Source organism: Poeciliopsis prolifica, unplaced genomic scaffold, assembly GCF_027474105.1.
Source record: "Poeciliopsis prolifica strain line A6 unplaced genomic scaffold, Auburn_PproV2 SCAFFOLD089, whole genome shotgun sequence".
Lineage (NCBI taxonomy): Eukaryota > Metazoa > Chordata > Actinopteri > Cyprinodontiformes > Poeciliidae > Poeciliopsis > Poeciliopsis prolifica.
In genome coordinates, this window is record NW_026562464.1 from 1,245,289 (window position 1) to 1,317,377 (window position 72,089).

Genomic DNA, 72,089 nt, shown 5'->3' on the forward strand with positions numbered 1-72,089 from the left:
GATCCATGAGAAGATATTTGTTGGTATGTTTTCTAAATCTAACTGCTTATTTACATACATTCACAAACAAAATTAAGAGACATGTCAGTGATTCATAGAATAAAAGAACAATGTTCATTTTACTCAAACATATGCTTATGAAGAGAAAAATCAGAGAATTTTTTCCAGCATTTGTGTGATGGAAAAAATTAAGAAATATACCTTTGTCCTTAACTGGAGGATCCCACTTCTGACACCAACTGTGATGGTCCGACCAGCAAACTCAAGGACAAAGGCATATATAAAAATAACCATTTAATTTTTCAAAAGAGTTTAAAGATGTTTTTACAACAAATTTCAAAAAGAAATATAAGAAAAATGGGCCCAAAAAATAATCAACTAAAGCATACCAACTCAACAAACAAAACTAACTGACTCTTCTCAATGAACACACAGGGGAATTTATACACAAAGGCTAGCCTACACACACACACACAAGGAGGGGTGGGGGAACAAACAAAAACAACCAATACATAAACATAAATAACAAATTCAAATCACAACATTTTACTTTAACACAACTATAAAACAAAACAACCTAACACCATAAATATAACAATAGAGCGAAAGGAAGATGTCAATAGGGCAAGAGGAGGAGTCTTCCACATCAAATTCCCTGCTTCCCGCAGCCTGATGGTTCGTTCCAATTATTGGTTTGAGACAATCAACTCCTCCCAGCCAGTCCTTCATTTCAACCAAAAACAAAATAGTTAATATTCTAAATAAACCAAGCGTTTACTAAAATGTGTGCACCCAATCTAGTAAACAACTTAATACCAAAAACCCACCATCAAAGAAAAAGTGATATAACCAATATAAATATTATCAATATAAAACATTAACTAAATACTAACACTGAAAAAAGAAATACTAACTCCATCTTCTCCATAAAAAGATGGAGGAACCTCCACACACTCCCCCTCTTCTGGAAACTCCATGGGCCAGCGTGACAGGTAGTCGGCAGTAGTGTTCAGCTTCCCCGGAATGTGATGAACATCAAACCGGAATGGTTGCATTGCCAGCTACCAGCGGGTTATCCTGCTGTTTGAGTCTTTCATTCTTTCAAGCCACTTTAGATTGTTGTAGAGGTTAAACAGATGTTATTTAACCTCCGCAACACAATTTTCTTCCAGTAAAATGCAGCAAATTTGTTTATTTCATAACTTCATAAACAGCAATCACGCGGTGGGCGTGATTGGTGGATTCTACCTGCACACCTGCCGCCACTTACCTTGACTGGAGGAGTACTTCAGGAAGATGAAGCAGACACCCCAGTGCCAGAGTGTCTTTATTTGTGTCGCCTTCGTGAAGCCTTTGGTTACCTGTTCTGTCCAGACTCCAAGTGGCTGGGTGTAATCTCCAAGACCCCGTGGCAAGCTCTCCCTTGCATCCTGAAGACTTGTCTGACCTGTCCACTCTCCAATGCCGCAGTTGCTCGCTTCCTCCTCTCCATCACCGTGGTGCCTTACCCCTCCCCGCTCCGCTCTCTCTGCCAGCAAGTAAAACCCAAGAACCTCAGAACTGCCTTTCCCTCGGCACCCTGAACTCACTTCTTTATTCCTCCTCAGAACCCATTGATCCGGTCCCACCCTCCCGAGTGTCTGATCCTGGTTGTTGATCATCATATCGCATAAATCTAATCTTATAGATTAGATATATTATTAAGTATATATCACTGATCAGTTTAGCTACATAATAAAAAATGTTTTGTTCGATTTGTCTGGATCAAACAAAACATGTAGGTATAGAAGGAAATAAAAAAGTAGATGCATTAGCTAAACAGGCCCTGAAATAGGATTTTAGTCACTTAAGTATTCCTTTCAGCAAAAGTAAGGGGAAATCTATTATTCAAAATAAAATCCTTAAGCTTTGGCAGGAACAATGGGATAATCATGATACTACCAGATATTTATGTATAATTCAAAAGACTGTGGGGAGTAACAGTTGTATGAATGCAAGGCGGAAAGAAGAGGTAGTCATATCTTGACTTATAGTGGCGATATGGACTGGACTTTATAGTTCTCTTTTCAGAATAGGGAAACATAAAACTTTGACTTGTAATTGTTGTAATCAGATGGAAACAGTGGAACATGTCTTATTAGAATCTAATAAGTATTCACAGGATCGTCAGTATTTAAAGTTGAAACTAAATAGAGAGGAAATAGGATTTTCTATGTTAAATCTTTTAAAATGTATATATATGTATGTGTATATATATATAAAATTCCCTTCTCACCCACCGCGGGTGGTTCTTATCCTCTGAGCTCGGGTCCTCTACCAGAGGCCTGGGAGCTTGAGGGTCCTGCAAGGTATCTTGGCTGTGCCAAGTACTGCAGATTTCTGGACTGAGATGTCTGATACTGTTCCTGGGATCTGTTGTAGCCACTGCTCCAGTTTGGGGGTGACTGCCCCGAGGGCCCCGATGACCACAGGCACCACTGTGATCTTCACCTTCCAGGCACTCTCCAGTTCCTCCCTGAGGCCCTGGTATTTCTCCAGTTTCTCATGCTCCTTTTTTCTAATGTTGCAATCACTTGTTATTGCTACATCTACCACAACGGCTTTCCTCTGATGTTTATCCACTACGACAATGTCTGGTTGGTTTGCCATTACCATTCTGTCTGTCTGGATCTGGAAGTCCCACAGGATCTTAGCTCTGGCGTTCTCCACCACCTTTGGGGGTGTTTCCCACTTTGATCTCGGGGTTTCCAGTCCATATTCTGCACACATGTTTCTGTACACTATGTTTGCCACTTGGTTATGTCGTTCCATGTACGCTTTTCCTGCCAGTATCTTGCACCCTGCTGTTATGTGCTGGACTGTCTCACATATATATACACTCCTGATCAAAATCTTAAGACCAGTCAAAAAATTGCAAGAATTTGCATTTAGCATTATTGGATCTTAAGAAGGTTCTAAGTAGAGCTTCACAATGTTAAAAGAAGAAATCAGCATAAGAGACAAAAACATTTGAGCGGGGAATTAATTGAAAACTGCATTTATACTCAAACATGATTTTTTCAGCTGATCAAAAGTTTAAGACCATAGCTCAAAAAACCTCCAAAACCCCCAAAACAGAAATCAAAGTGCCAAAAAAAGGACTCAGTAATGAGTAGCTCACCATTCTTGTTGATGACGTCAAACAATCGTTTAGGCATGCTTGATGCCAGTGTTTCCAGGAGGCTAGTGGGAACATTGCTCCAAGTGTTGAAAATGGCTTCACGAAGGGCATCCACTGTCTGGAACTGATGTCCATTTTCGTAAACTTCCCTTGCCATCCATCCCCAAATGTTCTCAATTGGGTTTAGATCCGGGGAACATGCAGGATGGTCCAAAAGAGTGATGCTATTCTCTTGGAAGAACTCCTTTGTCAGGCGGGCGTTGTGAACTGCAGCATTGTCCTGTTGAAAAACCCAATCATTACCACACAGACGAGGGCCCTCAGTCATGAGGGATGCCTGCTGCAACATCTCCACATAGCCAGCTGCTGTTTGACGCCCCTGCACAACCTGAAGCTCCATTGTTCCATTGAAGGAAAACGCACCCCAAATCATGATGGCGCCCCCACCACTGTGCCGTGTAGAAAACATCTCAGGTGGGATCTCTCTGTTATGCCAGTAACGTTGGAAGCCATCAGGATCATCAAGCCAAAACTTTTTCTCATCAGAGAAGACAACTTTCTTCCACCTTTCAATGTCCCATGTTTGGTGCACCCTTGCAAAGTCCAAACGGGCAATTCTGTGGCGTTGAACAAGACGTGGCCTTTGAAGACGTTTTTGTTTCTGAAGCCCTTCCCTTGCAGATGCCGTCTGATGGTTATCGGGCTGCAGTCGGCACCAGTAATGGCTTTAATTTGGGTAGAGGATCGTCCCTTGTCTTGATGGACAGCCAATCGGATCCTGCGGTTCAGAGCTGGTGAAATTTTTTTGGGTCTACCGCTTGACTTTTTTGTTTCATAACCCTCAGGATCATTTAAAAATGCAAAATGACTGTCTTACTGCGTCCAACCTCAGCAGCAATGGCACGTTGTGAGAGGCCTTGCTTATGCAGCTCAACAATCCTGCCACGTTCAAAGTCAGTGAATTTTTTTTTTTGCCATCTGGAGGTCTTGACAGTGTAAAGACTTCACAGAACATGACATGGAATCCAGATTTTTGCACAGCTTTTGGCTTTTAAAGACTATGGTCTTAAACTTTTGATCAGCTGAAAAAATCATGTTTGAGTGTAAATGCAGTTTTCAGAAAATTCCCTGCTCAAATGTTTTTGTCTCTTGCACTAATATTTTCTTTTAACATTGTGAAGCTCTACTTAGAATCTTCTTAAGATTCAATAGTGCAAAATGCAAATTCTTGCAATTTTTTGACTGGTCTTAAGATTTTGATCAGGAGTGTATATATGTAACCGGATCCGATCTGCGTTGTGCTGGTTTTAAATGATCAGGCCGTGGTTCACCTTTAAAAGGGTTTATTCTGACAAGAATAACAAATAGAAATAACCGTGTTACAGGCTGCCCGCTTCAAGCCCTACATAAACAAAAGTACATAACAGAAATTAACTTAATAAATCTATAAATAAACTGGATGTATTTAGATACAAAATAAATAATACACACCTCTCCCACAGGACAACATGACAAAAGGGGAGGGTCTAAGGGACGCAAACATTTTAAAGGTAATACCACAGAGGAAGAAACAAAAGGGGAGGGGCTTCCGTTCTTAAAGTAACACAGTTAAAACAATAACAGAGATTTTCAGTCAGGTAGGAACCCATACAAATAACCAAAGAAAAACATTTTGAGAAATTCTAACAACATATAAATTCAACCAGGTTACATGTATGTATCTATATATATATATATATATATATATATATATATATATATATATATATATATATATATATATATATATATAATATATATATATATATATACATACACACCCACGCACGCGTGTGTGTGATTTAATTTGTCCTCTGACATTTTTGATGACCACATTCCATTCTGGTAGGTGGCGGTAAATGTACCTTAAGTTGGTTGCCATCCGCCAATAAAGCACAAAAGAAGAAGAAGAAAAGAAGAAGAAGAAGAAGAAGAAGAGGAGGAAGAAGAAGAGTTCTAACGTTGACGACAGTACGTGAAGTGTGAGTAAAATAAAATATTGAAGCGGAAATGTTTCCATCTTTAAACTAATAAATCGGTGAACCACGGCTTTTCCAGATAAGACTAAGAAAATAGAGATGAGTAGGAAAACCGCGAGTTTTTTCAGGAGGAAAACTGAATTATTTAACAAACCGGTGTTCTGTTTATCTGTGCTTTCTCGTTATATTTCTATACCTTTAGTGTGTCAAGACAGCTAGTCGATCTACCTTAGTGTCAATGTTAAATACTGATTTCCGATTATGAAATATAAGTGACGGGATTAATTGGCGCTTCGCAATGACAATGTAGCATTTGAAAAATATGTGAACCATGAATCTTTTCTAAAAGCATCTGAATTCCCGTTTAAAAATACCCGCTTTTGTAAATGCACTAAAATCCTTCCTGAGAATACATACATACATTTAGATGCACTAAAATATCTAAACATTGTACTAGAATCCTACCTTCATAAAATACACATCTACAGTAGCACATGTTGATCTACCAAAATCTATCAAAATTTCCTACCTGGTAAATAAGAACCAGGTAGGAAGGTGAGGGAGGCCTTCCTACCTGTGGGTAGCACATTTTGCTCCAGATTTTTTCATTTGAATATTGTTATAAAGCCAGTGGTGGAGAAAGTACTCAAACAATGTACTTAAATAAAAGTTTTTTAAAAAAAACCCACCACCAACAACAAAAAACAGACAAACATGCACTCTAGTAAATGCAAATGTACTGCATTAACATTTTTCCTTGAGTAAAAGTAAAAAAAAAAAAAAGTACTGCCTTTTAAAAATACTTAAAGAATTAAAAGTACTTCAAATTAAAAAAATACTTCATTAATTCCACAGGGAAATTTGCTCATCAAGATTCTTCAAAGAGCCATTGAAGGTGGCAATGGCTGTCGCCCGGAAATATCTCCTGAACACACAGAACCTGAAGAAAACTGACTGAATGTATTACATAATGGCTAATACTAATGTAATAAGTCTGCATATAGTATTTAATTTTAATACATCAGTAATCTGCCATTTTAATGAACAAAAAAGATAATGCATGTTTTTATTGTGTTTACTTTCTGTGACAGATTAGATTTAGATTTAATCTGACTTTAACTAAGGACTCTAGTAGTCCTAAGGACTCTAGTAGTCCTAAGGACTCTAGTAGTCCTTAGTTTAACTAAGGACTCTGCTAGTCCTTAGTTAAAGTCATTTTCAATAAATTAGAATATTTATGAAAAGTTAATGTTTTTCAGTAACTAAGCTCAGAAGCTTAAAACATCAGATAGATTGAGTCCCCACAAACTGTTTTAAAGCTATTATTTGTTAATGATGATGATTTGTTGTTTGCAGCAAATTAACATGACTTTTCCAATTAAGATTACAGAACAATTAAACAGAAACCTTGATGCAGAAATGTGTGTTTTAATGAAAAATATTTTTAATACCTGCAAAATTGTTTTCAAAATCTGACAAACGAGCCTCCTCGGAACCCATGTTCTAATTTATTAAATATGAGAGTAAATGTTAATATGAAATGGAGATTACTCCCTTGGCACTAACATTCATTTAATAACCAGGACATGGAGAAGTTTAACGTTACCTGGGACATTCATGGCAGGAGACGCAGTGCTCCATGTGCCCACAACTGCAGTAATCAATGTTACTTGCCCTTTCGTGGTAGTGTAACATAGTTGAAATGGTTCGGTTAAAATTCAACTATGTTACACTAGCTTTTGCTGATTGCAGTCTATTTCGACAATATACTTGGTAAGATAACATAAAACATCCTTAAAAACACCCAAAAGTTAGATAGCATTTAACAACTTAACTTACCTCAATATGTTTCTGTTTCAATGGTGAATTTTTGAAAGCTAAAAGTTCATGCTTTTGGGGGAAGCAAAGGTGGAACAGTTTTTTCAAACTAACAAATAAAAAAAGCACAATGTGACTTTGATGCAACACAGGTGACGCAACACTTTATATAAATGTAGTAAAGTAGAAAGTTCAGCTACTCAGTGTAAACTGTAGTGGAGTAAAGGACCCATGATTAAATCTGCTTAAGTACAGATACATGAAAATTTACTTAAGTACAGTAACAATGTATTTGTAACAAAATCAAATCAAATTTTATTTGTATAGCACATTTCAGCAGCAAGGCATTTCAAAGTACTTTACATCATAAATACAAAAACACAAAGTCATGCAACATAAAATAAGCAATACATTGTTACATATTACGTTTCAAATAGAATTCTAAACAGGTATGTTTTTAGTTGAGATTTAAAGGAAGTCAGGGTTTCTGCTGTTATACAGTTTTCTGGATTTTTGTTCCAAATTTTTGGTGCATAGATGCTGAAAGCTGCTTCGCCTCTCTTGGTTCTGGTTCTGGGGATGCAAAGCAGACCAGAACCAGAAGACCTTGAGAGGTCTGGAAGTTTGATACAACAACAGCAGATCTTTGATGTATTATGGTGCTAAACCCTTCAGTGATGTGTAAACTAACAACAGTATTTTAAAGTCTATTCTTTGAGCTACAGGGAGCCAGTGGAGGGACTTTAAAACTGCTGTAATGTCTCTATCTTCCTGGTTTTAGTGAGAACTGGAGCAGCAGCTTCTGGATCAGCTGCAGCTGTTTGATTTATTTGTTGGACAGGCCTGTGAAGACGCTGTTACAATAATCAATGCGACTAAAGATAAACGCCTGGATGAGTTTCTCTAGATCTGGCTGAGACATTAGTCCTCTAATCCTGGAGATGTTCTTCAGGTGATAGAAGGCCGAATTTTTAATCGTCTTTATGTGGCTCGCAAGGTTCAAGTCTGAGTCCATCACTACTCCCAGGTTTTGGGCCTGATCGCTAGTTTTTACTTGTAATAACTGAAGCTGTGCATTGACTCTAAATCGGTCCTCTTTAGGTCCAAAAATAATGACTTCAGTTTTTGTTTCTGTTCAGTTGGAGAATGTTTTGGCACATCCACACATTTATCTGTTCTAAGCATTTATTCAGTGATTGGATGTGGTCAAAGGTCACCTGGTGACATTGTAATGTAGAGCTGTGTGTCATCCACATAGTTATGGTAGCTAATATTTCCTGTTATAACCTGAGCTAGTGGGAGAATATAAATATTGAATAAGAGGAGTCCTAGGATTGAACCTTGGGGTACCCCACATGTGACCTTTGACCTCTTTGATGAGGAGTTTCCAATCGAAACAAAGAAATCCCTGTTCTTCAAACCAGTCGAGCACCGAACCGGAGAGTTCAACCCAACTCTCCAGTCGATTCAGTAATATGTCATGGTCGACAGTATCAAAGGCTGCACTGAGATCCAACAGAACCAGCACTGTGGTTCTCCCACAGTCCGTATTTATGTGGATATCATTAAACACTTTTAGAAGGGCAGTCTCTGTGCTGTGGTGAGCACAAAAACCAGATTGAAAAGAGTCAAAGCAGTTGGTCATCATGAGGAAACAATTTAATTGTTTACACATATTTTTTTCAATAACTTTGCTGATGAATAGGAGGTCAGAGGTCGGCCTGTAATTCTGCAGTAATTCTGTAATTCAGATGTATTTCCAATTATCCAGATTGTTCATTTTTTAGGAGTGGTTTGATGACTGCTGTTTTCAAAGCCCAGGGGAAAACGCCTGTAGCTGAGGCTGCTCTTAATTTGTAGGATTGTTGTGGCAAAAGTAATGCTGAACTGAGATCACCTAATACGAACACTTAACGAGTACTTAACAAACTTAGACTATTTAAGGGGTCTTTTGAACAACGCCTGATGTGAGTGATGAGTTACTATTTGGATCAGATAAGTAGCAATAACAGGCAGGACTTTCTTAAAGACATGTGTGGGTAGGACATCCAGACAGCAGGAGCTTGAACTTAATTGAATATAGAAATCACAAGAGGTGATGACGATGAGGAGGACCAAAGAGCTTGTGTTTTGTTGCTGCTGCCACTTTCAGCTTCATAAAAGAAACAATGAATGACACTACCTCTGGTTAGACTGTGTGATCTGGTAAGTAATTCTATAGTTTTGTGTCCCATTCAGCAATAGGGTCCAATTTTCTCTGGTTGTGGTTTCATGTTCAATATCGGTGTTCTAGCTCTTAGCATTTTTAGTTGTAATGTCTCCATTAATTCTTGCTCTCGGTGAAGGCGGACGCTTTTTTTCTTTGTTCTCTCCCTGCCCATGTCCTCCCTGCTGGCACTGTTTTTGTCCTGTCTTTTTCTTTATTTTTGGAGCCTTTCTTTTCACATCCTCCAAATTTACAAACTATGGATCTGGTCAACCAGTCTCTCAATGCAATTGATCAAATGTTCTCAAAGAGAAGACTGTCCTGCGGGGACACACCCAGTGGAATTGATTTATTCTTGAAAACAGGATTTCTGCAGTTTGGAAGTTGCGGATACCTGATTTATTGACAAATTGGTGACGGACTTGGCTGAACTCGCGAGCACTCAGACTGTTGGTGTGGACAGAGATGCAAGTTGGATGTGAGTCTTGCTGAGACAGAGTCCCTAAGGACTCTAAAACTCAAGAACAGAATGGAATCAATCTTGGAGAAGTTTCTAGCTTCGATAATTGGATTCCCAATTATCCAATAATTTGGATAATTGGATTCCCAATTCTCCAATAATTTGGATAATTGGATTCCCAATTCTCCAATAATTTGGATAATTGGATTCCCAATTCTCCAATAATTTGGATAATTGGATTTCCAATTCTCCAATAATTTGGATAATTGGATTTCCAATTCTCCAATAATTTGGATAATTGGATTTCCAATTCTCCAATAATTTGGATAATTGGATTTCCAATTCTCCAATAATTTGGATAATTGGATATCCAATTATTATGCTTTAAAGATCAGTGTAGACTTCACAGAGTCTACACTGATATGAAGAGTCTAAAACAATGAGGGACAAATTATTATTATTATTATTTTTTCTCATAGTTTTTCGCAGTGCTAGTATCTCACATTTTTTGACAGTAAACCGACAAGAAAGAGGGAAAGAAGAGGTCGCCGGGTCCGGGAGTCGAACCCGCGACGTCCGCATCCCCTCCAAACGTGGGGCGTGCTAACCCCCTGCACCACCACAGCACACCCAACACGAGGCTCATTATTTAATGGGCCTGTTATTCTACCTAATGTTCATGCCCCTAACCGGGATAATGTGGATTTTTTTAGCAATCTTTTTTCCTTTCTTACCAGATCTTGAGTCACACAACTTGATACTAGCTAGGGACCTGAATTGCACTTTGGACCCAACATTGGATTGTTCCAGCCCAAAAGTTGCCACGCTTAGTAACTCAGCCCGTTGTATTAATGCATTTCTTGAAACATACGGAATCCATCATCCAAACAGTTCCCTTTTTACTCACCAAACCTGCACCAAAACTACTCAAGGCTTGACTGCTTTCTAATTGATCAGAAACTCTTGCTCATGGTTACCCACGTCTGAACAAAGGTTTGTTGACTTTATCAATGTACAAATAGATATTTTTATTGAGTTGAATAAGTCGCCTGAGATAAGTAATGCTACACTTTGGGAAAGTCTATAAGCATATCTGAGAGGTCAAGTGATATCTTACATCGCTGGTGAAAATAAAAGGAGAGCTAAATGGGCTTCAGAGCCTATTGAACGAATTAAGAGCATAGATCAACTACATTCAGTTTCACCTTCTGATGACTTATACAGAAAAAGAGTCCTACTTCAAACAGAATTTGATTCAGTCACTAATATAATAGCCGTAGACATGCACATGAGGTCACATATCACCTATTATGACTCTGGGGATCGTGCCGGCAAAATGTTGTCCCATCAACTTAAACAGTCAACAACAACACTATTACAGTGATAAAAGGCTATTACAAAAATGAAATCTAGAAAGGCCCAGATGGGTTTTCCATGGAATTTTTTTTTTAATTCATACAAAAATTAGACCCTTTACTGCAAAGAGTTTTTAGGGAAATATTAGATAAAAAGGCTCTACCTGTGACTAAGATACAAGCAATTATTTCACTGATGCTTAAAAAAACCTAAAGACTCCTTGCTCTGTGAATCATAACGTCCAATTAGTTTGCTATGTTATGATTATAAGATTTTGGTAAAGGTCCTTGCTGGCAGACTCGATGTTCTTCCCAAACCTATCCACCCAGACCAGATGAGTTTTGTTAGGGGGAAGCAGATATCCAGTAATTTGCGACGTCTCTAATGTAATCTATCAGTGTCATGATGTCAAACCTGAAGTAGTGATATCCCTTGATGCCCAAAAGGCATTTGACAGAATTGAATATTACTTTTTTTTTCTTTCATTACACTCAAAAATTTTGGATAATGGCCCAGTATTATGTTCTTGGATCACCATATTGTACACAGCACCTCTTGCGTCAGTACGAACAAATAAGTTCACTTCTAGTTTCTTTCCTCTCCGCTAATTTAACTGGTGTGCAGAGAGGTGGACAAGTAAACAAACTGTCCCTTTACGCTGATGACCTCCTTTTCTTGTCTAAACCCAGTACCACAATACCTATTGCTCTAAACCTAATTGAAAGATTTGGACAAGTTTCTGGTGATAGATTGATTCTATCAAAAAGTGTTATATTCCCTATCAACGAAAAGGCACGTCAAATGGCCTTCCATAGTCTCCCCTTTATAGTCAGTAAAGATAGTTTTGATTATTTGGGTGTCCGTGTAACATACGACTACAGTTGCTTGTTGAACAAAAATTTCACTAAGGCACTGAATAAGGCTAAATTAGACATGGAGAAGTGGTCAAAACTCCCTCTGTCTCTTGTAGGAAGAATAAACTCAGTCAAGATGACAATCATGCCAAGTTTCTTATATCTGTTTCAAACCATACCAGTCTTTATTCCTAAGAAATTTTTTAAAGAATTAAACAAACATATATCTGTGTTCATCTGGAATAAAAACATTCCAAGATTTCAAAAGGCATATCTGGAGACATGAAAGAAAGAGGAGGGTGCACTATTCCTACCTAATTTCCTTTGCTATTACTAGGCAACCAATATCCTTAAGTTTTTGTACAGGTTTATGAATCAGTCGGATGCTGAATCTCCAGATTAGGTCCACCTGGAACAACATTCTAGCAGTCTAGTTTCGCTTAGTTTTGCTTATTAAGGTCGCTGGGCCCCGAAGTCGAACCCACAACTTTCTGCGTTGAGGACTGAGGCCTCCAAACATGGGGAGTGCTAATCCCCTGTGCCACCACATCCTTAATAGATCAATCCTCATGCCACTTTCAGAAGTGGCACGAGAGTGGCATAACTTTCATAAGAACCTTTTTGAAAGAGGCAAATTTATTTCTTTTGAACAGCTAAAAAGGCGCTTCGGGGTCCCTCAGGGTAATTTCTTTAGGTGTCTCCAAGTACACAGTTACGTGAAAGCTAATTTTTATTAACACTGCCTCGAATAACATGAATTGATGAATCCGACTGATAAGGGCTTAGGATCAGCTATATATAGCAAAATTTAAAACGCTGCATCCCCATCACTTAGACATCTGAAAGAGTTAGGGAACTATTTACTGATGCAGCCTGGCAGGCCGCAATCTCAAGACTCCACTCGTCTTCAATTTGCATAGTCTGCTACAGTTTAAGGTGCTGCACAGATTACACCTGTCCCCATTAAACTACCTAGAATGTATCTTGGCGTAGACTCATCTTGTGTTAGGTGTGGGCATAGCCCTGCTGATCTCAGTCATATGTTCTGGCTTTGCCCCAGGCTCCTCCCCTTTTAGGAGTCAATCTTCAGGACAATTACATTTATATGCAAGAGGAATATTAATCGAAATGCTCCGACAACACCTATATCAACGTAACAGACCAATGCAACAGCATTTGTTACGCTACTTGCAATACGCATAATATTATTCAATTGGAAGAGAGCTGCTCCTCCGTCTCATAAGCAATGGATAGAAGATGTTATGTTTCATCTAATGCTTGAGCATCTGAAACATACAGATAACGACTCAATTCAAAAAGACAACATCCATGGGAGTGCTGTGGTGGCATAGGGGATAGTACGACCCACATTTGGAGGCTTTAAGTTCTCAACACAGCCGTTGGGTTTGACTGCCACATGTCTTCCCCCCCTCTCCTTTTATGTCAGCCTACTGTCATATAAGGAACAATAGTGCCTGCAAAAAAATCCCCATGGAGGAGGTCTGGGGAGGGACAATACAACATCACCTAGTAGCCTTTTCTTTTGTATTTTGAGACAAAGTCCTCCTGAGCATATAGCCCTTCCACATGTCCTCTCTTCTTCCCCTCCATCCCCTTCTCTATCCCTTCCCCTCTTTTCTGTTACATATATGAGGTCAGCACCTTTTGCCTTTTTGTTTTTGTTTCATTGTTATTACATTTTTAAAGCCAACAAAAAGATTTGAATAATAATAATCATTAGTAGTCATGTTCCAAGTCTACTGCAGAAGAGACAAGAGAGCTGAATAGGGTGCACCACCCCCCACCACCACAAAAAAAGAGAGCAAAAGAAAGGAAAACAAAAAGTAGAAAAACAACAACAATAACAAAGTGAACAACCATCCCTCTGGTACCCCTGTCCCCGCAGCACTTACCACAACCCCATCCCCAAACGATGAAGAACCCAGCGGAGACTCCACAAGGAGATACCTTGAATGAATCCTTATGATTTTTAGCAAAGTCGTAGCAGAAACACTGCAGTTTGAGCTCCCGCAAACTCAACAACATTCAACAATGTTACACACATCTGCTTGAGTCCAAAGTATAACAAAGTAGAAAATGGTAATTACAAAAAGAAAACATAACCTCAGTGAAGCAAAGTCAGTGATAATAGTCAATAATTGTAATATGTAGCTGCTTATTCAGAGTTGTGTACCTTTGCAAAGTTCTCTTATGTCTTGAATAACCTGATGAAGACGCTGGCTTCTTCTGGTGAATTAAACTTCTCCGTACCATTGTGTGTAACCCAGAGTCGTGCTGGATAGAGCAGACCGAAACTAATCTCCCAGATCTCGCGAAGCTGACAGCAGATATCATTAAAGGCAGTGCGGGCCATCCTCAGCACATGGTCAGAGAAAACCGAGAAGTGTGTATCTCCAATTATAAACCGCTGCTAGGTCCTGGCTTGAGCTGGTTTTGAAAATGAGTGGCATTTCAAGCCAGAGTGCCTATAGCAGCTTGTTCTCATAGGCCGAGGAAGGAGTGCCATCAGCGAGATCATCCAGGCAGGAGGGAGAGTCATCACGAGGCGGGGATGTAGCATGAGAAGCAGGCCTCTGTTGTTGTACAGACGATTTGACTTTCTGAGGCATTTTGGTCGAGAAAAAAGCTGAAATTCGAGTCGCAGGAAAAAAAGCACACCAAAAGAAAAGGCTTAGAAAACTAATAAAAATGTGCCTAAAATAACAATTATTTCTAGTTGCTCAGCCAGACACATCTGACCCGTCATTCCCTCCACCGGAAGTCTAAATTCTAAGATTTAACTAAAAATAAAGAAATAGCTCCTCAATTTATTAAATGCTAATGAAGTCTTGCTACAGTAGTCTGTAGCTAAGCGAACTATGCTAAATGGAGGCAATCTCTCACAGTCTACCCATCTCTTAGAGAAAAATTGACACTCTTGTCTTTTTTTTTCTCTCTGTATTTTTGAAAATATGATTTTATATGTCCGTAAGACTATCATTATTCATTGTTAGTTATTTTATATATATTTTTATTACTTTATTTTAAATTAATTGTGTTACGCGTGGACAAACAAAATGTTCCCACCTTAGGGGATGAATAAAATGTTATCAGGCTGCCCTGGGTTAAAAGCCTCTACATCTCTCGTAGTGACCTACCGCTTTCTGTTCTCTTCTATGGCATTAAACGGCATTAGGATCCTGACTGATCTGTCTCTGGTTGTGCGGATCTTGTTCCAGGTCCAGGATGGGGCGGTCCTCCAAAGACAAGCGGGACATATACTACCGTCTGGCTAAGGAAGAGGGTTGGAGGGCCAGAAGCGCTTTCAAGCTGCTGCAGCTGGACCACCAGTTCAACCTGTTTTCAGGTGAGACCCTACCCTCAGGTCACCAGAACCACAACAGGAGAGGATTAATACAGCATATTTTATTTCAATTTGTTGTTAAATCCTTTTTGTCTTCCAGCTCGAAACAGAGTGCCACTACCTCCTGCTCGTTTATTCTTCATGTAATCCTTTATATACAGAATAGAAAACACCTAGCTAAAAACAAATTACTAAATGGATCCCACCGCTCGTTCCAATATTCAAACTTTGCATCAATTTTGCAATCTCACTGTATTTGCTTCTACTTCTTTCACGCCGCTACTCTGTTCCAGCTTCTCTTTCATGATTACTTGATCAACTTTACTTCTTAGTAACAAAATACAGCCCATCATTATTTGTTGAAGTTTTGAGATTTCCAATAACAAATAAATCTAATGTTGCGTTTTATTTTTTTATGTTTGTAACCTCATTTCTTTTCACATTCTCAGAAAAGCCAGTTTTGGACATTTCTCTGACATTCGAAAAAATATGATAAACTTATTGTAGCATAACTCCGGTTCTACTTGGCCGATGAACACACTTTAAAAACTGGTGTGTAGTTTATGATGGGCACTTTAAGCACAAGTTGAAAGTGGGTCTTTGGGAGGTGGAGTCTTGCTGCTATGCCGTCCCATCACAAATTAGACATGTTAAAAAGACACATATGGCTTAGCAATTCAGATGCCTGCTGCACAGATTTGTGACACTTATCATAATATTAATTATAATTGGCAGAATCAAATTAAATGTTCCGTTTGTGGGGCATATGGACCCTAAGGGCTTGTGTGTCGATACTCGTGGATAAAAAATGTATGCTTTCTGAGGGGGAAAATATATAAATAAATATCATAGAATCTATATAATTACACAGCCCTAGAAAAGATGACTGTTTGCTATGAACTAAATACACAAAGATATTAATACTGTTGTTTTATCAACATTGATATCGTTTTCACTACATCCACTAAGTTGAACATATATCATCAAATGTAGATGAACCTGGTTTCTATGGAGACATAGGAGCTCTGCTTCTGTTCTGTGTGTCAGGTGTGAACCGAGCTGTGGATTTGTGTGCAGCACCAGGAAGCTGGAGTCAGGCTCTCAGCCGCAAACTCAGGTCTCCTTCTACTGTATTCTACATCTTTAGAAAACTGTCCAAGATTTCAAACCCACAAAAACGCTTGAAGTTTATGTTGATCCTGCCTAGATTCTTCTTTTTTTTCCAATGCAGAGGCAGAAAGGAGGAGGTGAAGATTGTTGCAGTGGACCTGCAGGCCATGGCTCCTCTGCCAGGAGTCACTCAGATTCAGGGAGACATTACAAAGGTGTTCAACAAATCCACAAATAATCAATGGATTATTTCTCTGGGTGCACCAATTACAGTTTTTGTTGATATGATTTTTGTGATCTGAAATGTAATTTAATATAGCAAGAAAGTTACTGAGGTGAGGGGATGCTGTTACTCATACTCATGTTTTCCTACCTCCAGGTGTCCACAGCTCAAGAGATAATCCGTCACTTCGAGGGGCAGCCAGCCAACCTGGTGGTGTGTGATGGAGCTCCAGACGGTCAGGTCCCCATTCTCCCGCCTGACCTCTCTGCTGTCATCTTCTGAATTTCCTTCCTGTTTTGTCTCCATAGTGACTGGACTCCATGATGTGGATGAGTATATTCAGGCTCAGCTCCTATTAGCTGTGAGTACAGAGGTGTTGTCCTTTGTGAGGTTTGGTGGTGTGAAACTGACATCTGTGTTTTTCAGGCTCTGAACATCACCACTCATGTCCTGACACCTGGAGGAACTTTTGTAGCCAAGGTTGGATCATTCTGTCTTCCTCCAATATTTCCTAAATTCACACCTGTCTACCGTGAACAGGTGTGAACGAAACAGCTGCTTGTCTAATCAGAATTTTAAAGTCTAAATTCACAAACATAGTTTCCCCCAGAAAACTTGCTAAGCCTGATGCACTCAGGCAACCCACTGCAGTTTTGTATGGCTTTGTATTAAAACATGTAAAGTTGACAGGAAATGTAAACTATTACTGGGTACTTATTATGTCACTAGAAGGTATTGCTGACAATTCCTAAACTCACAGCTATAGCATTTTATAAACTAATCAAAAATATAAAATTTAAACAAATAAAACACAAAACTAAGCTTAAGATCTAATAAAGTTTTAACCTTCCTTAATAATAAGGTATTTAGCAATGTCTCAGAGCTATTCGAAACAACCCTTTAAACAGGTTCTATACATAACAACAAACAAGGCTGAATATATGAAACTGGATGTATCAAACACACTATTCAGTTTCCTGAATTAGTAAAGCGCTCCGTTAGCTTTACAAACATTGCACCCCTGAGGGGATTCGGTTAGCATCGTCCTTGGAATAACAGTTCCAAAGATGGCGGCTCCCAGAACCAGCATGAGGAATAGGTTACTCACTGCACCGCGAGTTACCAGTTTTTAAATGAACGGCAATAAAATTGCTCCAACTCCGGTCCAACAGTCCGTTTCGGCTCACGAGCGTGGTTCGGGTCTGCAGCTCCAAATCCCAAGCAAAACGCTCCAACTGGTTATCAAAAAAAATTACAGTCCACAGCGGAATTGGCCGAACCTCGACCATGAACAGCCGCCAGACTGCCAGTACGTAGCAGCTTACAGCGCAGTTCAGTCCATCACAACCAATCAAATTGCTTAGATTTGATTTTGCCCTTGACTGACCAGTAAGGTAGGGACAAGTGAACTTGATTCAGTTACTTGCAGTAGTAAATAACAGTTATTAACAAACGCTACATTTACTGTGTATTTTAAGCCAACAAAAATTACCTGAAGTTATATGTAATATAACCTCTAAGGTAGTATAACCTTAGAGGTTATATGTAACCCCTTTCCTTTTGGAATTGTCACGGCAGACGCTCTCGCCAATGTTTTCACACTCATCGATCTTTTTTGACATCTTTGGCAGTCTTTCTAATGCAAATTGTTTCATTGGTGGAGTAATACTGACCCCTACTGGTGAATTACAGAAATGGTTTCTAAATAGTGACTGCTGATGAATGATATCCTTTCTATTATTTCTAACCAAAATCAATGAATGTTTGTACTCTAACCCACAAAACAAAATTATATATATATAAAAGAAAAACTTATAACAATGTATTTTAAAATAATTAATATGTTAACCTCAATAACATAACCTGTATTTTATGGGCTGCTGTGGTGTTAGAGGGGCTAAGTTGATGTCATCAACTCACCATTTAAATGTGATCAGGACTGTTCTATAGAGAGACATAGGAAGTCTTATGCAGCTGTAATCTTGCATTTGGAAGTTATTGAATCTTGATATTTCATGGCAAATAGTCAAAGTTTGTCGCTTAGCCACACCCACATGCTTTGACCTAGGATAATTCCTATGACAACTTTTTACCTTTGATCCCTCAAGTGTGTTGAGTGATTTTTAAGTCTGTATCTGAAAAACTGTGGGACGAGTTCGATCAGATACGACCTCCATAAAAAAGAGAAAATGACATCTTTGATCTAAAATGGCTGACTTCCTGTTGGGTTTAGACCATGGCTCCAAGAGACTTTTTTTTTACGTCCTCACAAGATACACGTGTACCAAGTTTCATAATTGTAGGTTAAAGCATGGCTTGGGGCTGATAATTTAAAGTGTTCTAGGGGGCGCTATAAAAAAATTAGGGCACGCCCAACCAAATTTTGTGATGGATTTCTGTCGGGGAATGGATGAGGATCTATCCTAGTGAGTTTGGAGCAGGGTTAGGGGTTAGGGTTAGGGTTAACTGTGGAATTGAAAGCCAAATGTATGGCAGTGGTCACAGGTCACTTCGCCACGCCGAACTGCTCCATCGAAGCTGGTCGGGGTTGGAATCCTCAACACACCAACATGTCTTCTGTCTCTGGGCACAGTTTCATGTTGATGATGAGGTCAAATAAGATAGCAACCGTTCACAGTAAAACATGACACTTCCTATTGTCAGGGGGCGTGGCCTACGTGACGTCATCATTCAACCATTGGGTCTGTAGGAAACCCGATGATGATCAATCACAGTAAGTTTGGTGACTGTGAGTTTTTATGTGGGAGATACAATAGTTTATTTTTTTCATGGTGAGTAGGTGAACTTTGAACCCTGGTAACGCCCATTCAGCATGCTCAAAAACTCACCGTTTTGATAACTTTAGATGGGACATGCCTTATGAACAGACTGACCAAGTTTGAAGCCGATCAATCAAAATTCCAAGGAGGAGTTCAATCAAATATGAAGGCTGTAAACGGCAAAAATAGGGTCAAAATCGGAACTTCAATCCAAAATGGCCGACTTCCTGTGGTACTTGCACTAGACTTAGACTTGTACTTTATTGATCCCTTGGGAAGACTCCCTCAGGAAATTGAAGTTACCAGCAGCTTACAAGCAAAAAAGTGGCAAACAGTGAGCAAAAATTCAAAAGAATACAAGAAATACAGATTAAATACAAAGGTACACACTAAATGTGAGTAGCCAAAACCCTAAATTAAGCAAAAATAAGCAAGGAATAAGAATATAAATACAACACAAGAAAATATTGGAATTTGGCAGATAGATTGACCAGTGTAATGGTATTGCACTATGTGGTTTGGCCTGATAAGTATGGAGTTCACATTTGCAGAAAAGTACAACTACTAAAAAAAGTACATCACTACTCCTTCCCTCTGTCCTGTGTCACCTACCCTCCAACCCTCCAATGAGGAGTTGTACAGTCTGAAGGCGTGGGGAACAAAGGAGTTCTTGAATCTATTGGTCTGGCACTTGGGAAGCAGCAGTCTGTCACTGAACAGGCTCCTCTGGCTGCTGATGACGGCATGTAGAGGGTGGCTGCTATCGTCCATGATGTCCAGCAGTTTGTTCAGTGTCCTCGCCTCTGCCACCGTCACCAGAGTCCAGCTTCATGCCGACCACAGAGCCAGCCCGCCTGGTCTATGACATCAATTGTAAATTTTGAGCTTCTTGGGGAGGTCTACAATTATACCAAATTTCATATCTCTTCGATGAAGTAAAGGAATAGCAAAGGGTCCTTTGAAAATTGCTAGGTGACGCCGTTGAGCCGTTCTTTTTTTTTTTTTGTGGCAATTTTTACAATGACCTTAAAATACGAAATTTTGAAACTCCCGTGGCATGTCCACCAAGTTTGGTGAGTTTTTGGATATGATAAAGCCCCCAAAAAGGCCCCTCTTTATGGGGGTGGAATAATAATAAAAAACAATACAAAAACAATAGGCCTTCGCAGCGTTTTGCTGCTCGGGCCTAATAAGAAACAGTACAAAAACAATAGGCCTTCGCAGCGCTTTGCTGCTCGGCCCTAAATACTGATTACACTCCAGTTGCATCCCACCATCTCAGAAAAAAATAGAGAAATTCAGAAATAGATGCTTCAGATTCATAATCATTGTAGTTAAAAGAGCGTTTTCAGTGTGTTCCAGTTGTTAGTTCACTTGGCACATTCTTGGAAGAAAAAAGTTTTATATCGAAAATTTTAATTTTTGATATAAAAAATGAGTAATCTTTAGGAATCATGGACAAAATTGTGCACAATAATAAATGCTGTAAAACGTCACAGATAACCTTTCAGCTCTTTATGTATAAGTTTTAAGAATTTTTCAGTCACGATCAAAACTATCAAACAGCTATGAATGTTTGATAGTTTGAATTACTTGATGTCACTCCTGTTATTTTTGCAAAATAATTATTTTATGCAAAAGAATTATTTTCAATTTTTCTGGAGGATTTTTTTGATCAGGCTTGAATATGACGAGGACCAGTCAAAATATTGACTTTGCCTTCTTACTGTGCAATTTTACAACCTGGTTAAGAACAAAAATGTCACCTCCATAAAATGCCATAAGATTTTTGTTCTGCTTTTTAGGAAATGTCCAAGTTAAGTCCCAATCACAATGATCAAATGTTTTATTGTATTTTTTTTACTTTTTAAACAAGTAAGTTTGGGTAGATGGGGAATGTTTCTAATAAGTTTTTGACATTGTTACGGTCCGACCAATTAGGCACAAAGACAAAGGTATATATACAAAAAAAAAATTCTATTTATTTATTTTTTTAAATCTTAAAGGGCTTTCAACAAAAATGGGCCCAAATGAAATCAACTAAAACATACCTAACTCAGCATGACAAACCAAAAACTGACCTCAAATAATGAACACACGGGGGAATTTATACATAAATGAGGAGGGGTGGGAGAAGAGACAAAGACAAATAATGCTAAACATAATTAACCAATACAAACTAAAACATTTTGACAACTGTAAAAACAAAATAGCCCAACACCAAAATGTTTTAGCAATTGTTTCATTAGTGGAGAGTGGAAGAATCTTCAACATCAAGTCCCCTGCTTACAACAGCCTGATGGTTTGTTCCACATCCTGGTTTGCCTTTCAACAGTCCTCTCTCCCAGCCAGTCCTTCAAACTCAGCAAAACAAAATAGTTAATAATCTAAATAAACATAAGGTATTTACTAAAAGTGTGCACCCAAATTAGTAAACAACCCAATGCAATAACCACCACCAAAGAAAAAATTTAATTATAAATATATTGTGTGAAAACATAAATAAATACCAATACTGGGGGAGAAATGGGGAAGAGATGGAGGAATCTCCATCTCTCCCCCAAAAGCTTCACTTTTGTGTAGCATTCCATTTTATACTTTGGCTTTTAAAAAAATAAAAGTACCTTTAACTTATGTTTAAAACATTTCTAAACATATCCCTGCATTACGAGAGGTTGGGTTTGTACTTTCATTAAAAATTGTAATACGGCTTGCTTGTTCTGATTTTAACTGGTTCTGAGAAGAGTTTGTTGAATCAAATTTTCTTCCCGTCAAGAGCGGTTAAAATTGGCTTCTATTATGAACCAAACAAAATCAATTGACAGTCCCATTTTAAACTAGCTTTAGCATCTCCCATGAAAAATTTAGCATGGCTAGTGCTACTAATCCAACCAGCAATGTGTGTGTTTTCAGTAGAAAATGCAGAGCAAACCTTAAAAGGCTGCCAGAGTTTCCAAACCCTACATGTTCCATGATTGACAGCATGAAAGCTCAAATGAACGTGACTCCACATTGGCTGATTGGAAATACATTTGTTGCTTGCTTTTTTCAAGGGTTACTTTTTTTTCAAGTCACTAATTTTGGTGTCAAATATTATTTTTTTATTAATATGTTAGGTTTTATTTGTGTGATGCAGTTTTTATTGGAGTTATTAAAACAATAAATCAAGCTGATAGGCTTAATTTAAACAAGTAACATGTAAATAGTGATGTGTCTGTTCCTGTCTTGTTTCAGATCTTTAGAGGTAAAGATGTAACTCTACTGTACTCTCAGCTGAAAATCTTCTTCAGCAGTGTGACTTGTGCCAAGCCTCGCAGCAGTAGAAACTCGAGCATTGGTGAGCCATTACCAGTTGGGACTAATTACAGAGCACCTTCAGCTGGAAATCTCTCCCTCTTTTTTGTTGGGTGAATTTTAAGGCTGCGGGATGCTGAAATAAATAGATAATCTATTGTTTTATTCCTCTTTTTTTCTGTTTTCCTCATTGATCCAAAGTGTGTTGTTGTTTGTGCAGAGGCCTTTGTGGTTTGCCAGAATTATTCTCCTCCAGAGGGTTACATCCCCAATATGTCCAACCCTCTGCTGGACCAGTCATATGGTAACTATAAAGCCTTTGACAATGCTGTGTTCCAGGGGCGGCATTTACTTGAATACATCTTCATGCATGAGAGTGAATATGAGAAATAATATTGGTCACTTTGTCTTAAACTAATTATCTATTGGTTGAAGCTCCTGGCAAGACATCAGTAGTCAATGCTGGATCAATATGTAGTACCTTGCAGATCGACTCTTGCTCAGAGGTTCAAGATTACCATATTACTTGTATTTGTGTGTATTCAGTCTGGTGTATGCTCTCTGTCCTTCAGATGTGGACTTCAACCAGCTAGACGGACCAAACCGTGTCATTGTTCCCTTCATTGCATGTGGAGATCTTAGCGCCTTTGATTCAGACAGAACTTATCCCCTTCAGGTGAGGAGTGGCATGATCAGATCTGGCATTCATCTTTAACTACAACCACAAAAATCCTCCAAACAGGAGAAAAATGTACTGAAGTTCTTGGTTATCCTTTTGTGTGTATTTAATGCAGACTATTTTCACAGTAATGATGTGAATCTGAAAGATTATGGATGTTCTGGTCATACATATGAGTTGTTAAAGGACAGGAATTTGCTAATGGTCTGTTGCAGTCCAACCCGTTTTCTGTGAACATCCTTGTAAACTAGGGGAGCACAATAATTATCGACCTACTAACAGGAAGTTAAGACGTTTCCTTGTCAGTCCAATATCATATTAGCACCAATAATATATTCTGTGGTGTGGTGTTTTTTCAGTGTGGTGATTTATTTATCTATTTTTTCAATCAAGAGCCTGAATGAGACCTCTAAGTGGGATTGGTCTAATTGGAGAAAACTGGAAATAAATCATTTTAAAATAACCCTCATGTCAGGAAAAATTTTAATAATTGTTAAAAAAAATAATATATTAATTGCCCCAGCATGTATAAATATAAACAGAACAACTCTGAACTGGTCATTTTCAACACCATGTGAATGAATGAACAGAGAACATGCCGTTTGTAGCTTGAAGTTTCTTTAAACTTTGATAGGAAAAATATTCCTGGTCTAGTTGTACAGACTTGTCCAATAGATCTGGTCCTGATCAGCAAAATAATCTAAAGAATGTCTTTTTTATTTTTGACTATTTTCTTTGTGCAGCTTGATGCCAGTAAAGAGTACCAGTACATTCCCCCCACACAGCCACCTATCCGGCCTCCATATGACCAGGCCTGCCACTTGCGCAAACACAACTTGCTGTCCAGAGAGGATGCTCCTCCCATCAGTCCCACCCAGAGCCGAGAAGAACAGGAACCATAAGCCAAGACCTCATGACCTTTAAGTAGTGCGAGTGGGAAAAGGCCCTAGACATCCTGCAGATCATAATCTATTAAGTCTTCCTGGTTCTTCAAGCAAGCAGTAGGATGTTTTAATGAGTTGACATCTGGAAAAAAAAGGCTATGACATCTGAAAAAGAAAGGCTATTTATAATAATGATGTCGTTTTTTACTCAAGAACTTTTTTAGAGGAAAATGTGGGAGATCTGAATGTTGCAAGTCAATAACTCAAAGCAATTTGCTGGATTTCCAGAGATGAAGTTGTTTTTTTTTTTTTTTTTTACAGATTTAAATAATGAACTGAACTTTACTGCATTGGATTGATAACTAGAATCAGTTGGAATGTGTGTATGATTGGATTGAATTGACTTTTTTTGAAGAGTGTCTTAAGATTACATGAATTTGTGCTATGTAAACTGAATTGAATATAGTAAATATTGCAGCAAAATCCATTGTTGAGTTTAAACATTGAAATCTTTATTTCGAGTGTTAACTTTTAGTTATAGAGCGCTGTATACACTGAACATCATCTAAAGGCACAAACAAGGTTTGCATCCCAACCTTCATCCATCACTTGGACCTGCTTATCCACACACAGTGGCTAGGGTCCTTGTTTCCATCTCAAGCAGTGATTGGATGAGAGGCAGTTAAAATACTACACACACTCATACCTACATGCAAATTACAGAGATAAGTTTTCAAACCACTGTCTCAAGACTGGCAAAGCATTAACCATTTTTACGGATCTCTCCACATCTTTCAACCATGGTATTATTTCAGCAATAACATTAGCTCTATCAACAGGTGTTGTAGGTGCCTGGACTGGTGTGGGAGGATCTTTTGGTGACATCCCCACATCAGAATGGGAAACACTGTCTCTTTTTCCAGCATGAATAAAAATAAAAGAAAATTGTCAATTAAAGTCTACCTGCTGTCTGGAAACTTTCCCCATTTTTGGAGGAGGAGCTTTCTGCAATTTTTAAACCAACTGCGTTCGGAGTGTTATGTTACTGAACTCAACTAGACTTGGTCAGTCAAAATGTATTTTATTTTCTATGAGAGATATTTGTAAGATAATTTAATTTCATTGAAACTAAAAGCTAAAGTAGTTTTATGTTCAAAACCCGTGGAAGTAATGGAAGAGCTGTTGTGGGTGAAGCATGTTCCTTTTTTCAGTATAGGAATCAAGCTGGCTGTGCTGATAAACACAAATAACTCATAGTTCTTATTGATGTCTGGAGAGGGAACAGAACTCCAGGATTGGTATCAGTACATTGGTGAGTACATTGCTTTATTCAGAGCAGAGTTAAAAGAACTTTTGTTATGCCTTGTTGGTTATTAAACCAGGCCTTTTTAAAGTTCTGCTGGAAGTTGGACCAAGAAATTCTGGGTCGATTGCTTAAGCGGATTCTGCTAATGTAACCTTTTTAATTATAATGGCTTATCATCAGCTCTCCGTTGTGTGAATACAAGACCAGGAAACAGGATGAGACAAAATGTGGTTTATCTGTATGAAACAGAATATAAAATAATCAGAAACCAGGTTCATCACAGGCAGTACAGCACCTCGCGCCCATCTCTCATGAACTGGCCAACAGCCGTATTTTATACATTAACATTAGACAGAAATACAAAAAAAAAAAAACAATAAATAAAACAATATGTACCTGTATGAAACAGAATATAGATAATCAGGGACCAGGTTCATCACAGGCAGTACAGCACCTTACAAGGAATATTATTTTGTATTAGCATCAAACTAACAAAATATTTTACAGGACCGTTACAATGTTCTCAGTGAATCTACCTCGCACTCATCTCTCATGAACTGGCTTCACTATATTTAACGCTGCCAACCACCAGGAGGGGTTGCTGTTTCACCCATTACACATGAACCCAAACTTGGAAGTAATGACAAGTGGAATTTTATACAACGTCTATGTTACACTCCCTCCTGCCGAATTCCACTTGCCCCATTACAACAAACAAAACTAAACAACAATAGAAAAAAAATCAAGAAAGAGAAAGAGAAAAAAAGTACAGTGTCAATGGGCAAGGTCCAGGTACAAAAGCACAAATTGGACTAAGACCACTATTCAAATGTACAGGAAAGCAATACACAACCACTGTTTCCAAAGTCGCTTGTGAAGTACAATCACATCCAATTCACAGTTACAAATATCCAGTCACTTAGACTATTCCATGGGGATCAGTATGAGAAAAGGTTAGCCAAACCCTACCTACATACATAGGGTGAAAAAAATGCCCCATTTACATATTTTGTTAATATGCAACTGCAAATGCACCTCCCAAATAGCAAAACAGACATGAAATATTAAAATTGTTACAAAACATCAAGGTCAAAATTTAAACACATAATGCATCATTTCAATAAGTCTAGTCACTGGTTTTAACAACAGCCCAGCTCTAGCTCTACAGACAGTAGCATCATCAACTACTGCCATTGTAGCAGTGCTAGTAGCAGATACATGAGTAAGAGTGTCAGTAATAGGAGTCAGAGAAGTCTCTGGGCAAGCCATTTGGACTGCTGTGCAACTGGAATCTGCTGAACTGCTATCCATCAAAATAGCTCCATCAGAGGGTTGTAACTGATCAAGGACTGGCTGGGCTAAAGGCAACACCCTGCCCTCTGATAGGGCATTAGTAGGTTCCGTGGCTCCCTCCAGCACAGTGCCCATCTTCTGCATCTGTCTCGCTGCTTGCTCCCAAAGGTAGGTCAGATATCCACGCTCTTGTTCTAAACTCAGCTGAGATAGAAATAACATCACTGGTTGGTGACCACCCAACACTTAGGTTAAGTGAATTTGATGCCAGAGACAGAACAGCCTCCTCCTGGTAATCCTGAGGTAAAGGCAGAAAGTTTATTGACATTATCAGGTTGCGGTAGACCACTTTTACTTGGCCTGCACTGGGATTCTGGATCCTGAAGGTGTGGCTCTCATCATTCTTTCCAACCACCACATACACCGTTCTATCCCAGCGGTCAGCAAGCTTCCTTTTTCCACGTTCTCCTTTGTTGGCCAGCAGCACTCTGTCGTTCACTTCCACTGGTACTCCATGAACTCTCCGGTTGTATAGCTCAGTGTGACGCTGGAGCTGTTTAATTGCTGTTGACTAAGCTACAGCCATAGCCTCTCTCATGTTCCTTTGCAGGGACTCAACATAGCAATCATAGTCCACCACCTCCGAATCACTGAGTACTGAGCCAAAGATGATGTCCGCCGGAAGATGTTGCACCCTCCCAAACATGAGCAGGAACGGTGCATATCCTGTCATCTCATGCACTGTACAATTGTAGGCAAATGTCAGAGATTTCGGGGTCTGAGGCCAATGATGTTTAGTTTGAATCATGTTGCCTAGAGTCCGTTTCATTCTCTCACACAAGCCATTCCGCATAGGGTGATAAGGCAAAGTGTAGGACTTTTGCACGCCCGCCACATTCAGCAACTCTGTAATAAACAAACTCTCAAAACTGGCCCCCTGATCAGAATGCAGTCGCTTGGGAAACCCATAGATGCAGAAATAGTTGTTCCACAGCTGGTGTGCGACTGTTTAGCTGACTGATTGGGGCACAAGAACGCATGTGCCATCTTTGTGAAGTGGTCAGTAACTACGAGCACATCCAGTGAACGGTTTGAAGAATCCTCAGCAGTCCAGAATCAATACTGACAAGTTCCAGAGGTTCAGTCAAAGGAGCTCTTGCTTCTGGCTCTGGTGACTTGCTGACAACACACCGTCTGCAGTGTTTTACATACTCAGTAACATTGTGCACTAGGCCAAGCCAATAAAACCTGTGTCTTGTCAGGTACAGAGTCCGTTGCTGACCCTGGTGACCAGCCTCATTATGAACGCCTTGTAACACCTTCTGATGCAGTGAGCGGGGGACAACAAAAAGGTAGGACTTATTGTGAAAGGGTTTTTAGCTACCCAGTACAGAACTCCATCTCTCAATGCAAACTTTTCCCAGCCTTTCAAAAGCTTGAGGACTTCTGACGACTCCTTGACATGTTCCCTCCTGGAAGGTCTCCATTTTCTTTCTACAAAGAACCAGGTCATTTCTCTGCCTGTCCTGCAACACTTTAAGTGAGAGCACCTCCGAGTTGAGCTGTGGGGTTTTCAGAACAGTCTGTGAGAACGGTGGCAGGAGAAGAGCATGAGGGCACACCACAGGACCATTTTCACTGCATCCCTAGAGTACAGCAGCAACCTCTAGTGATACTGCTCCTGTCTTAACAACCGCCACACCCTGACATATCTGTGGGTCACACTCACATATTCAGGGGGGTTGGCTGACTAGCTAAACACCTTCTGGATTCTATTAGCATCAACCACTGCGGCCTCTGCCAGCAGCTCGTCATAAGGCACTCTCGTCAAAGGTTGAGATGTACTAGCCTGTTTGAAGGGCTCTCTGCTTAGGGCGTCAGCCACCACATTCTTTGATCCAGGGATGTACTTGATGTTGTTAAGAATTAAAAAGAGGAATAACTTGATTTAGCTCTTTAATTAATTCTTTGTCCCGAATTCCTGTGTCTGTGTAAGTGTGCAGAGAGAAAAGAGCAATCATACGACGTCAGACTTCAGATATTCATAGTTTTATCCAGAGAAAATCAATGCAAGAAGAATGTTACAATAAGCATCTCACCTAGAATATCAAAAGTCCAAGACATTACAAAACAGAGACAAAGAACTGAGTAAAAAAAGACGAAAGAATAACAGAAGATGCATCCTCCGGGAAACTCTCACTCAGCACAAAGAGATTCCAACTTCTGTTGTGAAACAAACCATTTTTTATAGACTGCATATTCTCCTCATTTAAATATATGCATTAGGAGGTGTGTTCTTTTCCTTTGTGTGGGCTGTCTTAATGTTAATTTTATTACCTCTGAGACCCAACCTCCGTACCAGGCTCCGACCTGATTTACAGCGTGGAACTGGAACGTTATCTCTGCCTCAAGATGCTTCAACAAGAAAGTAGTTTGTATTTTTAACCAAGCTTGCACAAAATGTAATGCTAAATAATGACTATAAGTTTGGATCTAAGAAGTAACTAATTCAAAACATGCTTAAAGAAATATATTTAATTCTAATATAGATAAAATTATTTATATAAAGTTTTAAGATCCTAGTGAACTTTTGAACCATGCTAAGGAATTTGTTAATTGCCTGGCAGACAGACTCTCTGTCTAAAGAGATTCTAGGCCTGTCTTTTCTGTAGAATCCTCCCTAAGAATTTATATAAGTTCAGAGATTCAGCAGTTGTTTTAGTTTGGATCTTTATCTAAATTTATGTGAATGTAGAGTGTACTTTAACTTTCTATGGTATATTTCATATGTATCAAAACTATCCTGTGCAGTATTGTGCTAATTTAAAATATTATTTCAACAATGTCAAACTGGAATCGTGCCAACTTACCAATCCACCTCTGCTCATACGTGTCCAGCCGAGCTTTGGACAGGATGTAGGTTAGTGGATTGTTGTCTGTCTACACAGTGATTCAGATTCGGAGTTAGCTAGCCCCAACACATTTGCTTTGATGAAGTCAACTCCGCTAATGAATACTTATTCATTAGTGGAATAAGTGCTGAAGAAGAAGAACCTGCTGTTGTATATGACAGCAGTGAAACCGGATTTGGGCCCTGTGAGCTCACCTTCTTTGCCTGATGCATTTGTCTCAAAAACTGTGGATAAAAGAGAAATATTGACAAGCGGAACATGCGTTATATGCGAGACCCCGATATACATCTATGACAACTCAAGGTTTGGAGTGGATGCCCCCAAGAAATTGACATATTATCTGTGTCTCGTGCAGAGCCCAGTACTTGGAGTCACCAAGGAAGAATGGTCTTTTAAACCTCAAAACCAACAGGACGACTTATGTCTCAGCAGTGAACCCGCAGGTCTCCATTCTCCTCCTTCTTGGACTACCAGTGGATCTTTTAAAATGGCAAAATTACACATTTACACACAATCAGTTCTTTTACTCCATCTCTTTCCCTGTCTTTCTTTTTCTCTGCCTGTCTCTCTGTATCTGTCCTGTCCATTTCTAACAAACAGACAGGAGGATAGCTACTATGAAGGAAGGTTCAAAGTTTCTGTCCACTAAATCTGTCCTTTTCACCCTGTCTGTCTTTAACTGACATAAATGCAGTTTGGAAACTTTGACATTTGGGTACTTTTGTTTTATTAAAGATTATTTAATTCATTGCATTCAATGTAATACCATGCTTGTAAATGGGCGACTGTGGCTGTGTGGCAGGGTTGTCATCTTGCAATCGGAAGGTCGATTCCAGCTTCCTCCTTCCACATGTCGATGTGCCTCTGTGCAAGGCACTTAACCCCAAATTGCCTACCAGTCTGCATATCGGTGTATGAATGTGTGTGCGTTTGTGAGTGGGTGGATGTGACTAGTGTAAAGTGCTTTGAGTGGTCAAAATGGCTGGAAAAGCGCTATATAAGTTCAGTCCATTTACCAAATGTATCAGTTATGTTTTGAGATCAGAGTATTTTTCATTTTGGTTGCAATGCTTTGACTTCTGTGTAACAAGCAAATATTGCTGTTGCAAAATACTATATTTTGTTTTGCTTCAGTTGGTCAGATTTAAATTGACAATAAAATCAAGTAATTTTAAAATGTACTTGTATATTTTTTTTAAATTAGAAGAAAAAACATTTTTTGAGAGTTTGGTAAATTAAATTGCAAGTTCACATTTAAACTTTTAAAAGCTAGCAAAGTATGCAGTTTAATGAACTACTGCTGCTACTAAGTTACTGTAAATTTGAAAATTACTTATTTAATCATTCCCCATTACAGTGTGTGGTAGGCTGAACTATTTTGAAGTTTCTTGTTACTAATTGAACACTGACTTTAAAGGCTTTGTTTAAACTATTAATTTCAACTAGCTTAAAAGCATGTTCTAATGGGTTGCCATATGGCAAGAGTTTTTGTAGTAAAGTGCCTGCACTGCACATGTAAGAGAAAATGGATAACAATTTTGAAAATACAGTTCTGTTTTACCTTCTCTAATTGTTGAGTGTTCTACCCTTTCATCCAGTGCTGTTTTACAGCACTTCAGTTAATACCACTTAAAAAATGTCTTTGGAATAACGTAATTCAATCATGGAAAGGATTTACACACGATTAAATGGCTTTCTTTCAGCACGAAGCATGTTTGTTTAGCTAACTTAATTTTCATGAGTTGAATCAACTTAAGTAGTGTGAAGGTACCACTGTAAAATGAGGTGGTTTCAAATAAATTTGCCTTCATCTTAATCAAGTAAAGTTATTTAATTTGGTGCAATATAATTTGACTTTATAAATTGTAAAGTACTTGGGCTTGCTCTATCAAATTACATTGGGTCCAAACTATAGTAAATGAGTTGAATCAACCTTAAAAGTTAAGTTGAGCCAACACAATTGCTTTAAATTGCAATAACCTTGATAAATTAAGTTGAGCCAACACAATTGCTTTAAAAATTCTAAAACATGAAGAAGGAACAGCAGTATCAAATGAAGAGAAAGTAGAAGTAATGGCAAGAACATTTGCAAAGATCCATAGTTCAGATAATATAACAGAACATGGGAAATTCAGGCGGGAGCAGACAAGAGTATTAGAAAAGCTCAAATTAATAGGGAAGTAGGGATAGCAATATTTTTTGATATTGAGAAAGCAAATAACATGGAATGGAAGGATGGGGTGCTTATAAAATTATATAAAATTGGGATTACAGGAAGGGCTTATAATTGGATTAAAGATTTTTTTGTTTAATAGAGTTATACAGGTAAAGATGGGAGTAACAAGATCATATAAATATAAAACTGATAATGGAACTCCACAGGGAAGTATTATCAGTCCTTCATTATTTTCAGCCATGATTAATGATGTTTCTGCAGAAGTAGATCAGGATGTCATGCAGTCATTATTTGCTGACGATGGAGCCTTGTGAAGGAAAGGGAAAAATGTAAGATTAGTGTTTGAGAAAATACAAAATGCTATTAAATCTATTGAAAATTGGGCTTATAACTGGGAAGTTAAATTCTCAGTAGGTCGAACAAAGACTGTTGTATTCAATAGGATGAAAATTTAGGAAATTGATTTAAAAATGTATGGAGAAAAAAATAGAAAAAGTAAGTACATTTTGTTTTTTAGGAATCATCTTTGATTCCAAGCTTTTATGGGGTGATCATGTAAAGTATATAGAAGGGAAATGAAAAGTTATTAATGAGGTGTTTAACAGGATTATATTGGGGTACAAATAAAATTAATTTAAAAAAGATGTATGTTGCGTTAATAAGATCAGTGTTGGATTACGGCCTGCCTAGTTTTTAGGCAGGTTGTGAAAACAGTGATTTGTAAATTAGAAGTAATTCAGAATCAAGCTTCGAAGACATCTCCATCTTTGGCAGTGCAGGTGAAAATGGGGGATATTCCTCTATATTTAAGACAAAGGCAAAAGATGCTGAATTATTGGGTGAGTTTGGAGGGACATAAGGAGGAGAATAATCCAGCAGTAAGAATCCTGAGACTTTGCTGGGAGAGTGGAAAAGCGAAAATAGACTGCTTTGTATGGGCATCAGATAATGCATTAGGGAAATAGGTATACAGGGAAAGAGAAACTGTGCTGCGGTGCCTTATCCAATTACATCTTTTTGGTTGTTTCCATATGTGAATGTTGATCTTGAGGTTTACAAAGAAATGCAGGTTAATAAAGATAATAACTGGGTAAATGACATAATTAAGAATGCATATTTATAAATCCTTTACAATTATATATACAAATGATTCAAAAGATTTAGTTTCAAATAAAACAGGATTTGCTTAGCAAGTCCTGAACGAGGTGTATTTATGAAACAAAAAACATTTGACCATTTAGCTGTGTATACAGTGGAAATGTTAGTGATACTGATGGCCTTACAGTGGACAGAGCAAAATAAAATTGAAAAAGTTCTTATATGTTCAGATTTTGTATCATCACTAATGTCTATTTTAAATGTTTCATCTGAAAGTTGTATGGAGTTGGTATATGACATTTATGAAGTTATATTTAGATTGACACAAACTCTAAATAAATAAAGATTGGGTTTATGTGGATGCTTGCTCATATCGAAGGGAATGATATGGCAGATCATTTTGCTAAGGTGTCTTTAAAACAAAGTAGAATTACGGAAATAGCGTATTGTAAATCTGAAATAAAATCAATTATTAAGAGCAAAATTAAATCTGAATGGCAACAATTGTGGGAGGAAGGAACTAAAGGTCGTCATTTATTTCATATACAAAAGAAAGTAGGGAATATGGAAATAATAGGAGAAAATTGAAAAGAATAAGTAGTGATGACAAATTTGCGGCTCGGACATACTGAATTAAATAAGACTTTACATTGGTTAGGTAAACATCCAGGAGGTAGTTGTGTGGAATGGATACGGAAACAGTACAACATGTAATAATTAATTTTGAAAAATATGCAGTAAGTGGAGAGTAGTTAAAACAAGAAATTAAAAAATATGATATAGACATCAAAACTTATTAAGATATTAATTAAACAAAATAAATGAAGCAGTTGTTACATTTTTTAAGGAAATTGGATTATTTCGATTAAAGGGAGATACTCTGGTCCACACTCCAGCATAGTAGATGGCGATAATACATCTTAACGTTAGATGTCACCCACCAGTAAAAATCAGAAAGAAGAAGACGTCAGGGGAGTCTCAAAATTCACATAAAAATGCAGCTTGTAAATCAAGATGTATTTGTGTTTGCATCATGTGTATGTTCTGTGCATTTGCGGATGTCAATTTGTGTATTTGTGAATTATAAGAATGTTTTAGCTCAGTATTCAACAAATAAAAATATAAATGTTTTCAGCTCTGGATGTACTGTTTTTCTCTCGCCTTCCGAGAAAAGACTTCCTGGCGTAAGTACTTACGTGATGACGTAAGTACGTGGCGACTTATAGCATTATTGTGGGGGAAGAGAATCCCTATCTGCCGCTTAGCTGTGCCACTTCCTACTTCTATTTCGTTGTCCAAACGGTCAGTAGTTATTCCCATACCTACGTAAAACCACAGGAACAATCTTCGTCGCCCTGGATACCAGTCAGTCACTTCCACTCGGTTCAGCTAGAGCCACGACTGCCCTTGGATGGAACGGCCCGACTGTGGATTTCTCTGCCTCTGTTATCTACAGGCCGCGACGCCATTGCTACCGTTTCTATAAATTGCGCTCGTGAAAACACAAAGGTAGGTTTTCCTTCGTTAATTTACCACGTCTTCACTGGTAATTTGTGAAAATAAAAATAAAAAGTCGCATTCTTCAGTAAAGAAACCATTTCAGTGGAGTCAATATCTTGTTGTGTCGCCATATTTCCTCTCCCCTGTGCTAGCATGGTAAAGTTAGCCTGATTCCTGGACGGAATGTCCTTATGTTTTCAGCTGGCGTGCAGAGAGGCCACGGACTGTCTGGAGGGCATGACCAGGTGGTCCTGACTGGTAATCTTGAGGCATGTCTATCTTATCGCAGCGATGACACATTCTAGATATTGTTTTCAACACTTTATTTATTCGAGGTTACGTCCGGGTCAACTTGGGTTAACGTTATTTCGCAACAATTAGCAGAGAACGGCTTCAGCAAGGGCTCCGGAACCAGTAGGAAGGTCTCCTTAAGAGGATCTGGAGTCCGGCTGCTCCTAGTTGCTTGGCTTTCATTCATCCAATGAACGTTTCGTTTGAAGTCAACCAAGGCTTGTTTATTCATTCAATTAAAGGTGTAGGAAGTCCTGGGAGAGGCACATTTAAAGCGGAAGAGGTGTGGAAGTTTTTAGAAGCCACGTGTGCTTCCGTGTTGTATTTGTACCCTGTGCAGAGCGCTGTTCAACACATGGCTGGAAACACAGTGTGGTAATGCTGCAACTACCAGCATCCGGTCACTGGAGATACCAACTTGTTTTCTTTTCCTGCTGTATTAAATAAAGCAAACTTTTAAATGTGTACACAACCAGGTTGATCTTAAATATCAAACTATTAGAAATTCTGCATAGGTTATATGGAACAACTCAAACTGAAACATAATTACATTTTTACAGCCTAATAAGCCTAATATCACAGTTGCACACAAGAATGAACTAATCTGGATTTTTCTCATTAAACAACTTGTTTGTAAATTTCATTTTGATTTTTGAAATGGAAAATACTGGAACATTAAGACATGTCAAAAAAAAAGACATTGTGAAAACATCCTCCTTGAGATTAGCTCATAGCCACAGATCCAGCGTAATGTTTGCAGCAGCCTGCTTTGTGTTTTGGTTACTGTTGTCATGAATTATTGCCAGGCCAACCACTTACTGGAGGGGTGCCCATGTTCAGTTCTCAAGATCTACCATCCTACAACTTTTAAATGCATTCCTGCTCTAACACAACTGAATCAAATGGCTGATTTTCCTCACCAACAGTCTTTCAGCTCTGCAAAGGCAACACACCATTCATTAGATAAAAATGTGTTGTACCAAGCGACACATCTAAAAGTTGCTGTAGGTCGGCCTTCGAGGACTGGATTTCAGAAAGTCTTGAAGTAGAGTATGTGTGTCCAAAGTTTAATTTGTTGTGTTGTGGTATTCTAGACAATCCTTGAAGAAAATGATTTTATTTATTCAATAATAATAATATTTTCCTGTAAGTATAAACAATAAACACAACAGGAAGACAACAATATAAAAAAAAAAAACCCTGATGACACCAAAGAGTTTTTTCTCTTATTGAAGTCCTTTCTTTTATATGCATCAATCAAAAAATATGTCTGTTTTTAGTCCATGATCCAAGGCAATGGGTCTGGAAAAATAAAGTGGTTTGGTTCAGTGAAGTCTTACCACAAAGCTGCGGCAATTCGGCAGCTTGCCATCCTGGGTTGAAACGGTGGAAAAAACCAGATCGTCGAGTGGTTGCCAGAAAAACACCCAATATAATCCTTCAGCTGTGTTAATTTGGCTTGATTCAGCAAAATTCTTCAGCGATTTTGGAAACCGCCAACTCAGGCAACTAGCCACAGTGACAGCAGCAACAGCAATGGAGGAGATCTGAGTTCACCTCTGACCCTGATCTTAAAGTGTGCCTTCAGTTTGACCTGCCAAAATAAAATACTGGTTGATTATTTTGTGTAGGTTTCAAAGGCCCACAAATACAGTGACGAAAATGTCTAAACTCCAGCTGTTAGTTTATGTATTCATCTTCAGTCAGTTTAATAGATGAATTCTCACCTTACCCCATACCTGTCAAGCTGTGGGTTTGCGAATAGTGTACGTGAAATGGCGCCTGGAGTTGGGGGCTTAGGGTTGTGGGCAGGTGAACGAACAAACGTAAGATGGGAGGTGGAGAAGAGGGAGTAGACCAGGGGACAGCAGCATGTGGGCAGGGGGGAGCAAAAAGGATATTTACGGCACCTTCGCTCGTCAACACTCAGAAACTCATTGACCAACCATGTACCGCCACAATGTGCTCTGCCACCCATTTATTATTTGTTCAGACCTGAGTGATATGAAATTTATTGTGCGGTTCATCCATAAACCTACACTTACACTACAAGCATCAACTACTCGCCTGCCATGTTCAGTCTATCTGCTTACCTGTATAAATACTCCTGCATTGCTCTTTCCGCCGTTTACTCTGAACCAGCAGCTCCTGGAGGAGAAAGGCTGCAGTACTCCAGGCATCGCACCATTCATTGTAAGGATGTCTATTGGTACCTCCAAAACGACAAAACCCGGGCATTATCATCAATCTACAAAATCCCCACGGGGCGAACTTGAAAATTGGACATTATGATGCCAACACTTAACTTTCTTCAACAACTCAGAGGCAGAAGTCAGAGCTTCGCGCAACGCAAATAATGTTCCGGTCAGAACACAATGCACTAAATAATAAAACATAAATTAATGAAGCTTCGAGGCAGGTAAATTTTCCTCAGTGAATTTTAATCATCAAGGAACTCGAATCATTCGAGGAATCGTTTCAGCCCTAATATATACTGTTTGGACTGCAGTAAATAGTAGCTAATTGAACAATTGCGTCTATTCTGACTCTTAGGTGCATCATTCCCACAAGCCCTGCTTAGTCCGCTTTAATCAAACTTCAGATCAGTTCGTTTGGGGAGGTGTAAATGTGTAATCAAACTATGATGGAGAGGAAAAAACAAAATCGTCCAACAGCTCAAAGCTGACCGCTTCCTTCAAAAAAAGCAACATTTTTGAAGGAAGTTGCGCTCAGTGGTTTCTTCCAAGCTATTAGTTTCATTTCCTCCAGTGTTTCTTGGTGCAGTGCCATCATAGGTAGGGGGAGTGGGAGATATGATTGCTCATAGTTGGTTGGTTGGTTTTAGGCCTGTCACGATAAACGATAAATCAATTAATCGCACGATAAATTAAAACTATCGACCTCATTTCAATTATCGGCTATATCGTTTCTTCCGGCCTTTTTCTTTTACTGTTGATGACACTAAATGAAAAAAGGCTCAACTCCGGTGCTCTCCACTGACTCTCCCTTCCTTATTTCCTTAGTGTAATGCCCAGATTGCACTGCACGATCTTATATCGCCAATTGTCGGCCCATTATCAAAACCTGGGAGATCACACATTAGCCAACAGAAATCCTCAGTATAACGGTTCAATCGAACCCTGTGGTGTCCAACAATGGACACAAAATAATAAGTCCAGTTCACAAATTTTAAAACCAGGTATTAATCAATTCCTTACTACAATCTACCTTCAATGCATGTAGCTGGTGTCAGTCCTGACTGAATGAAAATCATTAGAACCTATTTATGTCACGTTAACGAAGAACAGCTGAAAAGTTACCGGGTTTTCTGGTAGAAATTTCGCTCCAACTCCTCCCCTAGTTATTTATCTTTTCTTTGCACGAACTGTTGAGTAAACATTCATGTTGTTTCCGATGTCTGCTGGACTTCGGGTTGCACCGTGTCAGCTGTTCGGGATTCCCTCTGTGTTTCCCCTCAGAAAGCAGGAGGAGAATCCGCGCTTTCTGGTTGGCTACCGGTCACATTCAACAGGCTGCGTCACTCCTCCAGTCTGGATAAATCCTTGATTTAGATCGGAGCGGCCACGACGATCTACCGTAACACACAACACAAGTGACAATTTTAGAACGAATAACGTTTAATTTGGGATAAAAAATCCTGCAGTTTGAACTATTGCATCAGGCAGTCGGATGTCATCTCTATTTAAATCTAATTATTACTGAAGGCTAATATACAATACAGACTTAATAATCTGGATGTCATCCAGATTAGAAACCACAACTGTACCTCAGTGATTGTTGTCTGTCAATTTGGCGGTCCCCAAGCAAGGAAACCAGCATTCATCAATGCATCTAAAATGCAACGTTACATTTTAAGTGCACATATGTTAGATTTATTGTTTAGTTGGCACTATTTTACAAAATAGTGCCTCCACGGGTCCAGTGGCTCGCCATGATCATTCACTTTGAATCTAAAGCACTGCCAGAATGCAGGTGAAATGTTCCGCTTTTAAACCAGCGTTTCCCTGGCTCCGGCATTGGGCTTTATGCTACACTCTATGGTAGGAGCCCACCTACCACCATTAACTCAGCAGATAGCTGAAGTAATTTTGAAGGAAGACAACACTGCTCCCTCTCCATTCATTTTCTATGAAGCTTAATTCGTATAGCATAATTTGTGCATGCAAAATGACTAGCTCATACATGCAGACATGCACAACTTTTTTTGTGTAGCGACTCGACACAAGAAAGTTGATCATTTTAAAACTTTTGTCACTGTTGTCACTTTGGTGTCCTGTGTGTTGGGTTCAACCTGAGTGGAGGAAATTAACGCTTTTCGCTACCTCTGTATTTTGCTATTACCAAGGAAGCAAGATGAGTCGGCCTACAGGGTGAGGTGGAGTGGCTGCTGGGTGGTGCAGGGAGAACAATCTGCTCCTCAGTAACTCATAGACGAAAGAACGCATAAGAGAGTTGAACATTGTTCTAATGGGTGTTCTTCTGTAAAAGGTTTTAGTCAGACTGATGAAGACATTCCTGAAATACTAGAAAATGTAAATGGACTCAGGGAGATACTGAATACAAATGAATGCATTTCATGTCCCACCTTATTTTGAAAAATTTCAGAAAATCATGCATCACTTCAAGAGTATGATGTTTGATGTTGATCTGGCACACAAACTCACTTAAACACATTGACGTTTCTGTGTTAATGTGACAAATGTGGAATAGCTTGGGAGGTGTGTCGATGAAAGAATCTTACTTAAAACCTGTAGCATCTGGCTAAAGTTTGCATGTTGGGTGGCTAAAAGAGGTAAAAGGTTTCTGAAAACATATTCTCATTTCAGATGTCATCTGATGGTGTAAGTAAAGTTACATTTGATTTGAGTTGGTCATTGTGTCATATTTAGTTGTAACAGTCCAAACTTTCCTGCTGTTGCTCCAGAAAGCTTGCTAATGATCCACAAGTGATGTTCTTCACTTTTCTAACTTACCATTACATCAGTAAGTCATTGATAGTTACTTCCTCTCTCCTTGACAGAATCCTGATATCTTCATCATGAAGAAAAAATGCAAAAATCGTCGCTCTATCACGCTAAAGAGGGAGTCTTCTCCTATCAAGCCCTCCCCAAACAGAGAGACTCTCACATACGCACAAGCTCAGCGAATTGTAGAGCTGGAAGTGGATGGCCGAGTGCACCGGCTCAGCATCTACGACAAGCTGGATGTCATCGCTGACGACGACCCTACGGCTCAGGAGATCCTGGAGTGCAATAGCAACAAAGAAAACAACGAGAAGCCCCAGCAGGTTCTGGTTCGCTCTGTACGCCTCAAAATGAACCAGCAGAAGAAGAGTGGAGCTCTCACTGCTTCACATGGCAGCAGCTTGAGCAGCCTCCTAGAGCCAAAGGTCAGGATGGTGGAGTACAATTTGCCGGTGGTGCCAAAAAGGCCGGTCATGTATTACAAATACTCTGAGAGGACAACCGAGGAGCTGGATGAGGAAGTGGAGTACGACATGGACGAGGAGGACTATGCCTGGCTGGAGATCATTAACGAGAAGAGGAAGAGTGAGGGCATCGGCCAGGTGTCACACAATCTCTTTGAGTTCCTCATGGACCGCTTTGAGAAAGAGTTGTTCTTGGCTACACAGGGCCAGAGTGACCTACAGTCACTGGTGGATGAAGATGCTGTTTGCTGCATCTGCATGGATGGAGATGGAGCTGACAGCAATGTCATTCTCTTCTGTGACTCATGCAACATCGCTGTGCACCAGGAGTGCTATGGCGTGCCGTACATCCCAGAGGGTCAGTGGCTGTGCCGTCATTGTCTACAGCGTCCATCAAGGCCAGCAGAGTGCCTCTTCTGCCCGAATCGTGGAGGAGCTCTGAAAAAAACAGATGATGATCGCTGGGGCCACGTGGTTTGTGCCATGTGGGTCCCCGAGGTTGGCTTCTCTGATACAGTTTTCATCGAGCCCATTGATGGCGTCTGCAACATCCCCCCGGCCCGCTGGAAACTCACATGCTACCTGTGCAAGGCCAAGGGTGCTGGGGCCTGCATCCAATGTGACAAGATCAACTGTTATACTGCCTTCCATGTCAGCTGTGCCCAGAAGGCAGGCCTCTACATGAGGATGGAGCCCGTCAAAGAGCTCACTGAGTCTGGCACAACCACCTTTTCTGTGAAGAAAACCGCCTATTGCTGTAGCCACACACCCGAAGGTTGCGACCAGCGGCCTCTCAATGTCTATGATGAGCTCCGTCTCAAGAACGGAGCCTGTCACAAGCGGGCAGAAAAGAGGGGGAAGCCTCACTCCAAAAGCTGGCAGAAGAAAAAAATGAAAAAAGCAGAGTCGGAACCGGAACTAGAACCTGACACCCAAGCTAACCCTGGGCCCAGTATCACTGCATCAAGGTAATTGATCCCAGACTCTCGTTATTTATTTATTTATTTTTTCCAGACCATTTTCGAAGCACAGTCGTGAGAATTAGACAAATCTAGTGTTTGAGATTAGAAGTGTCTAATGTCCACAGTCTAAGGTGTTCTGTTAGTAAATGTGTCTTCCTGTCTGGTCCAGTTTCGATGCCATTTTAAACCAGGTAGCAGTTCAGAGGAAGCGGCAGTTTGTTGAGCGGCTGCTGAGTTACTGGATGCTGAAGAGGCAGTCGAGGAATAACGTGCCTCTGATACGCCGTCTGCAGGCCAACCCTCAACCCTCTAAAGCTCAGCAGCAGAAGGTCAATGCTGCCTATCACACTCATACCCTCAACGCTTCAATATCCTCCTAATACTGATCACAAAACTTGTGTGATGTCTTCAGGAGCGTATGGAGACAAATCAGGCTCTAAAGGAGCAGCTGAAAGTGTGGCACCGTCTGCGCCATGACCTGGAGCGAACCCGGCTGCTGCTGGAGCTCATAAGGAAGCGGGAGAAGCTGAAAAGAGACGAGGTAGAGTCAGTCACTCCTCTCTCACTGTCTCAGTGCTCCTTTACTATTCAACAACTTTCTGATGAAATCTGCTCAAGTATTCAATTTGTCTCAGATTTAAATCTAGAAAATGTTCTGTCCTTTTATCTGACTCCGTTATTCTGAAACCCTGTGAATAAAAAAAAAGTGCTACTGATTAGCTCCACTGAGTCTGGTCATCTTTAGTCCATTCATGATCTCATTACCTGGCAACTAGTGCTTCAGTCATAGAGTAATTGCCAAACCAGACAAGCACTTCTAGTTACTTCAGAGATAGACATTATATACCTCATAAAAAGAAAATAGACAGACTGGAACCCCTGCAATAACCAACCAACATCTGGCTCTTTGATGTCACTTGTCTAAATCTGGTCTTTCTAGATGAGGAGACAAAACCCAGAAAAAGCCCCTTTTCCAGCTTGTCTCCACACTTTAAAGGATATTTAATTTTCTTTTCTTTTGACCTTTATGTTATACTTTGTTGATCTGTCACAAAAAACTCCAGTGTGAGAAAATGCAAAAAACTACTATGAGGATAAAAAGTATTTGTTTGCTCTGATTTATGAGCAAACAATGAATGATTGTTGTGAGCAGATGCACTGTTATTCTCTCTGCAGATAAAGCTGCATCAGTCGGTGCTGGAGCTGCAACTGACTCCCTTCAATGTCCTACTGAGAGTTGTGCTCAGTCAGCTGCAGGACAAGGACCAGTACAGCATCTTTGCACAACCTGTCTGCATTAAGGAGGTTTGTAACACTTAATCATTCTTCTGACAGACTGTAATGAAATAACTATCCATATCTAACGGCTGTTCCGTCTGAAAGATTCATTTACAGTCTCTCTAGAGCAGGGGTGTCAACATCCAGTCCTCGAGGGCCGGTGTCCTGCAACTTTTAGATGTGCCTCTGCTGCACCACACCTGAATAGAATAATTAGGTGATTAGCAAGGCTCTGGAGAACTGATCTACACAAGGAGGAGGTAATTAAGCCATTTCATTCCTGTGTTTTGTACCTGTGGCACATCAAAAAACTGCAGGACAGTGGCCTTCGAGGACTGGAGTTTGACACCCCTGCTCTAGAGCAACGGTCTGAAACTGCAGACTCCTGCAACTTTCAGATTTATCCCCTGCCCCACACATTGGAATTAAATGGTTGACCTCCATCTCTAGCATGTAATCCTGCTCTACAAATCTCTGCTAATGAGCTAACGTTGAAGCTAGGTGTGCTGAAGCAGATTGAAGTAGGACACTGGCCCTGTAGGACTGGAGTTTTAGACGCCTGTTCTACATGTTCTCAGCCTCGTTGTGTCTTGTTTGCCCCTGCAGGTCCCAGACTACCTGGAGCACATCAGAAGGCCTATGGACTTCTCAACTATGAGAAAACGAATTGATTCTCACAGTTACTGCAGCCTGGATGAGTTTGAGGATGACTTTAACCTCATAATTAGTAACTGCATGACATACAATGCCAAGGAAACGTTCTTCTACAAGGCGGCTCAGAGGTTGCTGGACCATGGAGGGGTCATCCTACGGAGAGCTCGCAGAGAGGTGGATCGGATCGGCTTTAACTTCCCCAGCTGCTTGCTCTTACCAGAAGCCCCGCAGCTGGAGGCCCCAGCTCCTTTCTCCTGGGAGGACGGTGAGTGAATGCTTCCGGAAAGGAGTGAAGCAGAAGTTGGCAAGAATCATTTAACAATTTTATGGATGGTGGACAAAGAGGCCATGTCCACTTTCTATGCCCGCTAGTAGTTTAGAGAGCTACCAGACCATCTTAAATTCCTGTAATGAACAGAATAAAAATCTAAGATTAAAGAACAGAAACCCTCTTTCACACTAACCAACTGCTGAAAAGGAGACTATCATCTCAACTTTCATTGTGAAGGATCTGCTGACAGTTGTTGAGAGCCTGAACTAACCATAACCCCCACACACTGGAGTTATGGTTAGCCCAATCACAGTAACAGTCATGAGATCACTGAATGCTGGAAGGACAGCTCTAGTATCTAATGCATGGACAACTATTCCCACTGAAGCTCATGTCAGCAGCTTAGCATGCTGACATGAGAAACAGCTATGTCTTCAAGATGAGAGCCATGAATCAGAAATATGAGTAACTAGATCTGTCTAAACCCTCCAGCAGTTTAGACAAGGTGAGGCTCTGGACTCAAACTAGACTTTGGCTCCACCCATTTTCCCATCAATTTTAACCATTTTCCCTGTCCCTGCTTAAGAAAAGCAGGCCCAAACCATGATGCTGCCAACCACCATGTTTGACAGTGAGAATGGTGTGTTCAGAGTAATGAACTGTGTTGCTTCTACACCAGACATATCATTTTGCATTGTGGCTAAAAAGTTCAATTTTGTTTTCATCTGTTGAACGCAACTTCTTCCACGTGTTTGGTGCGTCTCCCACATGGCTTGTGGCAAAATTTAAATTAGACTTTTTATAAATATCTTTGTGAAATGGCTTTCTTCTTGCCACTTTTCCATAAAGGACTGATTGTTCTCCTATGGAGAGACTCCCATCTCAGTTGTAGATTTTTGCAGAGTGATCATAGACCTCTTGGCTGCATCTTTGATCAGTCTTCTTGTTCTCAATCAGGGGTGTCAAACTCCAGTTCTCGAGAGCCACTGTCCTGCAATTTTTCGATGTGCCACAGGTACAAAACACAGGAATGAAATGGCTTAATTACCTCCTTGAGTAGATCAGTTCTCCAAAGCCTAGCTAATTGACCTAATTATTCCATTCAGGTGTGGTGCAGCAGAGGCACATCTAAAAGTTGCAGGACACCAGCTCTAGAGGACTGTATGTTGATACCCCTGTTTTAGATGAAAGTTTAGAGGGACGGCCGGGTCTTGGTAGATTTGCAGTGGTCTGAAACTCCCTCCATTTCAATATGATCGCTTGCAGTTTGCTCCTTTGAGATGTTTGAAGCTTGGGAAACCTTTTTGTATCCAAATCCGCTTTAAACTTCTTCACAACAACATTTCGGACATGCCTAGTCTGTTCCTTGGTCTTCATGTTGCTCTCTGCACTTTAAACACAATCCTGTGACTATCACAGAGAAGGTGCATTTATACAAGGACTTGATTACACACAGGTGGTTTCTATTTATCATCATCAGTGATTTAGACAACATTGAATCATTCAGAGAGCCTCACAACTTCTGGAATGAGTTTGCTACACTGAAAGGGACCGAATAATATTGCTCGCCCCACTTTGCAGTTTTTTATTTGTTTAAAAAAAGTTTAAAATATCCAATACAGGGTATCCCCCAGTGAATAGGCTTCACTGGCCCCACCACCAGGCTAAATCTTTCTTGATTGTTTTTTTTTTTTTTTAAGCCAAATTGCAAGCGTCTCTGTTGCTCTGAGCGATTCACTGGCAGAGCAAATTTATTCCTAAAAGCTAAAAGATATGTTTACAGAAGATAGGTTTATAGTTCATGCACTGAAAGCTGGGCCAATCACACCCCAGGCGCCTCTCCATGTTGCCTCACATTATGCTACAGCTGGATGTCTTAAGTTAACCTCAGCGCTTTCAGAGGAACACGTTGAGCGAACAGTGAGAATGATTTATATTTATGAACAAAGAATTTTGTGCGGCTTTTACATTTCAATATGCTGTCTATTGTGTGGCTCTGTGTCTCTTTAAGCTGATAAAGTTTATGTATGTGCTACCTTTGGCCGGTGCATTTGTGGTTAACGAACCAGCGCTAATCACTCATCATGCAGGTTCAGCCAGGTGAAGAGCTTTTGCACTCACCTCGCAGTCACGCCTCATGCCAGTTTTGTATTATTTTTAGTATTATTTTTCCGGTTATAAGATGAATCAAACCATATCAAATGTTTGTTATGGTTTGACCTGAGAATCTGGACCTGAGTATTTAGTCAGCCAGAGTTTATGCGCGTGGAGATCAGAGAAACTTGTCCCATTTACTGGACTAATAGTTTCTGTGTCCCTTGTTAAAAACTCAACAGACACAAAATGGAAGCGCTGCTAACGCCACATTAGCAGCATTGAATTAAATCTCTCGTTTGTTGCGCATTTCTGCACAGTGCAGCGGACTGAACTCATCATGCAGGGCCGGTGCAAGGCTGCTTGAGGCCTGGAGCAGAATTTGACTTAGGGGCCCCTTTTGTTGCTAAAAACATCAGCACCTCTAACAGCTTCTGTGTTTAGATTTAGTAAAATCTGGAAGAAGGGGGAGTAGTTTAATTGGCCAACCTAAAAAACAATAAGTTATAATTGCAGTTTACTAATTTGTTTTTGTGAACAGAGCTCAAATTCAAAGATAAACTCACAGCATCAGATTTTAGCTATGGTAACAAAACAATTCAACTATGAATATTGTTCTTTGAACTTTTACAAAGTAAACTTGCCAGCTCCTTAAAATCTTACTAGATTTTATTTAAATGTTAAACAATTTAAAATTGTTTCATTTATGCATACTGAAACCATTAAATCAAATTCAGCAGAATTTATCATCTGAATAAACAAATGCTATGGGAGATGAAGACACTATGATGGTGCTGTGCTGTTGTTTCTCAGTGGACCGGCTCCTGGCACCCTCATACCGTCAGCACATGCAGCTGGAGGAGCAGCTGAAGGAGCTTCTGGAGAAGCTGGACCTGAGTACGGCCATGAAGCACAGCCCGTCACGCACCAAGAGGCTCAAGCTCCTCAAGAAGGCCATCACGGAGGTCCGCAGCCAGATTGGCTTAAAGAAATTCTTTCCACATCCATCACCCCCTGCCCTGGATCTCCCACAATGCCCCAGCCAGTGTGAGGAAAAGCTGTGTCTGGCAAGCCCATTAGTTCCCGTCCCTCTACCGGCCTCAGAGCAGCTCAGCTCCTCATTTAAGCCTGACGGCTCACCAAGTGGCTCAGTGCCCCCCACTCTGAAGCCTGTTGCACACCTGTCAGAGCAGGCTCCCTTGCAGCTTGATGACAACACCAGCTCCTCTACCTCAAATCCCCCTCAACCCACCAACAAACCCCGCCCAGATCAAATGCTGCTCAACAGGAACTTTCCCTCTGAATTATCAGGTAGCTTCCCCCAGCGCACCATCTTCCGTAAGTCCAAGAGTGCCAGCCCCCAGAAAGCACCTATGACCCCAGAGCTGCCTGCTGCATCGCCACCCCTACTGGGTGCCAAAACGTTCCTGTCGGTGGTGATCCCTCGCCTGGAGACCCTGCTGGTCCCCAAGAAGAGGTCCCACAGCAGCAGTACTGAAGACGAGGAGGAAGAACAGAAAGAGGAGGAAGAGACGCCGATCAAACGTCTTGGCACAGGTTGAGCTTCACATAAGCACAAAGATTGCTGATGTCAACTGCAATATTTCTGACAAGTGACATGTGATGAGTGTGTTTCTGTTTCAGGGTTAACCAACGGCTGCTTGGTGGAGGAGAAGTTGGATTCTGTGTCTCCACGCATTTTGGAGCCCCGGCGGCGATGCGCCTCAGAGTCCAGCATATCATCTAGCAACAACTTCATCTGTGACTCCAGGTGGGTTTTGATTGGAGACATGATCAATAATCCTCCAACTTAATTTCTTCAGTTTTTCTAAATGTGGCCCTCATCTGATCTCTTCCAGCACTTTTATGGTGCCTAAAGGTGTGAAGGGTCGTCCTACAGCGGCGAGACAGACCAAAGATGACCAAAGTTCTGTAATGACCAGTGCTGACAATGGGCTATTCACAAAGACTGCCAAGATTTCTTCAGGTGAGAAAAGTATCTGCTCCCTTGCTGAAACTGACTTCCCCAGCCCACCCTCTGCTACCTTTGTAATTGTTGCTAGGATACCAGGATAGCTCCTGTTATATTTCTTTTGGTTTGTGGTTTGATCTGTGTGAGCAGATAATGAATAAAACAAGATGGAGGAGATCATAGGCAGGAGGAAACTTTACCAGTTTATATAATGTGTGTCCAAGAGTGCCAGCCCCCCACTCTAAATGTAATTCAACATGTTTTTGATTAGTTATAGTGACATTATTGTAACAGGGTACAAGGTTGCTGAAATCATTTTCAGTTGGAATCTGATCTGTCACGGTATGATTTAAGGAGAAATACATTTTAAGTGACCAAAATATTAAGACAATTAATGCTGAAACAAATAAGTCTGCCCTCAGATTGGTCCAAGCGTCAGATTGGAGCCCCCTATCTCGCTAGCCCTGACTCCAGATGATTTTAGCAGGGGGGGCACTGGTCTGTTTTGGGGGTTGGGCTGAGTAAATAAGCTTTTGCGTTAATATAAAAGCAAAAACAAACCTTTATCTTACCTTTCAAATAAAATAACCACGTTTATTTATACAAAATAATATGAATGTAAACAGTGACATGTATAAAATGTTCAGTAGTTGTGCTCAAATTTGCATAAACATTAACTTGTATGCTACAAAATTCTAAGAATCTAATGTTTCCAATCTCTGAAGTCTGTAAAATAAATGCAAAATTAATCTACTTAAATAAGAGTAGCAATAATTACTCAAACAAAAGAGAAAAAAAGTGCAGTGCAGTAAAGCTACTCATAAGAACCGTTTTTCCCTAAACGCTGCTCAAGTAAATGTAATCAGTACATTGGTCCTTTTAACATAGATAACAAAATCAGTAGCCTAACCTTGTTGACAAGCTTATATTGACTTTAGCTAGTCATTATTTAGCTAACATTATCTGTGTCCATCAGCATTACTTGATTCACTCTGTTAGTTTGAAGGCAGGGGTGCTGTGCAAAGATATTTGCCTTTTGCTGGTTTGCTGCCATGGTTCTAACACACATCTGTGCTGCTCTGCACAGCAGCAGCATGTTTCTGTCACTGCTGCACAGGTTTAAAACCGGCAATCATGTTGCGTTTAAAGGAGGCTCAGAAAAACGCATTACAACATTTTAGCAATGGATGAAATAATTGGAATGACTGAAAAAAGTACATGTGACAACAAGCACAAATACGAGAAGTGTGAGAGCTCCTACTGTATCAAATCGAGGTATGAATAATAGAAAGTTGTCCACTTTGAGGTTAAAATAAACATCAACAAAAAAAAAAAAAACAAGTTATAGTTCATGTTTGACTCTGTGGGTGTGTAATGCCACCCAGTGCTTGCCCATGCCGCCGGTCCTGCATCTGACCCACTGGTGATGGGGGATATGTGTAGACAGGAGGGTCCCTCTGACCGGGCACTGGTCTCTTCAGGAAGCTTTCTCAGGCAGCTCATTGGGTTCCTCACCTTCTCTGTGAACCAACCCAAAGAACAGATCGATTTCATTTGGTCTGCAAGGGAGTGAGGCAAGGGGCTAGGAGACACACTGGGGAGGGGAGTGTGGCAGTGCGGCTCTACAGCGCAGCTGGAGAGGAGCACGGAACAGCATTTCTCTGGTCTTTTACTTATCTGTTTTTCTAATTGAACCAGAAAAACAATCATTTGCCCCCTTCTCCCTCCCTTCCACACTCACTCACCCCATGTTTACAGGGCTGGAGTTGGTCTGTCCTCTTCATACACACAGCAGTATGATTCAGCTCTCTGCCAGTGTATTGCTGAGTGTGTGTGTGTTTGTGCAGACAGTGTGTCCTGTTCATAACTGGCTTGTTGTTGTTCCTGTAGAAGTGTGGAGTCCCACCGCTGCTTCTTCATTTGTTCTGGAGCCTCTTAAACTAGTTTGGGCTAAATGTAGTGGATATCCCTGGTACCCTGCCCTGGTGAGTGTGTGTGTCAGTCTGTCCGTACCTCATGCCCCATCTGCCCCATTGGTTCCATCTGCCCTCTGCCATTCTTCATGCTGTAGCTTGTGATGTGAACTGCTGGGTTGGTGTCGTGGCTGTGTGTAAGCAGCTTGTTCTGCTCTGGGCCGGCCTGCATGCTCGTCTCTGGTCGTGGGGCGTTTTCAGAGCAGCTTCGTCTCTCACCATGAAATGCAGATTGTTCTATCTGTAAGGGTGACGCCCCCTTCTCTTCTAGCTCACAGTCTGTCCTGGGTCTTTACAGATTGTGAATCCCAGAGTTCGGAGGACATCATGTCAGCACAGCAGGGTGGAGCTCCCCATTCCACCATTGGATGTTCTCAGAGCCGGAGAGCAGATGCAGTTCAGGTCCGCAGAGAAACTCTTCCTCGTCCGCTTCTTCGACAGCAAACACAACTGGTGAGGAGCTGAGTGTCTTGACTGCTGTCACACCGGGAGCTGTCTGAAACCATACTGTACAATTAAATTTAGCTGTGCCCCTTTCTATTCTAATACTCCATATAAAATCATGCAACATTGGAACCCCCGACTCAGACAGATTATTTAATACTGAAGTCATTCCACTCAAAACTGAGTCATGTTATGCTATGCACACACTGCTGTACACCAAGACACATTGTTCCAACCTGTAAGCCATTGATACTTGATAAATGTCGCTATTTTGTGTCCCGATATGTGGAAACGTTAAGAGAAACAAGAAACATGATGGACGATAATGAGGATCAAGTTCTTAATGTGCTGGCTTCAGATGGACAACAACATTAACACCGCAAGATATGCTACAACATTAGCATCCATGTTTACTTCCACTGAGCATGTTCGCTATGTGTGACGTAATGATGTCCTCTGCTGGGCATTTGGTACACTTATAGGTCCTTTGCAGTTCACACAGCAGATTACATACAATGACCACACACAAAAAAAACTGATTTTACAAAAAATCAGAATTAAGCAATTTAGCCACAGTTAAAGTTCAGTAGATAACTGTAATATTGGAGCTCAGTACTTGGTATACCATGCTGTGTGGCAAAGTTGTCAAATCAAACTCTGAATATAACTACCGGTAGATGTCTATTTTTTTTATGACCTAGTTTGTTAGATTTTTATTCATTATCACACTGCTTTTATTTAGGGTCTATCTGTAAAGCATATCTGTAAAGATAACATCCATCCATTTTCTGTAGACCCTCATCCCTACTGGGGTCTGGAGGGGTGCCTACCTCCATAATTTGTTTGTGGACATTTTCTTTTTCAAAGATTACCTGTCTTATGTTTTGACAGCGAAAGTTTTAATACATATGTAAAATCTTTTGTTTTTAAGTTACATGCTGCATCTTTAAGCAGCTGTTCAGTGTGAGAGCTCACTGTCTGGCGGAGGTTGACCGGCACTACATCTGTGAAATATTACTACCAGTAGTTGGTACAGATTACCAACATAATCAAAATCTAATAAACCCTAAGCTCTTTTTGAGAGTATTGCTTAAAAATAAATTGACAATATCCTGGGAAATTGAATGTTTAAAACAAACAGTTCTGGTAACACAATTAAAAAAAATTGCAAAAAATATTTCAGAGGTGTAGCATCACTGAAGTTAGAGTTAGTGAGTAAGAGTGAACTGAAATATTTACCACGTAGAAAATGCATGTTAAAATCCGAATATTCTTTTGAAAGTGTGTAGCTGAAATTAAACGCAGCACAGTGTTTGCCAAATATCTGTACCAACAGTAATACAAACAAATTATGCATAGAAGAGGCATTAGTTTATAAAAGTCCAACCAAACATAAATTTACCATTTTAATAATAAAAAGCAGCGGGATGATGTAATAGCCTCATTTTCTAAGCAGTATCTCAGGGGAAAAAAGAGAAATTAGTTTTGTGTAGCACAAAAACAGATTATAGAAGCCAAGTGGAAAAATTCACTCTAACATGGGCTATAATTATGAAACGGCAAATGTAGATGTCATATTTTTGGGATTTGGAAAATAAACTATTCTTTACTATTTGTAAAGCAAACTCAGAGGATTTTTCATGTGGATCGGTGACATTTATATGGCTGTAAAGCGAAGGTTTTGAACTTTAATATGACCGGCTATCTTTGTGGTTTGGATCGTGTTGCTCGGTGTTGGTGATACAGAACAATTGAATAATTTTCAGGCTTAAGCGTTGCTCGCTATTGGAGGGGCATTTTATATATATTGAATATACTTGTCATATAAACAAAAACGGAGGAGTTGCCTAAAAATCATTTTCATACTCTGTATAACATATAACATATTGACTTACTTGTGCTGAATCGCCGCCTCTGTCCTCAGCCCGTTCCCATAGCAGTGGATTTCCTCTAGCATTATTTTCCTCCAACAAATTATTCCACTGAACAAAGCACAGATTCCTTTTAACCTCCGTCTTCCCATTTCTGACGCTGAATCTTCAATATCCACAAGCTTTGAAATACCAGGCAGCTACAAACCGTGTGTTAGCTTTAGTGGCTAAGTTTTGGCTACGGTCTGCTGTCGCCTTGATATCAGCAGAAAAATGAAGAAATTAAGCACAGGATGGTACCGGCTAATCACTGAACACAATGGCACAAAACTTAGTCGTTGTACCAGTAGTTTGCAATTTTAATTTTTGTATCTTGTTCATGGTACAGCTCTTGCAGTTATGGTTACAAACAATGGGAGCAAGCGGTACAATCTACATGGCTTATAGTCCATTTACACCCGACCCGGGTTGCAATTAGATTTTATATTGTATTTCCCTGGTGTCTTTTATAAAATATCACAATTGATATCTTTGATCAGGGACCTCATCCTTGTAGATAAATACATATTTATCTACCATAGTCACTATTTTTGAAAGTATGGTATTTTGAAACGAGGCTGTGTTGTGGAAAAATATTTCCAAGCACTGTCCAGGTAGAATCACTCAATCAGGTTTATTCATGCATGGTGCACAATACAGAGAGCTCATTAGACAATTAATAATCAAGCCAGTGTGGATGCCAGGCTAACCCAGCTCACTAAGCTCTGCCAGGCAGAGACAACATGTAAGTTTTTATACAATGATAAAGAAGGAAAGCAAGGGGCAAGATGGTCTGGTCCTTGGGTTACTTGTATTTGGGTTACAAGTAACCCAAATAGCTCTTTTGGTGAGAGTTCACAAACATTTCATATGACATGACTACCAGATTTGACCTTATTGTAATTTTTCCATGATGAGCTGCAAAATAATTTCTTAGGAAAAGTATTTAGTCATGTTCAGGAATTGTGTTAAAGCTGTCATTTTTTGGAAAATATGTTTTACATATTTGTTAAAACTGGCACATGGTATGTAACTTGAGTCTGTGAAAAGATCAAGCTCCTCCCAGGCTGATCACTGCCGATTATTGATCATAGCCGATCATCTGGATTGGTTGTTAATTTTTCCCTTTTAGATATAAATATTTCTGTTATCTGGCAAAATTGAAAAATTATCTAGCAATAAATTCACCAGATTTAGAAAAAAACATGCAAAATACTTGCCAGGCACAATAAAATCGTCATTCAGTCAAAAGGACAATTGACAAACCTTTACTGTTAAGCAATTGACAAACCTTTACTGTTAAGCAATACTTAACAGTAAAGTTCTTAAAGCCTAAATTATACGGGAGACAAATCTCACAACATTGCAAACATTATCAAATAATGTAAAGTAAAACAAGAAAATATTAATTTTTTATCAAATAAAGGTTGTATCAATTTTAAACAATCCTAAGTTACTAAATCAAAACTGGCTCAGACAATGGGTAATGGTTTGGTGCTGGCTCTGAGTGGTTATTTCTGATCGAGCTGTCTAATTCTGGAGAACATGGGAAGGAAGCAGAGATCGATTTTTTTACCCCAAAACTTATAGCTGTTTCATGTTATAACTGCAAAAGTTTCAATACATACTGTATATATATAAAAAAAAAGTTTAAATTACATCCTACAGATTTTAGCTGACATTAAACGTGAGAGTCCATTGTCGGGTGGAGGTTGAACATGAAATTCCTGTGAAATATGACATCCAAGGGGTCCATGAGCACCACTTAGAAACAACCAATAAGAGCTAGTGCTGTCAGTCAACCTCCTCCTGGCTCTGATTTGTTTTTTCTGGCTGAGGGATGCATTTCTACAGTTACTACTGAGCAGCTAGATTTTTTTCAGAGATTATCTGTCTTATGTTATACTACCACAAAAATTGTGACAGTTTTAACAAATACGTAAAACGTCTTTTCTATAAAAGTTACATATTGTAGCTTTAAGAGAATCTGTTTAGGGGTTTTTGATCTGCAAATCTCCCTTTCCTTAGGCAATGGCTTCCTAGATCCAAGATGGCTCCGTTTGGGATCAACCAGAGCCTGGACAGAGTGAAGCTGATGGAAGCTCGTGCTTCCTCCATCAGGAGAACTGTGCGGCTTGCCTTCGATCGGGCCATGAAGCAGCTCAACTCTGTCAGAGGGAATCTGGAGGTGAATGGTGGCGGCAGCGGCCTCGCTGCCACCCGCTAAACCCTGTCCTCCTCAGCAGGTCCACCAACCATCACCTTTCATCGTCACGATCCATGCAGAGAGGACGTTCTGCCTCATACGCACAACATAAACACTCATGTTTATCCATCCCCCTGTCTGGAGTCCCACAATGGCTCACTGTAGTCAAAGCTATGCAAAGGAAGAGCTCAGCCTGGTGAATGTGTCAGTGCTCAACCTCTGACCTCTTAAAATGTGCTGCTGTGAGATCCTCCATCTGTCAGTGTATGAGTGTGACAGCAGCAGCTCATGTAAATATCACACACATAGCCTGACACTAATTTATTCACTCTTCAGTTTTATTTGGTACACACACTCTTGATTTTTGGACCTTCAAAGGTAGGTGTGAGTAGTGGTCGCCGGTGCTGCTGGTCCTGCTGGTGCTATCTCCACATTGAGAACAAACATGTATACTGTATTGTTGTTTTTTTGTTTGTTTTATAACTTATTGAGATATCCTGCATCAAGTTCTTGTTTCTGGCATTAATTCTGTGTGATGTTTTTTTTTTTTTTGTAACCAAATGTTTTTACTGGACTACTTTACTATTATTTTTTGTTTGCTTGTAGATATTTATATAAGATCTATATAGAAGCTCCAAAAGTTTTAAAGTGCATCGTTGACATGAAAACCAAAAGGAAAACAGAACCAACTGCCCGTCCTCATGCTTCACTCTGACTTCTTTTTTTGAGCTTTCAGTCATGTCTCTGAGCGACACAGCAGTGTGTTCTCCAGCATTGCCCTGAAGGAGAGTAGAGAATGTGCCTGGACTAATTTATTGCAGAGCAGAAAACGGATATGCATCACTTTATATAGAAGGTATGGTGAGGAAATACTACGGGTGCTCATACCCTCCCTTTTTTTAGTTGTTTTTGTTTGGACTGATGGCATTAAATGTGTGAGGTATGATAGATGCTGATGGGTAGCAGAGAGTAGGCTTCTTCTTGGTCCTCCAGCCCTGCTGACAGTTTGCTGTAAATACATTTGGTACTTTAGTTGATTCTCTGGGAAGAAAAGTAAAAAAACACACAGTTCTAGTCCATTGGAACAGAAACCAGCCAAAAGCAGGCTGCTGGAATTTTTATACTAAAACACTGAAAAATAAAATATCCTATTGAAATACTGGGTCTGTCTCCTTGCATTTTCCTCAACTGGAACTTTCACAAGTGGAGTTATTGGGGCCTGCCATAGCATTACATAGGAGAATCATTGAAATGCCTTGCTGCCGCTCCGTTAGTGAGAAAAGGAGTAGATTTTTGAAATCGCTCTTACGCCTACAAACATCGCTCTACTGGTATGGAAGTTGGTCGTGACATCGCAACGAAAGCCTGCTTCTGTGAAATGTTGTCTAAATTATTATTAGCCCCCATGAGGCTTTGCATGATTTATGGGCGTGACTTCCACAGAAAACCAGAACCACCATTACATGTCATAATTCACCAAGAGGTGGCTCTGGGAAAGAAGGACCTCGCTGCAGCAAACAGAAAGGGTCAGGGACGAACCACTGTCAGTCCCATACCTTATTTGGAAATGGGACTGTTGCATTCCGGAAATGAAGGGGGCGCTATTTTCACAAACCTTAAAAAAGCGGGGTTAAGAGGTCGATTGAAGGAAGTTTGAGAGATTCTTCCATGATATTCGGCACACGATCCATAATGCAAAACCCACAAAGTCAGCAAAGATATTTTCTTCCTTAAAACTTTTTTTCACATAGTAAATCAATAAATATGTTTTTTTACATCAATGTTAAATTTCTGGAAAGTAATACTTTTTAGAAGACAACAAATTAAGGTTAGAAGAAATCTCACATAAACCACATTTACGTATCTGTGTATCGTGTTTTACGTTTTTATGGATTAAAATGTGTTCAGCTACTGTCATTAGGTTGCATATCAACAAAATTTACTAAGAGTTCAACATAAAAATGGTCCTAATTTTATTTATTTTTTTGTCAAAAGTTACAGAGTAATTGACTAAATCTAATTAGTTAATACCTGCCGTTGGCTGTTTGAGCAATATCCCTTTTACAATTTCAATAAATTTTTTGCAGAATATATGTTATCTGGAAACCATTGTGACTTCTAAAATTTATTGTTAAATCCTACAAACAATAATAATAATGTTAAAGAATCTACAGTGATTAATTTCAAAAATGCCTTTGTTTTCTACCAATTGTATATATCCTGATGTGTAATAAGCTTTTTCTTTTATGTTAGTAGCTATTACACTGTGTTCTTGTTCTATTTTGAGTGGGAATGAATCATGTCTTGTTTAAACATATCTGCTATGTATATAGATGTTTTTTATTTTTATTTTATTCATATCTTTTTGTTAGATTCAGATGTCCATATATTCAGATGTGGCCTACCCTGAAACACATCTCACTTTTATTGCCCGCACTGTTTTCAACCACTGACAGAAGGGACAGGTTTGTTAATCATTTGGTTAACCACACAATGACTTTCAATATGGTGTCCAGCTGTGCATCAGCCCAGCCACTTGACCATCCAGCAGCCACCAACATCCAGGCCACATTCAATCATTATGCTTTTGTCCACGCGTCACAGACTCTGGGTTCTGATTGCTGTGTGGCGTGGACATTGGACACTATGTGTTAGTACAGTACTTATTTGATATTGACCTTCATATTTACTGCATTTCTTGACATTTGTCTAATTCATTTATTACTCTGCGGTAGTGTTCACCATCAGTGTGATATTTTTTTCAGATTCTGAAGCCTAAGCATAGGGAGATTTTCTTCCTTGATTCTGCCAGTGGCTTCACAGATGAAAACCACATCAAAACATTAAAGGTGTATAGGAATAAGTTTGAAAGTGGTATGTCTTCAGTATGCTGTTCCGTTTTTCCACGGAGGCAAAGGTTCAGCATTAATCTTCATATTTATGTAACAGTAAATATCCAAATTGAATTTGTGAATAAGGTTTTAATGCCTAAAATGCAATAAGACACATTTTCTAAGCAGTTTCTTGTTTCTTTTTAAACAAGGCATGGGTTAAAGCTGGACCATCGAGAGACCGTTCTGTCTTGCATTCTCATACATGTTTATAATTTTTATGTTGTGAAATATACCCTTTTTTAAGTTTTTAACTTAAAAACTTTGTATCATCACAGAAGACTGTCTTGACATATCTGGACCATGGACAGAAGTTGTTGGCAATGATGATGATATGAGACGTTATGATGGGACACTTGTGGTTCTTCGGAGCTACAAGTCTGCTTATTTACAACCATTTCTGCTTTAAATGTTAATAATCAATACTGTGGGTAAGGCTGTTGTCCTTCACCTCAATGTGATTGTTATAGTAATGACGCAATAATTTTCTTCCCCCTTTTTGAATTTTCTCGTAAATACCACAGGGATTGCCGAAACAAGGACTGTCCAAAAACTGTGGAATGTTTGTGGTGATGTTAACATCCACTTCCACCCACCATATTGTTGTATGGTTTGTATAGATGTAATAATCATATTTTTCTCAACAGTATCCAGTGTACTTTGTGATGGCAGCATCATTTGATTTCAGCGAGGTAAAGAATCAGATGAGTCTATACTTTCTGTTGGAGATTTCATTAAATGTGAACCTGTGATGTCCACAGAATGATATGATGACAATACGAAGATAGTGGTCTCTCACTGTCTTGAGAAATTTCCTTGTGAAGTAAGAATAATGGTGCACTGTTCCACATCATGTTACAAATGTCAGTTTTATTTTAAGAAAACCTTCAATTTGTCCTTTTTATAAGGTCCAGAGAAGAACTACTTAAGGGGAGAAAGTGGAAAAAGTTGATGAGAGGGCAAAATGTGAGGTAAGCTGTAGATAAAATTCATCACTTTGTAGTTTTGAATCATGTACCTTGTATTATGTCTTTCAGACTTCTGTAAGTCTGAAAGAAAATCAGGATATAAAAATTGAAAGGGTTGAAGCAGTTTTGATGTTATTTGGACTTAAATTCATCTTTCTCTTAGAAAATATCTATATTTTTACAGACCACACTGTATTAATATTTTGATGACCATACCTATGCCAAAGCAGCCGAGGCACAAATTGAGGTTAATTTTTAAAATTCACACATAACTAGTAATTTTGATTTGTATATCTTTATTTGCAAATGACACTACATAATAAATTAATATTATTTTTAAATTAATTCAGAATTTGGACAGAATTTTTTATACCATCAGAGATGGAAAGGATAAGCTACCAAGTCTTAATTATTATTTAATGCTCTTCACCAGGCAGGATACTGCCAAACTTGCAGGTAAGATTCATTCATAATCATGTGTCATAGCCATTCTTCCAGGATGACAGATTGCGATGCACCTGTTTTTTTTTTGTTTTGTTTTTTTTTTTATTATTATTTTCAGAAGACTTTGAATATACTTGAAGCTATTCTCTGGGAGGTGATACCAGCACAGGGAGGCACATCTTACCTCACCTTAGCATTGACCTGCAAGTGCTTTGAAGCCATTGTGTCTGACCTAGTTTTCAGGAGGAAGACTCACTTTGCTTGGCTGGATGGTAAGGACCTTTTACTTTTTTCAATTAAAACATATGAAATAAGATTTCAACTACATGAAATCAATTTGTCATTCATAGGTGAGATCAACTGGGGTAGATTTTCAGAGTTATTCAAGGCAGAAAACCGGATTCCTTTTGCGATTGTAACATGTTCTTCCTGCAACCGGCAATATAAAGACTTGTATGAGCTTCACTGGAAATGGAAGATGAGGAGAGTTCCCTCATTACTACTCTGATAGCATACTTAGACACTGCCCTGAATGCCAGTACTAAATGCTAGGAGAATATTAGTTGTTTTCTACAGTCTTTCACACATTTCAGTTGTCACACATCGTTTGTTTTTTTTTTTTTGTTTTTTTGTGACATGTCATTTTAAATCATTTCTGCTGAAGCACATTTGCCTTTTGACTTGTTCAGTCATCCTTTTTCATAATGTTTTCTTTAAATATTATGTACATGTTTGAATGTTCCTTTTGTTGTAGCTCAGTTGATTTACATTATTTAGTTTATACAGAAATGGTGTCGTTTCCACACATTGTGGCTTTATTTTGTTGGCGAGAGTAGAACAAATAAAGTAGTGGCAGATATATTGTAACAGTGTTGTTTAGCAATTGGATAACGTTGTTTTAAAAATTTTAAATGCAAGCTAAGTTAATAACTTGCAATATTTTATATGTGTAAATACAATGTTTCCTATATTTTTTGAACAATGACTGGAATCAATACAAATTTTCTTTACAAACTTGACATACAGTTAAGTTGTTTGTGTTTTAACAGTCAGACTCAACTGTTGTTTTGTAATAAAGCAAAAACATACAGAAACATTGTTTGGTTACAAAGTCATAATACAAACATAAGATTAAAGGCGAGCTCAGCGAAGGTTGAGACCAGGTCGAGGTGATGGAAGCTCAGGTGAGGAGTTTATGAAGGCGTTTATCTTTAGTCGCATTGATTATTGTAACAGCATCTTCACAGGCCTGTCCAAAAAATCAATCAAACAGCTGCAGCTGATCCAGAACGCTGTTGCTCGCGTTCTCACTAAAACCAGGAAGATAGAGACATAACACCAGTTTTAAAGTCCCTCCACTGGCTCCCTGTAGCTCAAAGAACAGATTTTCAAATACTGTTGTTAGTTTATAAATCACTGAACGGTTTAGCACCACAATACATCAAAGATCTGCTGTTGTATCAACCTTCCAGACTCTCAGGTCTTCTGGTTCTGGTCTGCTTTGCATCCCCAGAAGCAGAACCAAAAGAGGAGAAGCAGCTTTCAGCATCTATGCACCAAAAATTTGGAACAAACATCCAGATAATTGTACAACAGCAGAAACCCTGACTTCCTTTAAATCGCAACTAAAAACACACCTGTTTAGAATTGTATTTGAAATGTAATATGTAACAATCTATTGTCTATTATATGTTGCATGACTTTGTGTTTTTGTATTTATGATTAAAAGCACTTTTAAATGCCTTGCTGCTGAAATGTGCTATACAAATAAAATTTGATTTGATTTTGATTTTGAAGGAGATGAGACCAGCGCCGCTAGGCTGAACGAAGGTGCATGATCAGGTGAGATGAAGACAGTCATAGTTAGAATTTACACATAGGTTTAATTTATGTATCCAGTGACTTTATTCAAAAAGGTTTTCGTATAGAAAAAAAACAAATTCCTGAACAGTGAATCATTCTCTCTGGCAGTTACCAGCGCAGTGTCTACTGGCCGGGGTCCGAGCGCCGAAGATTATTTCTGATCAAATAAATTCTCTAAAACCTACTTTCTGTGTGACTCTTTCCAGGTTGAAGCTACATCTAAAGTTTTAAATGAATCACTTTGGGTTTTGCAACAATTGGATATTTAAGGTCTTTGGAACACAGTTTATAAATCGATTGCAAATGGTAGAATAGATTTGGACTTTCTAAACAGAATAGTGGGACACCAATCAGTTTACTGGTTAAGACATTATGGTAAACGATAATAGCTGGGCCAGGTCAACTGCAACCAAGCATGGACAAAGTCTAATTTCTATGTTTTATGAGAAAAATGACTGCCAGGGATTAAATCGCTTTGTCAGTAAAGAAACGTAAAAAATGCACCAATGTGAATTTTTCAGCGAAATATTCAACTTTCAGCTACATAGTCTTTGAAACAGCATAAAAAATACTGAGAAGCAGTATATTTTTGTGGTTTCAATAATTCTGGTGTTTTTTTTTAACATAAACCTAACTAAGACCAAAGAAGCTTTATCAGTGAAATAAGTCAAAAATGCACCACTGTGTAATTTTCTGCAAATTCATGAAAGTTCAGCTACATAATCTTTGAAACAGCTTAGAAGTTCTGAGAAGCAGTATATTTTAGTGTTTTGAACAATTCCAGTGTTGATCTCAGTGAAAGAAGTCAAAAAGTAAGACTAAGACGAAAAAAGCTTTCTCTCAGTGAAATAAGTCAAAATGCACCACTGTGTAATTTCTGCAAATTCATGAAAGTTCAGCTTCATAATCTTTGAAACAGCTTAGAAATACTGAGAAGCAGTATATTTTAGTGTTTTGAACAATTCCAGTGTTGATCTCAGTGAAAGAAGTCAAAAATAAGACTAAGACGAAAAAAGCTTTCTCTCAGTGAAATAAGTCAAAAATGCACCACTGTGTAATTTTCTGCAAATTCATGAAAGTTCAGCTTCATAATCTTTGAAACAGCTTAGAAGTACTGAGAAGCAGTATATTTTAGTGTTTTGAACAATTCCAGTGTTGATCTCAGTGAAAGAAGTCAAAAATAAGACTAAGACGAAAAAGCTTTCTCTCAGTGAAATAAGTCAAAAATGCACCACTGTGTAATTTTCTGCAAATTTATGAAAGTTCAGCTTCATAATCTTTGAAACAGCTTAGAAGTACTGAGAAGCAGTATATTTTAGTGTTTTGAACAATTCCAGTGTTGATCTCAGTGAAAGAAGTCAAAAATAAGACTAAGACGAAAAAAGCTTTCTCTCAGTGAAATAAGTCAAAAATGCACCACTGTGTAATTTTCTGCAAATTCATGAAAGTTCAGCTTCATAATCTTTGAAACAGCTTAGAAGTACTGAGAAGCAGTATATTTTAGTGTTTTGAACAATTCCAGTGTTGATCTCAGTGAAAGAAGTCAAAAATAAGACTAAGACGAAAAAAGCTTTCTCTCAGTGAAATAAGTCAAAAATGCACCACTGTGTAATTTTCAGCAAATTCATGAAAGTTCAGCTTCATAATCTTTGAAACAGCTTAGAAGTACTGAGAAGCAGTATATTTTAGTGTTTTGAACAATTCCAGTGTTGATCTCAGTGAAAGAAGTCAAAAAGTAAGACTAAGACGAAAAAAGCTTTCTCTCAGTGAAATAAGTCAAAAATGCACCACTGTGTAATTTTGCAAATTCATGAAAGTTCAGCTTCATAATCTTTGAAACAGCTTAGAAGTACTGAGAAGCAGTATATTTTAGTGTTTTGAACAATTCCAGTTGATCTCAGTGAAAGAAGTCAAAAATAAGACTAAGACGAAAAAAGCTTTCTCTCAGTGAAATAAGTCAAAAATGCACCACTGTGTAATTTTCTGCAAATTCATGAAAGTTCAGCTTCATAATCTTTGAAACAGCTTAGAAGTACTGAGAAGCAGTATATTTTAGTGTTTTGAACAATTCCAGTGTTGATCTCAGTGAAAGAAGTCAAAAATAAGACTAAGACGAAAAAAGCTTTCTCTCAGTGAAATAAGTCAAAAATGCACCACTGTGTAATTTTCTGCAAATTCATGAAAGTTCAGCTTCATAATCTTTGAAACAGCTTAGAAGTACTGAGAAGCAGTATATTTTAGTGTTTTGAACAATTCCAGTGTTGATCTCAGTGAAAGAAGTCAAAAATAAGACTAAGACGAAAAAAGCTTTCTCTCAGTGAAATAAGTCAAAAATGCACCACTGTGTAATTTTCTGCAAATTCATGAAAGTTCAGCTTCATAATCTTTGAAACAGCTTAGAAGTACTGAGAAGCAGTATATTTTAGTGTTTTGAACAATTCCAGTGTTGATCTCAGTGAAAGAAGTCAAAAATAAGACTAAGACGAAAAAGCTTTCTCTCAGTGAAATAAGTCAAAAATGCACCACTGTGTAATTTTCTGCAAATTCATGAAAGTTCAGCTTCATAATCTTTGAAACAGCTTAGAAGTACTGAGAAGCAGTATATTTTAGTGTTTTGAACAATTCCAGTGTTGATCTCAGTGAAAGAAGTCAAAAATAAGACTAAGACGAAAAAAGCTTTCTCTCAGTGAAATAAGTCAAAAATGCACCACTGTGTAATTTTCTGCAAATTCATGAAAGTTCAGCTTCATAATATTTGAAACAGCTTAGAAGTACTGAGAAGCAGTATATTTTAGTGTTTTGAACAATTCCAGTGTTGATCTCAGTGAAAGAAGTCAAAAATAAGACTAAGACGAAAAAGCTTTCTCTCAGTGAAATAAGTCAAAAATGCACCACTGTGTAATTTTCTGCAAATTCATGAAAGTTCACTTTAATCTTTGAAACAGCTTAGAAGTACTGAGAAGCAGTATATTTTAGTGTTTTGAACAATTCCAGTGTTGATCTCAGTGAAAGAAGTCAAAAATAAGACTAAGACGAAAAAAGCTTTCTCTCAGTGAAATAAGTCAAAAATGCACCACTGTGTAATTTTCTGCAAATTCATGAAAGTTCAGCTTCATAATCTTTGAAACAGCTTAGAAGTACTGAGAAGCAGTATATTTTAGTGTTTTGAACAATTCCAGTGTTGATCTCAGTGAAAGAAGTCAAAAATAAGACTAAGACGAAAAAAGCTTTCTCTCAGTGAAATAAGTCAAAAATGCACCACTGTGTAATTTTCTGCAAATTCATGAAAGTTCACCTTCATAATCTTTGAAACAGCTTAGAAGTACTGAGAAGCAGTATATTTTAGTGTTTTGAACAATTCCAGTGTTGATCTCAGTGAAAGAAGTCAAAATAAGACTAAGACGAAAAAAGCTTTCTCTCAGTGAAATAAGTCAAAAATGCACCACTGTGTAATTTTCAGCAAATTCATGAAAGTTCAGCTTCATAATCTTTGAAACAGCTTAGAAGTACTGAGAAGCAGTATATTTTAGTGTTTTGAACAATTCCAGTGTTGATCTCAGTGAAAGAAGTCAAAAATAAGACTAAGACGAAAAAAGCTTTCTCTCAGTGAAATAAGTCAAAAATGCACCACTGTGTAATTTTCTGCAAATTCATGAAAGTTCAGCTTCATAATCTTTGAAACAGCTTAGAAGTACTGAGAAGCAGTATATTTAGTGTTTTGAACAATTCCAGTGTTGATCTCAGTGAAAGAAGTCAAAAATAAGACTAAGACGAAAAAAGCTTTCTCTCAGTGAAATAAGTCAAAAATGCACCACTGTGTAATTTTCTGCAAATTCATGAAAGTTCAGCTTCATAATATTTGAAACAGCTTAGAAGTACTGAGAAGCAGTATATTTTAGTGTTTTGAACAATTCCAGTGTTGATCTCAGTGAAAGAAGTCAAAAATAAGACTAAGACGAAAAAAGCTTTCTCTCAGTGAAATAAGTCAAAAATGCACCACTGTGTAATTTTCAGCAAATTCATGAAAGTTCACTTTATAATCTTTGAAACAGCTTAGAAGTACTGAGAAGCAGTATATTTTAGTGTTTTGAACAATTCCAGTGTTGATCTCAGTGAAAGAAGTCAAAAATAAGACTAAGACGAAAAAGCTTTCTCTCAGTGAAATAAGTCAAAAATGCACCACTGTGTAATTTTCTGCAAATTCATGAAAGTTCAGCTTCATAATCTTTGAAACAGCTTAGAAGTACTGAGAAGCAGTATATTTTAGTGTTTTGAACAATTCCAGTGTTGATCTCAGTGAAAGAAGTCAAAAATAAGACTAAGACGAAAAAGCTTTCTCTCAGTGAAATAAGTCAAAAATGCACCACTGTAATTTTCTGCAAATTCATGAAAGTTCAGCTTCATAATCTTTGAAACAGCTTAGAAGTACTGAGAAGCAGTATATTTTAGTGTTTTGAACAATTCCAGTGTTGATCTCAGTGAAAGAAGTCAAAAATAAGACTAAGACGAAAAAAGCTTTCTCTCAGTGAAATAAGTCAAAAATGCACCACTGTGTAATTTTCTGCAAATTCATGAAAGTTCAGCTTCATAATCTTTGAAACAGCTTAGAAGTACTGAGAAGCAGTATATTTTAGTGTTTTGAACAATTCCAGTGTTGATCTCAGTGAAAGAAGTCAAAAATAAGACTAAGACGAAAAAGCTTTCTCTCAGTGAAATAAGTCAAAAATGCACCACTGTGTAATTTTCTGCAAATTCATGAAAGTTCAGCTTCATAATCTTTGAAACAGCTTAGAAGTACTGAGAAGCAGTATATTTTAGTGTTTTGAACAATTCCAGTGTTGATCTCAGTGAAAGAAGTCAAAAATAAGACTAAGACGAAAAAGCTTTCGCTCAGTGAAATAAGTCAAAATGCACCACTGTGTAATTTTCTGCAAATTCATGAAAGTTCACTTCATAATCTTTGAAACAGCTTAGAAGTACTGAGAAGCAGTATATTTTAGTGTTTTGAACAATTCCAGTGTTGATCTCAGTGAAAGAAGTCAAAAATAAGACTAAGACGAAAAAAGCTTTCTCTCAGTGAAATAAGTCAAAAATGCACCACTGTGTAATTTTCTGCAAATTCATGAAAGTTCAGCTTCATAATCTTTGAAACAGCTTAGAAGTACTGAGAAGCAGTATATTTTAGTGTTTTGAACAATTCCAGTGTTGATCTCAGTGAAAGAAGTCAAAAAGTAAGACTAAGACGAAAAAAGCTTTCTCTCAGTGAAATAAGTCAAAAATGCACCACTGTGTAATTTTCTGCAAATTCATGAAAGTTCAGCTTCATAATCTTTGAAACAGCTTAGAAGTACTGAGAAGCAGTATATTTTAGTGTTTTGAACAATTCCAGTGTTGATCTCAGTGAAAGAAGTCAAAATAAGACTAAGACGAAAAAAGCTTTCTCTCAGTGAAATAAGTCAAAAATGCACCACTGTGTAATTTTCTGCAAATTCATGAAAGTTCACTTCATAATCTTTGAAACAGCTTAGAAGTACTGAGAAGCAGTATATTTTAGTGTTTTGAACAATTCCAGTGTTGATCTCAGTGAAAGAAGTCAAAAATAAGACTAAGACGAAAAAAGCTTTCTCTCAGTGAAATAAGTCAAAAATGCACCACTGTGTAATTTTCTGCAAATTCATGAAAGTTCAGCTTCATAATCTTTGAAACAGCTTAGAAGTACTGAGAAGCAGTATATTTTAGTGTTTTGAACAATTCCAGTGTTGATCTCAGTGAAAGAAGTCAAAAATAAGACTAAGACGAAAAAAGCTTTCTCTCAGTGAAATAAGTCAAAAATGCACCACTGTGTAATTTTCTGCAAATTCATGAAAGTTCAGCTTCATAATATTTGAAACAGCTTAGAAGTACTGAGAAGCAGTATATTTTAGTGTTTTGAACAATTCCAGTGTTGATCTCAGTGAAAGAAGTCAAAAATAAGACTAAGACGAAAAAAAGCTTTCTCTCAGTGAAATAAGTCAAAAATGCACCACTGTGTAATTTTCTGCAAATTCATGAAAGTTCAGCTTCATAATCTTTGAAACAGCTTAGAAGTACTGAGAAGCAGTATATTTTAGTGTTTTGAACAATTCCAGTGTTGATCTCAGTGAAAGAAGTCAAAAATAAGACTAAGACGAAAAAAGCTTTCTCTCAGTGAAATAAGTCAAAAATGCACCACTGTGTAATTTTCTGCAAATTCATGAAAGTTCAGCTTCATAATCTTTGAAACAGCTTAGAAGTACTGAGAAGCAGTATATTTTAGTGTTTTGAACAATTCCAGTGTTGATCTCAGTGAAAGAAGTCAAAATAAGACTAAGACGAAAAAAGCTTTCTCTCAGTGAAATAAGTCAAAAATGCACCACTGTGTAATTTTCTGCAAATTCATGAAAGTTCAGCTTCATAATCTTTGAAACAGCTTAGAAGTACTGAGAAGCAGTATATTTTAGTGTTTTGAACAATTCCAGTGTTGATCTCAGTGAAAGAAGTCAAAATAAGACTAAGACGAAAAAAGCTTTCTCTCAGTGAAATAAGTCAAAATGCACCACTGTGTAATTTTCTGCAAATTCATGAAAGTTCACTTCATAATCTTTGAAACAGCTTAGAAGTACTGAGAAGCAGTATATTTTAGTGTTTTGAACAATTCCAGTGTTGATCTCAGTGAAAGAAGTCAAAAATAAGACTAAGACGAAAAAAGCTTTCTCTCAGTGAAATAAGTCAAAAATGCACCACTGTGTAATTTTCTGCAAATTCATGAAAGTTCAGCTTCATAATCTTTGAAACAGCTTAGAAGTACTGAGAAGCAGTATATTTTAGTGTTTTGAACAATTCCAGTGTTGATCTCAGTGAAAGAAGTCAAAAATAAGACTAAGACGAAAAAAGCTTTCTCTCAGTGAAATAAGTCAAAATTGCACCACTGTGTAATTTTCTGCAAATTCATGAAGTTCACCTTTATAATCTTTGAAACAGCTTAGAAGTACTGAGAAGCAGTATATTTTAGTGTTTTGAACAATTCCAGTGTTGATCTCAGTGAAAGAAGTCAAAAATAAGACTAAGACGAAAAAAGCTTTCTCTCAGTGAAATAAGTCAAAAATGCACCACTGTGTAATTTTCTGCAAATTCATGAAAGTTCAGCTTCATAATCTTTGAAACAGCTTAGAAGTACTGAGAAGCAGTATATTTAGTGTTTTGAACAATTCCAGTGTTGATCTCAGTGAAAGAAGTCAAAAAAGACTAAGACGAAAAAAAGCTTTCTCTCAGTGAAATAAGTCAAAAATGCACCACTGTGTAATTTTCTGCAAATTCATGAAAGTTCAGCTTCATAATATTTGAAACAGCTTAGAAGTACTGAGAAGCAGTATATTTTAGTGTTTTGAACAATTCCAGTGTTGATCTCAGTGAAAGAAGTCAAAATAAGACTAAGACGAAAAAAGCTTTCTCTCAGTGAAATAAGTCAAAATGCACCACTGTGTAATTTTCTGCAAATTCATGAAAGTTCAGCTTCATAATATTTGAAACAGCTTAGAAGTACTGAGAAGCAGTATATTTTAGTGTTTTGAACAATTCCAGTGTTGATCTCAGTGAAAGAAGTCAAAAATAAGACTAAGACGAAAAAAGCTTTCTCTCAGTGAAATAAGTCAAAAATGCACCACTGTGTAATTTTCTGCAAATTCATGAAAGTTCAGCCATAATCTTTGAAACAGCTTAGAAGTACTGAGAAGCAGTATATTTTAGTGTTTTGAACAATTCAGTGTTGATCTCAGTGAAAGAAGTCAAAAATAAGACTAAGACGAAAAAGCTTTCTCTCAGTGAAATAAGTCAAAAATGCACCACTGTGTAATTTTCTGCAAATTCATGAAAGTTCAGCTTCATAATCTTTGAAACAGCTTAGAAGTACTGAGAAGCAGTATATTTTAGTGTTTTGAACAATTCCAGTGTTGATCTCAGTGAAAGAAGTCAAAAATAAGACTAAGACGAAAAAAGCTTTCTCTCAGTGAAATAAGTCAAAAATGCACCACTGTGTAATTTTCTGCAAATTCATGAAAGTTCAGCTTCATAATCTTTGAAAGAGCTTAGAAGTACTGAGAAGCAGTATATTTTAGTGTTTTGAACAATTCCAGTGTTGATCTCAGTGAAAGAAGTCAAAAGTAAGACTAAGACGAAAAAAGCTTTCTCTCAGTGAAATAAGTCAAAAATGCACCACTGTGTAATTTCTGCAAATTCATGAAAGTTCAGCTTCATAATCTTTGAAACAGCTTAGAAGTACTGAGAAGCAGTATATTTTAGTGTTTTGAACAATTCCAGTGTTGATCTCAGTGAAAGAAGTCAAAAATAAGACTAAGACGAAAAAGCTTTCTCTCAGTGAAATAAGTCAAAATGTACCACTGTGTAATTTTCTGCAAATTCATGAAAGTTCAGCTTCATAATCTTTGAAACAGCTTAGAAGTACTGAGAAGCAGTATATTTTAGTGTTTTGAACAATTCCAGTGTTGATCTCAGTGAAAGAAGTCAAAAATAAGACTAAGACGAAAAAAGCTTTCTCTCAGTGAAATAAGTCAAAAATGCACCACTGTGTAATTTTCTGCAAATTCATGAAAGTTCAGCTTCATAATCTTTGAAACAGCTTAGAAGTACTGAGAAGCAGTATATTTTAGTGTTTTGAACAATTCCAGTGTTGATCTCAGTGAAAGAAGTCAAAAATAAGACTAAGACGAAAAAAGCTTTCTCTCAGTGAAATAAGTCAAAAATGCACCACTGTGTAATTTTCTGCAAATTCATGAAAGTTCAGCTTCATAATCTTTGAAACAGCTTAGAAGTACTGAGAAGCAGTATATTTTAGTGTTTTGAACAATTCCAGTGTTGATCTCAGTGAAAGAAGTCAAAAAGTAAGACTAAGACGAAAAAAGCTTTCTCTCAGTGAAATAAGTCAAAAATGCACCACTGTGTAATTTTCTGCAAATTCATGAAAGTTCAGCTTCATAATCTTTGAAACAGCTTAGAAGTACTGAGAAGCAGTATATTTTAGTGTTTTGAACAATTCCAGTGTTGATCTCAGTGAAAGAAGTCAAAAATAAGACTAAGACGAAAAAAGCTTTCTCTCAGTGAAATAAGTCAAAAATGCACCACTGTGTAATTTTCTGCAAATTCATGAAAGTTCACCTTCATAATCTTTGAAACAGCTTAGAAGTACTGAGAAGTAATATATTTAGGTGTTTTGAACAATTCCAGTGTTGATCTCAGTGAAAGAAGTCAAAAAAGTAAGACTAAGACGAAAAAAGCTTTCTCTCAGTGAAATAAGTCAAAAATGCACCACTGTGTAATTTTCTGCAAATTCATGAAAGTTCAGCTTCATAATATTTTGAAACAGCTTAGAAGTACTGAGAAGCAGTATATTTTAGTGTTTTGAACAATTCCAGTGTTGATCTCAGTGAAAGAAGTCAAAAAAGACTAAGACGAAAAAAGCTTTCTCTCAGTGAAATAAGTCAAAATGCACCACTGTGTAATTTCTGCAAATTCATGAAAGTTCACCTTTATAATCTTTGAAACAGCTTAGAAGTACTGAGAAGCAGTATATTTTAGTGTTTTGAACAATTCCAGTGTTGATCTCAGTGAAAGAAGTCAAAAAGTAAGACTAAGACGAAAAAAGCTTTCTCTCAGTGAAATAAGTCAAAAATGCACCACTGTGTAATTTCTGCAAAATTCATGAAAGTTCAGCTTCATAATCTTTGAAACAGCTTAGAAGTACTGAGAAGCAGTATATTTAGTGTTTTGAACAATTCCAGTGTTGATCTCAGTGAAAGAAGTCAAAAGTAAGACTAAGACGAAAAAAGCTTTCTCTCAGTGAAATAAGTCAAAAATGCACCACTGTGTAATTTTCTGCAAATTCATGAAAGTTCAGCTTCATAATCTTTGAAACAGCTTAGAAGTACTGAGAAGCAGTATATTTTAGTGTTTTAACAATTCCAGTGTTGATCTCAGTGAAAGAAGTCAAAAATAAGACTAAGACGAAAAAAGCTTTCTCTCAGTGAAATAAGTCAAAAATGCACCACTGTGTAATTTTCTGCAAATTCATGAAAGTTCAGCTTCATAATTTGAAACAGCTTAGAAGTACTGAGAAGCAGTATATTTTAGTGTTTTGAACAATTCCAGTGTTGATCTCAGTGAAAGAAGTCAAAAATAAGACTAAGACGAAAAAAGCTTTCTCTCAGTGAAATAAGTCAAAATGCACCACTGTGTAATTTTCTGCAAATTCATGAAAGTTCACTTATAATCTTTGAAACAGCTTAGAAGTACTGAGAAGCAGTATATTTTAGTGTTTTGAACAATTCCAGTGTTGATCTCAGTGAAAGAAGTCAAAAAGTAAGACTAAGACGAAAAAAGCTTTCTCTCAGTGAAATAAGTCAAAAATGCACCACTGTGTAATTTTCTGCAAATTCATGAAAGTTCAGCTTCATAATCTTTGAAACAGCTTAGAAGTACTGAGAAGCAGTATATTTTAGTGTTTTGAACAATTCCAGTGTTGATCTCAGTGAAAGAAGTCAAAAATAAGACTAAGACGAAAAAGCTTTCTCTCAGTGAAATAAGTCAAAAATGCACCACTGTGTAATTTTCTGCAAATTCATGAAAGTTCAGCTTCATAATCTTTGAAACAGCTTAGAAGTACTGAGAAGCAGTATATTTTAGTGTTTTGAACAATTCCAGTGTTGATCTCAGTGAAAGAAGTCAAAAATAAGACTAAGACGAAAAAAGCTTTCTCTCAGTGAAATAAGTCAAAAATGCACCACTGTGTAATTTTCTGCAAATTCATGAAAGTTCAGCTTCATAATATTTGAAACAGCTTAGAAGTACTGAGAAGCAGTATATTTTAGTGTTTTGAACAATTCCAGTGTTGATCTCAGTGAAAGAAGTCAAAAATAAGATAAGACGAAAAAGCTTTCTCTCAGTGAAATAAGTCAAAATGCACCACTGTGTAATTTTCTGCAAATTCATGAAAGTTCACCTTTATAATCTTTGAAACAGCTTAGAAGTACTGAGAAGCAGTATATTTTAGTGTTTTGAACAATTCCAGTGTTGATCTCAGTGAAAGAAGTCAAAATAAGACTAAGACGAAAAAAGCTTTCTCTCAGTGAAATAAGTCAAAAATGCACCACTGTGTAATTTTCTGCAAATTCATGAAAGTTCAGCTCATAATCTTTGAAACAGCTTAGAAGTACTGAGAAGCAGTATATTTAGTGTTTTGAACAATTCCAGTGTTGATCTCAGTGAAAGAATTCAAAAATAAGACTAAGACGAAAAAAGCTTTCTCTCAGTGAAATAAGTCAAAAATGCACCACTGTGTAATTTCTGCAAATTCATGAAAGTTCAGCTTCATAATCTTTGAAACAGCTTAGAAGTACTGAGAAGCAGTATATTTTAGTGTTTTGAACAATTCCAGTGTTGATCTCAGTGAAAGAAGTCAAAAATAAGACTAAGACGAAAAAAGCTTTCTCTCAGTGAAATAAGTCAAAATGCACCACTGTGTAATTTTCAGCAAATTCATGAAAGTTCAGCTTCATAATCTTTGAAACAGCTTAGAAGTACTGAGAAGCAGTATATTTTAGTGTTTTGAACAATTCCAGTGTTGATCTCAGTGAACGAAGTCAAAAAGTAAGACTAAGACGAAAAAAGCTTTCTCTCAGTGAAATAAGTCAAAATGCACCACTGTGTAATTTTCTGCAAATTCATGAAAGTTCAGCTTCATAATCTTTGAAACAGCTTAGAAGTACTGAGAAGCAGTATATTTTAGTGTTTTGAACAATTCCAGTGTTGATCTCAGTGAAAGAAAGAGTAAGACGACTTTTTCTCTCAGTGAAATAAGTCAAAATGCACCACTGTGTAATTTTCTGCAAATTCATGAAA

The 72,089-nt window shown here is 38.3% G+C and overlaps 2 protein-coding genes across 5 annotated transcripts; both read left to right on the top strand.

Moving 5' to 3' along the window:
• The first annotated feature begins 5,118 nt into the window (after nt 1–5,118).
• Nucleotides 5,119–25,168, top strand: ftsj1 (FtsJ RNA 2'-O-methyltransferase 1). Of its 2 annotated transcripts, none has more exons than XM_055022704.1 (11): nt 5,119–5,181; nt 15,112–15,239; nt 16,284–16,353; nt 16,468–16,561; nt 16,726–16,804; nt 16,878–16,930; nt 16,996–17,109; nt 22,584–22,686; nt 22,864–22,947; nt 23,216–23,319; nt 24,066–25,168. In XM_055022704.1, the coding sequence occupies exons 2-11, from the start codon at nt 15,119–15,121 to the stop codon at nt 24,222–24,224; spliced, it is 981 nt and encodes a 326-aa protein (XP_054878679.1). In that variant the 5' UTR covers nt 5,119–5,181; nt 15,112–15,118; the 3' UTR covers nt 24,225–25,168. The 2 variants fall into 2 exon arrangements, with proteins under 2 accessions (XP_054878679.1, XP_054878680.1); XM_055022705.1 differs by having other exon boundaries at nt 16,996–17,049.
• A 9,063-nt stretch (nt 25,169–34,231) lies between these two features.
• On the top strand, nt 34,232–60,345 carry LOC129353375 (bromodomain-containing protein 1-like). Of its 3 annotated transcripts, XM_055022669.1 has the most exons (15): nt 34,232–34,500; nt 39,824–41,199; nt 41,363–41,522; nt 41,606–41,734; nt 42,370–42,498; nt 43,078–43,390; nt 46,304–47,047; nt 47,135–47,261; nt 47,350–47,477; nt 49,353–49,447; nt 49,734–49,888; nt 53,818–58,310; nt 58,417–58,570; nt 60,096–60,140; nt 60,270–60,345. In XM_055022669.1, exons 2-12 carry the CDS (start codon nt 39,842–39,844, stop codon nt 54,014–54,016), a joined length of 3,537 nt encoding a protein of 1,178 aa, XP_054878644.1. In that variant the 5' UTR covers nt 34,232–34,500; nt 39,824–39,841; the 3' UTR covers nt 54,017–58,310; nt 58,417–58,570; nt 60,096–60,140; nt 60,270–60,345. The 3 variants fall into 3 exon arrangements, with proteins under 3 accessions (XP_054878644.1, XP_054878645.1, XP_054878646.1); XM_055022670.1 differs by lacking the exons at nt 58,417–58,570; nt 60,096–60,140; nt 60,270–60,345 and adding an exon at nt 34,693–34,760 and having other exon boundaries at nt 53,818–55,152; XM_055022671.1 differs by lacking the exons at nt 49,353–49,447; nt 58,417–58,570; nt 60,096–60,140; nt 60,270–60,345 and having other exon boundaries at nt 53,818–53,947.
• The last annotated feature ends 11,744 nt before the right edge of the window (nt 60,346–72,089 follow it).

Excerpts from the sequence above, each read along its gene's own strand:
- ftsj1 (XM_055022704.1), top strand. The coding sequence starts at position 15,119 with ATGGGGCGGTCCTCCAAAGACAAGCGGGACATATACTACCGTCTGGCT. Across the intron at positions 16,354-16,467 it reads GCTCTCAGCCGCAAACTCAG|AGGCAGAAAGGAGGAGGTGA; the intron begins GTCTCCTTCTAC and ends TTTCCAATGCAG. Across the intron at positions 16,805-16,877 it reads GTGTGATGGAGCTCCAGACG|TGACTGGACTCCATGATGTG; the intron begins GTCAGGTCCCCA and ends TTGTCTCCATAG.
- LOC129353375 (XM_055022669.1), top strand. The coding sequence starts at position 39,842 with ATGAAGAAAAAATGCAAAAATCGTCGCTCTATCACGCTAAAGAGGGAG. Across the intron at positions 41,523-41,605 it reads CTAAAGCTCAGCAGCAGAAG|GAGCGTATGGAGACAAATCA; the intron begins GTCAATGCTGCC and ends TGATGTCTTCAG. Across the intron at positions 42,499-43,077 it reads AACCTGTCTGCATTAAGGAG|GTCCCAGACTACCTGGAGCA; the intron begins GTTTGTAACACT and ends TTGCCCCTGCAG.